Source organism: Rhinolophus hipposideros, assembly GCF_964194185.1.
Source record: "Rhinolophus hipposideros genome assembly, chromosome: 4".
NCBI lineage: Eukaryota > Metazoa > Chordata > Mammalia > Chiroptera > Rhinolophidae > Rhinolophus > Rhinolophus hipposideros.
The window spans coordinates 16,344,158-16,416,246 of NC_138050.1; the positions used below are offsets into that span (position 1 = coordinate 16,344,158).

The following is a 72,089-nucleotide window of genomic DNA, read 5'->3' on the forward strand; positions in this document are numbered from 1 at the left end:
TTTCCCTCTGCTCATGCATTTATTTTTTAATATAAGGGATACTCGATAATACTGCATAACTTAGAGATAGAATAGCTTTTGCCGTCTGTGTGACAAACCCTTCCCCCACTTGCTCATCCACTTGACAACAGACATCAGGACGTCCTGAATTAGTCAGGGAAGGCTAGGTTAAGTCATGCCGCTGTTCACATGCTCAACAAAAACTCAGGAACTTAACAAAATAAATCATGCAAAATGCAATGCAGGTGCCACACTTCTGAGTAGCTCTTTTTTAAACAATAACTCAGGGATCTGGGCTTTTTCCATCATGTGGCTCTTCTGTCACATATTCCTTCACTTCCACACAAGCAGAGAAAAATGAGAGAATAGAAGGTCAAGCAGGCGACTTTAAAGCCAAACTGGAAGTAATACGCATCACTTCCACTTGTTCTACATCAGCCACCCTTCAGTCACATTGCTTCACCCAGATGCAAGGGGACGAGGACATATAGTTCAACTGTGTGCCCATGAAGGAGAAGCAAATATTGGTGGACATGCTACAAGCTGTAAATACACACTTCTTGGTTTTCTTACAGGCCCGTGGTTAATGGAAGCCACTGTGCATTAACTTGATGGAATCAAGTTTGTCCACCAGCTACTAGGAAGCCATTTTCTACGGGCTATTGATAGAAAAGCTGTCCCCAGAGCCTTCCTCCTTCCGTGGTGAGTCAATGTGCTCTTGTTTGACTTTCATGGAGTTCATAATGAGCAGAGTACAGGGCAAAGAGTTCAGGTCTGGGTAACTGGAGTCAACAGTCAAGCCCTTACCTAGAGATATCCCTATGTGTCTGGCAACAGCACTTGCTCAATAAGTGGCTTTTGGAAATGGCTTCGTTAATTTGTTTCTAATGTTGAAATTTGTTTAAAGTGAATGGTATGAGAACAATGTGACGGGGGTCAGGGGGTGGCAAAAGGAGATGCTTCTCAAATGAGCAGTTGGACATTTCTCTGCCTCTGCCTGGGGTGCCGGCAGGAGGGCTCTGTGGGTGGAAGGCTGGTTTGCAGGCCCGTGTTTCTGGAACATGATGATCACCAGGGCTGGTGATCCAACGCACCCAGACAGCTTCCTCATCTCGCTGCAAGAACATTGTAGACATGCCAAGGAGTTTGGGACCTCAGTCCTCACCACTAGGTCTCACTCAGCTGGTTTTACATCAGCCAGTCACCATATACAGGAGCCTGTATATCTCGGTCATAAGCCTTCTGACGTCATCTCCAAAGGAGAAAGAACTAGAGAATTGCCTCATCTCATTTGTCAACATCCTTTATAAGCATCCTTCCTTAAAACAATCATTTAAGAACCTCTATCTTTAAATAAATAATGCCCCAACTGTCTTGAAAAGAGGAATCACAGCTCCCTTTCTCACACTAAAAACTGAAATAGGGCTCCTATGAGTGATGTCACAGTAGGCAGACAGCAAGCACAACTGGAAAACATCAGCGTAAAACTGAGAACAAGCTCATGCACTTCCTCACACAATTAGGGGAGGCTTTTCTAGCTCAGCGGACTGAGAATCTGAGACTGATCACAGAGTTAAAGCAGATCCTGTACTTTTCTCCGCACTTTTTTAGGTGTCTGCCTGAGCATCCAGGCTTGTCTTGTCCCGGGGCGGCCCCCTTAGCCTCATTCTTCTGTGTTCCTGCCTTTATGCTCCTGCTCTTCCTATACCCCAATTGAGGTCAGTGTACCCTATGATCCTAGAACTCAGGCCCTGCTATTGCCTTCCTCAGGCAGTGTCCTTCCCCACTGGCAATGGGACAAAATCAAGGGGACATGCCCATCCCAAGACCTCAACCCTCCCTTTAGACAGTGCTCTGAGTATTCCTGAGCTCCCTGCCCAATGCCCCAGGCCACTGACTGGTGCTGCTTAGGACCTTCTCCTGGGTTCAATTTCCTAACGGTGAACTGTGCTGCCCCCCTAAGACAAAGGAGCAGCCTAGGGTAGCTGCTTGTGCGATGGAGCCAGAGATGGCAAGAGAAAGGGGGCAGGCCTCAGCCCTTCACCAGCTATCCCTGAGCCATCATATTCCTGAGCAGAGCGGCAAGGGCTCTGAGAATTTGAAATTCAAACCTGCCCTCCTGGGTCCTGATGAGGGTATATTCATCACAGTAGGAGGATAACACATATTTTAATTTTTGAATATTGAGCTATGTAGTATGTAGGCCTGCATTTGTTTTCTCGTATAGGCTCTGCAAATGTTAGCGGTGGGCCTTTCCCCCTCCTACCTCCTTCTCAGCCGTGCTCATTTTTCAACATACTGCCTAATCTCTCTCTCTCCTCAAACTCTGATATCTCTTTCTATCTCATTATTCTACTGGAAACATCTCTCAGAACTCTTTGCAGCTGTTGATCCTTCTTTTCTGTTCTTAAAACTCTCTCGGAGACTTTGGCACTAGCCCTTCCTCCATTTCTCCTCCCCTCACTTTTTTAGCCACTGAAGGTGAACCAAGGTCTTCTTCTCCACCACCTCTTCCCCCCCATTGATCCCTATTCCAACTGAGGAGCTCTGGTACCTGTTTTTCCCCGGACGCTCATCTTTAGTTGACTGCCGTGCTTTCCCACAGAGGGCTCACTATCAGCTCAAACCTCTGTCAGGTGTGTCCCTTTAACAATGCTACCTTTTTAGATGGCCTCACAACCTCCTTTATCTTTTGGGGTTTCCCCCCAACCCCAGGCTCAACTTCCAGCTACTGAGTATCCTTAGTGTCCTTCCCACAGGCTGGGATTTGGGTGAGATGAATGAGGCCGAGTTGGGCCAGTGGAGGGTAGGAATCGGCCAATAATTCACAGAAATAATCCTTGAATGCAGAGTTGATGCCTGGCACCAGCTGGAGTCTATACTTCGACAGATATTCCAGTTATCTCCATCAAGGCCTCTATAATGGATCTTCCTTCTGCCTGATAATGTTCCAGTGATTCCTCAGACTTGGTTTGAAAACGGAATTCTGTTCTCAACTGGCTCCCAATCTTCTAGGACTGTACACTCTAAACACCTACTGCTAAGGGCAACAAAAATGGCTTGCCCATGGTCATTTCACAGGATATCTCAACACTCTCTAACAGCCTCTCACCCTCTGAGGTCCTCCATATGAAGCTGGGATGGGGTGGGGGGGAGCATTAGAACCCATCCCGTTCTATGCAGATGCCCGTGAGTGGGGCCAGCGTGGGGCAGGTACAGGTGCCCTCACTGCCCAGCACCAATCCCAACCCAACTCTGTGCAGACAAAGGAAGGGAAGGGCCTTCTTGATGCTCACTACCAATGTCTCACTTGAGATTTGTTTGAAGACATATCTCAATTTATATTACCTCTGAAAATCAAGATGAATTTATCTGCTTTTTAATGTGAGGTAACAGCCAGCATCCCCCACACCCTTCCACCATGATTCAAACCACCACCTTCCGAATCCATTGCTACCTCTTGATACCTGTCGTTGCAAAGTTGTAAATGCAACAAAACCGATTATCGTATTCCAGAGTATTATTTTGAATACAGATCTCATCATTGATTTCTAGAGTTACACTTTTAACTCATAAGCATAAATAAAAGAATTAAAAACATTTGTATAGATTAGGAATTAGTACTACCCATGTATAATGTATATCCTTATTTTTCTCTCACAAATTTGGGCAAAAAGTGCACATTATACATGGCAAAACATGGTAAATAGCATGTGTAAAAGAACTGGCACAGTTCCTGGCATGTGAGAGGCATTTATCACGTATTGGACCTCTAACCTTCTCAAGACACAGAAAATGGACTTTCAAAGACAACAAAATAAAAACCTACACCATCTATAGATTTATGGGTGTCTATATAGAGATCCCAAAACAGAGAGCATTAGAAACGGAACACTGCCGCCTCTTTCACCTCAGCTCTCCGGTGCTGGAGAGGCTTCATCCTCATCTCTGCCTTCTTCACGTGGTATTCTTCCTGATTTCTGTGTCTGTGTCTCTGCCCAAATTCCCCTCTTCTTATAAGAATACCAGTCATTGGATCTGGGTCCATCCTAATCCAGTATGACCTCATCTTAACTTAATTACATATTCAAAGACTATATCCAAATAAGGTCACACAAATCAGGTACCTGGACTTAGAACTTCAACATACATTTTGGGGAGACACAATTCAACCCATAATAATAGGTATTGTTCTAATCCTCATATTAAACTTAGATTCAGAGAGTAACTTATACAAAGATACAGAAAATAGATGGTATAAGTCAGTTTTTCATTTGTCTAGACCTAATTATTACCACTTATTGGGCCCCTGCTTGTACCAAGCCTTCTAATGGGTGCTTTGTTTTCATTTCTAGTCTTCTTATCAATTGCACATGTTTATTCTCCCCTATTTTACAAGCAGAGGATCGGATCACTTAAGTAGCTTGCCCAGAGTCAGACAGGTAGGAAGTGGCAGACCTGAAAATCCAATAATTCTCACCTAAGTCAACACATCAGAATGTCCTTTGGTATAATTCCCTACCTGCAGCTGAGAATCACTACTGTAAAGGACATGTCACTGGAATTTTCCTAGTGAACTGTTATAAAGGCAGAAAATTAATCATTGGGATCACAGCACTGCAACTTGATGCCTCATGAAGGGTGATGGTCTGATGAGAAAGACCAAGTCTTCCTTTTCCTTCTGGCAGCCAAGGAAGAGTTGTATGGAAAAACCACACAAGGAGTTAATTCCATTAAAAAGCAATCCACGTCACAAGTAATTACTTCCTTTCCCCACAGGGTGTTGCCTGTGGGCTGAGGGCACTTCTCTGTTCTAACAGGCACCTTGCTGGGAGGGTGGGGAAAAAACCAAGTCTCAGCCAAATAACCAGAGGGGTTATTTAAATTGCCTCATTCTTCCTCAAAATAAAAAAAACAAAAGCATCATTTCCTGGCAGCTGCTGTGCACTCTTCCTCAACATCAAAAATGTGTCATGCACACACTCACCAGTGCCTTACAAACACAGCACCTGAACCTGAGACCTTCAAGCAAAGCAACTTCCTCAAGTCAACACAAGGCCCCGTAGCAGAGCATTCAGCCCAATGCCGCTGACTTAGGTTACAGCAGCATTCACAGGTTAAAGGTGGTTTTGCTTATATCATCTCAAGAAGATACCACAGATGCTCATATTATCTCAAAAAGATACCACAGAAGTAGGGGTAGGAATATGGGCTTTGGAGGCATGCAGACTCAAATGCAATCCCAGCTCTACCATGTACCACTCATGGGGACCTAGGTGAGTTCTCTTCTCTAAGCCTCAGTTTCCTTACCTGTACAATGGACATATTGACATCAACCTCAGAGCTGTTATATGGAATGTCAACATACCACTTTGACCCTGGATTTCTAAAAGGGAACGAAAGCTATGGGTAAATAATGGGTAAGAATAAAACATTGTTTTAATTTTGATTTTACTTATCCCATGTGACTACATTTCTATTTGAAAGAGACATGGCTTAAATAACAAATGGCACACACCTTTGTCAGAGACATTGCGATGGAAAAACAATGACAGGATGAGAAGACACTCATTTCTTTCATGTGCTCAATATTATCCAACTGAATTACACACACACACACACACGGGACTGGATGGGGTTAGGGGACAACCTGTACCACTGTACTGCCAGCCTATGCTGTTTGAGAAGTTCGTTCAGAGTAGGTTTAGTTAGGGCATGTGAATCCTGGGGGATATGACACCCATACTCCAGACTGAACATGTGCCAGGGAGGAACTGACCCCCAGAGCCCTTTCTCAAGTACGAGAAAGTATATATGAGGTAGAGAATAAAATAGGCTCATATGTTTGTAGAAAGCATCTAAGAAATATTAGGAAAAAGGAATTCATAAAGGTTTAGTGATTCATCTCAACTTGCTAATTGATGTCTATGATTTTAATGTTATTACTAGAATCACGTTGTTATGAACAGTATTTTCTCACAGGCTATTTAAGTCTTCAAATACTTTATGTTCAATTTTACACTTACAAGGCAAAATCCTAAAGGGCCAGGATGAGGTTCTACTGAGGGTGTGGAATAGACATGACAAAACAGGTTTGATGGGCGCCATCTAGAGGCAACTGCTTGGAATGGCACCTCCACACAAGGCTAAGCAGCTCAAACTCAGCTTGAATAATGTACTTCGAAAGTAACGCATATTCTCTATACAAATCCTGGAATAAGTAAAATCTATAAGACTGATACAATTACAAAATGGCATTTAAGATGAAAATAAAAGCTGAGCAAAGAGATTTTTCGTTGCATTTTTATTCAACAAAAGTACCAATCTGTTTCACAGAACAACCTTTACAGGAAGAGGAACTGGGCAATTCACCTTATCAGTTACAATTCATAAAAAAATAGGTTCCAACATCAGTTAAACACAACTATTCAAATACAATGTAAGTATCAAAACAAAACTCTTTAAAAAAACAGTAGCAGCAAAAACACCGAACATTTGTAAACAGTCACCAATTACAACAACCCTATGCTTAATAACAAAGAATCTGCATTCTTTTAAAATATTAAATACATAATAAAGACAATATTGGCCATTTTCCTTCTTAATATACAGTAGTCGATATCGAAAACAATGGTATCAATAACAGACACAAATCGGTGTTGTCATAAAGCGTGCTGAACAGTCTTTTTCACAGTACTTAGGGGCATCAGGTCTCTGCGGAGGGCAAACTTGCCAAACGTCTCCTAGCTGTGATCCTTGCACACCGGGGGCACTCGGCAGACTGGAAACACTGCTTGTGAAAGCAAGCTCTGCAAGCTGCAAGGAGGACAGCCATTAGTAAAGGACGTATCTTGTTTTCTCACATACATACAGACCACTTATCCCCATCCTGAGGAGAAAGCGGGTGTGAGACCAGAAACCACAGTCTTCCAGAAAATCAGGCACTTTGATACTCAGAGGGTTTATAAAGTCTCCAATAGGTCATGAACATGAGGCTCACAGAGCCTGATGAGTGGTTGCCGCAGTGCCCCTGAGATCTGCCCAAGGGCCATTCCCCCAGCTGCTGAGAGTATTGGTGGTCGATGGGTCAGGAGGCCATGTCCCTTTTCTGGAAATGGCCCTAACTGGAGAAAGCTGCCTCACTCAAGGTCATGTCCCCCTACTGGCACCAGACTGCATCAGGTGATTGGTTAATGAGGGGTTTAAAGACTTGGCTGGCCCCTTGTCCACCGTTTGGGGCAATGCTAAAGCTGTTCTGGCTCCAGAGCTCCCTGTGAGATGTGCTGAGCCTTCACTGCAACCAAACCACAGTTCCAACTCTCCTTCTGCCAGATCCTGCTGTCTTCACACCCCATGGGTGTTGAGCCTAAAGACATGCCCCAAGGAACTTTCTGCATGCAAATCCTGCCTCAGAGTTTCTCTGCTGTGGAACCCACCCTGTAACACTGCTTAATGAGTTAGGGGAGGCAACACTTTAGTGGTCTAAGAGGAGGGCCCACTCACACCCAGAGTGAAGGCAGAATTCATTAGGAGATCTCTCCCATGAAACAGTTCAGAGAGCACAGGATTTCCTCGGACACTAATAAAGCAGAGCTAGATAGTACATGTTTTAGGCCCTGGAGGCCATATGGTCTCCATAACAACTACTCAACTCTGCCATTGTGTTGCAAAGAAGCCAGAGACAACACTTCAGCCTTGGGCACGATTATCAGTACACTTCCAATTATAAAACCCCGACGATACAGCTAGCCCTGGTGTAGAAGAATTGGGGCACAGGCAAAACAGGGACTACCTCCTCCCTCCAAACCCAGTACCAGCAGACATCACCCTTTATCCCTGCCCTACGCAAATACTCCTTGCTGTGTGCCCAAAACTTTATTAGCTCTAATCCAACAAATAAGCACACATCAGTGTCATTATAACTTAAAGAAATGCTATTAAGCTTAAGTTAATTTTGTGCTTAAATTATTAAATTTATGTTAACTTTGCACTTAACTTATTAAGCTATTAACTTTACATTATTAATTTATTAAGATACCTGAACATCTTCTACACGTTGCAGTTTGAAATGGGAAAATGACAGCCGTACTCCGGCAAAATTCACAAATGAATCCCTTTCCTTGACACAGCTGTAAGAGGAGGAGTCAAAAAGTTAAAATCCTCATTGGTAATGTTTCTTTTGATGGAGAATCTGAGTCACCACTTTTACAGAACTTTGTAAGAATCAATTTTTAAAAGTCTATGATGCCAGCCTCTAGAAGGAACAGAATGTTATATTCTGCTGCAGTAAATGGATCAGAACAATAAATGTGTATTCGTTTTACATGGAGAAATGTCATATCAAGGTGGACTGAGGCATGACAAGAAGACAATGACTTTAAACATGTATTCTTAAATGAGCTAATTTTGTTTCTGATAACTGCACTACAATTCTTCAGTCCCTAGAGACAAAGAGCTCCTGTTCCACGTGGATCCTAAGCCCACGTGGCTGTATTAGGGAAGATGGGGGTGCAGGGAGGCCCCGAGCAGGGCTGGGCACCCCGACTGAGACACATGGCCCAGGCTTGCATCTCAGCCCTGCTACTTAACAGCTGTGAACCTCATTTTTCCCATTTGGAAATAGTATTGTCAGCACTTCCCTCAGGGTCTGTGAGGGTTAAATGATGTAAATTGCAGAGCACCCAAAACAGGCCCTGATGCACAAAGGAGAGCTCAGGGACACACCTACCCCCTGCGAACCTCACCTCACAGCAGGCCACATGCTCCAGGGAAGCTTTCAGAACATCCTTAAGCGAAGACACCAGCAGCCCTTTCTTAACCCTGACCAGGTCCTCCAGGGAGAACAGGTAGAGCTCATCTGTCAAGTGTCTGGGCATCTGCTCAAACTCCTTTAATGTGCTGCCAGAGAGGAAACAAAGGATTCAAGGACCCACCCACACAGAGGCTGAGGTGGGGAGGGGGGCCGGCAGGCAGTTGTTTTCTCCTGGCACCCACACTTACTTTCATTAACTCATTAAAAAAAAAAATAGTCCCGAGAACAAGTTAACCTTACTCATGGCTTTACATTTTGCAAGTTCTCTTGGAAGCCAAGAAGTTAAAATTCCATAAATGCTGATTTCAAAAAACTGAATGATCAGAGAAATGTGTCCCTTGCAGCCTGCCCCGGCACACACCAAACAAAAGAAAATGGAGGATTATTTCAAATCTTAAAACCTTGTACTGAGATAAAACTCACTAATTTACTAATTTGATAAGTGCTAAATTGCGAGGCCGTCACGGACAGTTGTCCCAGCCGGGAGAACTACTGTTCCTGAGCAGGCCTATGGCTTCCAAATCCATGACCCTAGCACCCAGCTTAAGACTCAGCTATCCAACTGCGGGCTGGTCACAGGCAGTTGGATGTCCCAAGGGCTTTCAAAACTGAACGTAACTGTCTCCAAACCCTCCCGATCCCCTGCTGAACTCCCTAAATCAGTCAGTGGCTAACTACACACACCACATTCCCAAGCCAGCAACTGTCTACACCGGACTGCCATTCTAGTCATGTCAAACCACGTGTAATTTCCCATCTAGCCTGGGGAGCTGGCTCACATTGTGTTTCCTCTCCAATCTCAGGCATTTTCTCTGGAAGGCTTGCCTGATCCCTTCCCTGCCCCATCCCTTAAGAACAAAATGCTGCCTCCTCTGCACCCTCAGGGCTCCCTGCACATGTACCTAACACACAGTCCAGGGATGAGCTGTTGCGCTGACTTTCTCCCTGGATATAAATGAGTCCTGTTGATTTTTTTTAATCTGAAGCACAGAATGGATATTCAAGAAATTTTTGTAATGGTAAGAACTGTGGGTATTGTTACATGTTATAGACAAGAAAACTGAGGGTCTAAAAGGTAATTAACACATCACACGAATGCCATAAGGTAGAGCTCGAGGCCAAATAACTACACAAGACATGCTCCTCTCCAAAAAATTTAATTCAAAACTCATATATCACCATTAAGTAAAGATCAGAAACTGAAAGAAGCTTTAAAATGAAACAACATTTTTTTAAAGCTGTGATCCTATTATAACAATCTTAACTTCTTCGAATAACCTCTTTTTCCACTTAAAATTTTCTATCTCGGTCAAAGAATTCTTTTATTGTCATGCCTTCCAGAAACCCCCCTTCTTGAAGTTTATCCTAAAAACATACCTATGGATGTGGGCAGAGATTCACCTAAAACCTAGTTTTGTTTTTTTAATTAAAAAAATGTTTAATTACAGTTGACATTCGATTATCACCTTAGCTTCAGGTATACAGTATGGTGGTTAGACATTTATATAACTTATGAAGTGATCCTGCTGATAAGTCTGGTACCTCCCTAATACCATACATAGTTATTACAATATTATTGACTATATTCCCTATGCTGTCCTTTATATCCCTGTGTCTATTCTGTAACTCCCAATTTGTACTTCTTACTTCTGTCATCTTTTTACCCAGCACCCCCCACCCCAGGTCCCTCCCACCTGGCAACCATCAGTTTGTTCTCCGCATCTATGAATTTGTTTCTGTTTTGTTTATTTTGTTTTATAAGATTCCACATATGAGTAAAATCATATGGTATTTGTCTTTCTCTGACTTATATCACAATATGGAAATTCCTGAAAAAATTAAAAATAGAACTACCATACGATCCACGTATGGTTAATTATCTGAAAAAAATCCGAAACACTAATTCAAAAGGATATATATATATACGCCTATGTTCACTGCAGCATTATTTACAACAGACAAGATCTGGAAGCAACCTAGATGTCCATTGATAGATGACTGGATAAAGAAGAAATGGTGCATACACAGGATGCCAAAAAAACATATACAGACTTTAAGAAAGGAAAAAAAATACTATTAGAATTGTAATAATATATACTGATAACAAAAGATGAATACAAGTCACATTTGACTTCCGCAATTACAAGAGGTGCTCAAAGTGAGGTTACAGTCAGCGTCCAGATATTTCTGATTACTGCGAACTACTGTTTGAGCAATGTTGACCATCTCTGGAAATGTGTATACATTTTGTTGGCACCCTCTGTATATACAATGGAATTTTACTTGGCCATAAAAAAGAATGAAACCTTACCATTTGTGACAACATGGATGGACCTAGACAGTATTGTGCTGGGTAAAACCTAGTTTTTTAAATAACAAAAGATATTAAAAATATATCTTAAGATCTATTAAATATTAAAAATCTATTAGGTTAAATATATAAAGATATTAAAATCTATTTAAATATTAAGATATTTAAAATCTATTAGGTTAAAAAAATCTATTGGTAATAGGATTATACTTAAATTACCACATCATAGTCTAGAATACTATATAGCCAATAAAAATTCGACATGCCTCTCTATTAGGAGGTTTTGCAAAGCCATTGGTACACCCGTGCTCACAGCAACACTATTTATAATAGCTAAAATGTGCAAGCAACCCCCGCCTCCAGATGGATGATGAGAAACAAAATGTGTCATATACATATGATGGCATATCGTTCAGCCTTAAGAAGGAAGGACATTCTGGCACATGCTACAACTTGGACAAAGCTTGAGGACATTATGCTAAGTGAAATAAGCCAGTCACAAAAGGACAAACACTGTATGATTCCCTTATATAAGGTACTTAGTCAAATTCATAGAGACAGAAATAGAATGGTGATTGCCAGGACCTGGGGGGAAGGGGACTGGGGAGTTATTGTTTAACGGACACAGAGTTTCAGTTTTATATAATGAAAAAAGTTCTGTGGGTGGACGGTGGTGATGGTTGTACAACGTGATTGTACTTAACCCACTGAACCGTATACTTGAAAATGGTTAAGATGGTAAATTTTATGTTATGTTTATTTTACCACAATTTAAAATAATAATAATTATAATTATAATAATTAATAATAAGAAGCAACTGGCTAGCGCTGTTTCATCCTTGTACTGACCCATTTTTCTTATCAAAGTAAATTTACTACTAGTGGGTTAGAAGGTCTGGCAACTTTAAAGGGAGGGTCTGTATTCCCAAGGAAAGAAACAAGGTAATTATAGTTGGTCCTCTGTATCTGCGGGTTGCGTTTCACATCCAAGGATTCAACCATACACTGATCAAAAATATTTGAAAAAAACATCCCAGAAAATTCCAAAAGCAAAACTGGAATTTGCCACGTGCCATGCACTGTGCTGAATCCATACGAATGAAGCGATGTGTAGGCAGACCCTGCTGTAGCCTATATGCAAATATAGGTTATATGCAAACACGATGCTATTTTGTATAAAGGACTTGAGCATTTAGGTATCCATGGGGGTCCTGGAAGCAATCCCACAAGTTACCGAGGGACAACTGTACTGTGCTAAGAGGCGATGTGCGTTGGAGGAGCTGGACCACAAGGCACAGCGTGGAGGTTATCAGTCTTCCCAACTCCCATATCCAGACTGTCCCAACCAACAGTACTACCTTTCAGCAAACCTGCAGGTCTTCAACAGCTTCTTGATATGAAATAGCTGCTCCTGAATTTCCTATGTGGGAAAGCAAACACGGGGAGATTTAAACGTGATACATGACACTGCACGTGTATATGTTAATTAAATGTTATTTCCAACCTTGAAATACTACAACTCTATAAAACTAGTCATTGAAGTCCATAGCAGGGGTTCATAACTGAGTCCAGAGATCCACAGAGGGTTCAGGAGGGACCAGGTTTTGTGGACCCTAAAGCTTATACAACACTGGGAACTTTCTTTAAGAAAAACATACAACTCTGTATAAAAGAAGGAGATCCTGTCATTTGCAACAACATGGATGAACCAGGCGGGCATTATGCTAAATGAGATAAGCCAGACTAAGAAAAAAACTACATAGTCTCTCTTATAGGTGGAAGCCAAACAAAGTCAAATACATAGAAGCAGAAAGTTGAATACTAATTCGTAGGAGTGGGAAAGTGAGGGTAACTATGTCAAAGGGTACATAGTTACAGTAACGTAGCTTGAATAAGTCTAGAGATCTAATGTACAGCAAGATGACTGTAGTTAACAATACTGTATTGAATACTGGAACTACGTTAAGAATAGATTTCAGGTGCTCTTACCACACACACACACACACACACACACACACAAACACACACAATTACCATATGTGAGGAGATGGATATGTTAATTGAGTAGTAATCATTTCATTATGTATATCAAATCATGTACACTTAAACATGTACAACTTTCATTTAAAACCTTATAAACAATATTCAAAAGCTATGTATAAATGCAAAACTATGCATAAATATAAAACTTGGCATGGAGCGTCACAAGAGCCAGTGCAGGCGAGCAGCCCTGAAGCCTAAACTCCATCCACTAGACAGTAAATCCACCCCTCACAGGGTCTGTCTGGATGTGCATTTGCCACCACAGGACCCTTTTAGCCACTGGACTGGATTCCCCCCGGAAAGGACAGCTGCTCACCCTCACTCTGCCCAGCTCCTTGGCCTTCGCATACAGACTATAGTTGACATTCAGCAAATTGAAAATGGGCTGGTGCCATATGCTGTCCAGTAACCGTTTGGAGAAATTGCTGACGTAGTACTTCCTGAAGTCCCACATGGTTAGGATCCGTGCAGGGATACAGGACTCCGAGTGTGAGTGGCAGCAGTGACAGAAATACTTGCCCAGGTATTCGCAGTACCGGAGCCGCCTCACAAACTCTGCGGAACACACAGGAGATGAGTACCAATCAGCTGACGCTGAAAACCTACCCTGACTGGTCCCACCTCCAATTCCACCAAAGGATCAAGGCTCAGATGGCTGTTTACATGCTGCAAAAGTCACACTCAACCTCATAGCACCTGGGAAAGCTCTGATAGCAACGGGAGGCCTTCTATCATCGTCATTCACGAGCTTTGCTTTTGTGGAACAGATGTCGGAAAAACAGAACCTTCCCAAATGCTGCTGGATTTAGAAGTTGGGCACTATAAACTTGTTAGTGTTGTGGAAAGAGCATGAGATTTACGGTCTGGACGTTGGGTGGGATTCCAGAGCCGAACTTTCACTGGCTGGAAGGCTAAAGGCAAGTCGGGATCTCTTCCGGCTAACTGTCCCGGGCCACAGAACTGGATTACAGGATATCATGCATAGGAAAAGTGCTCCGTAAATTATAAAGCATTATATATACACTATTAGAAAGAAGCACCCAAAAGAATTCCTGGATACATCAGTGAGAAATAAAATACAAAAATATACAAAGGATGAGAATAGGCAATACACGGAATGAAAAAATACAGGTAACCAGTAAGATGTGAAAAACACTCCATCTCAGTAACAAAGACGTGCATATTAAACGAGTGAAATACTTGGTTTTGCCTCAGATTGTCACAGTTAGAGGACCCAGAGCTGGTGAGGCACAGAGGGGGCACCCATTCAGTCACAGGAGTGACCTCTGAGGAGGACACTCCCGTGGTACACTTCAGCTCTTAACCGTGCAGTGTGAATCCCAGTGCTGCGGCATCAGACAGACATGCTAACATGCACACGTGGAGATACAGAAAGGTGTTCGTTACAGCACATGTATAACGAAGAAGAGGGGGCAATCGAAATATCCGTTGAAGAAGTATGGTGCACTCCACAGTGAAATGCCAGATAGCCTATGAAACACATGAAGAACATGGGCAGTGGGCATACAGTAACAGGTATGTATCATGTGATCTTGATTTTGTTTTTTAAAAATACATACACAGTTCAAAAGGATCCCCCACCCAAAAGTCAACTGCAAGGAGGGTGGGGGAAAGGAATTTTGCTCTTTGCACTTTTTAATTCGCTAAAATGAACATGCATTGCTTTTGGAAATATCTCCGATAAAATAGATTGACAAGCAAAATGTATAGAGACCAATGCAACAAATACCTGGGTACACATCACCCAGGTTAAGGAAGACAACAGCAATTCAGTTAAGTGTGCTAGGGTCTATTTAAGAGGAGCCGAGGCCCATATTTATCACTCACCATTTGGTGCATGTTATTAGGTTGGTGCAAAAGTAATTGCGGTTTAAAAATAATGGCAAAACCCACAATTACTTTTGCACCAACCTAACAGTGGGCACATTGTGAGGATTAAATGAGATAACAATGGCAAAGCAGCTACCACAGTACCCAACACACTATAGATTCTCAACAGTTTCCCTATAACAACTTTACAATTAACAAGGTCTGAGTGACCATACGAGCAAACCTTTATGAACACTAAGTCTGTGTCATGTACCAGGTGAATGTCTTACATACACCGTATCACTCTGTGCTCGAACCTCTACCGGGTCAGGACTACTACTTCCTCTATTGCACTGAAGAAAGCACAAGGCAGGGAGGTTAAGCCACATGCCAGAGACACACAGTCAGCAGTCAAGCAGAATTCCAACCCAAGTCTGGACTGGGGAAGCTCCAGGTTTCAGCCATTGTATTCCACTGAGCAGGAAGGCCAGGAGCTAATGCCTTTGCATTTGCACAAATTATCTCAAACCCAGGACACACTCAGAGTTGCTTTGTAAATACAAAGAAACACAGGTGATTCTTATTATCTGAGTGTAGTGAACAGTTCTACAAAGTAGCCACGAACACTGAATTAGTGAATACTGAACATTGCTCCTGGGGCAGAGTGGGAGGAGGGGGGTTCCTGTGAGTCTCCCAGAACAACATTGTCATCAACTGATCAATACAGAACCTTGTTTTATGTGTGTTTTCTGTTTAAATACACAGTATTCAACATACTGTTGATTCTTATCCCGGAATTCCGGGCCAGCAGCACTCTAACTCATGTCTAAGGGAAGCTTATCTAAGGCGCACTTTTTCTCTGGAAGATACGTCTCAGCCTTCTCACGCTGAGGAACCCTGGACAGCACATTAGCACTGTGCTTAGAGGCATTTCAAACAGCTAAATCACCGAAAGAAAGCTCAAAAATATTTTATGTTTTTAAAGGCACGAAACAGACCGTGAAAAACCCTGTTTACTGTATGAGCTAAAACAAGGCAGAGCACTGCTCTGCTCAGCTTCAGCTGGGAACGTGTGCGTCCAGCAACGCAAATTTCAGGTGACTCAAATTTTTCAGTGTTTTGTGCCTATCTGTGAATGACTGAAAACACAATGAGTTGGATTTTGGAGTTACAAATAAGTTTCAGGGAGCACGTGAATTCGCTAATATGGAATTTGTGAATAATGAGGGTTAACCATAAGTACATATGAGTTTGTACATACGAGTACACTATTATTAAACTCTGAATTAATTATGTGACATCTCTGTAGGGTTGACAAATTATCTGTTAAGAACTTATTAAGTACCTAGTAATTATGTCTGGGTTCTCAAATTTGAAACTTTGAAAAGTCTATTGTATTGCATCTATTTTCCACACTGGATGAAGTTTTCTGGTGCGCAGATAACGAGTATGACTTTGCCTATGATAGGGCCTTGATACATTTTATATTAAATGGGCAAAAGAGGAGCTATACCCTGGCCTCTGAACTCTATGTTTCTGATCAAACTTAGCAATATGAAGAAAAACAGAAAGGGCCTATAAATTTTCCGGATATAATTCATCTTTAACATCTAAAATCCTAACATTCTAATATCCAGTCACTCATTCATCAAGGAATGTATACTAAGCATTCCATTATCAATACAGAATAAATTATGTCTATCTCTTTTGGTTAAAACAGAACAAAAAACCCAGACCAGTGGTTTTTAACCAGGAGTGATTTTTTTCACCCCAAGGGACATTTGGAAATGTCTAGAGACTTTTTGGGTTGTCAGAATGCGGAGCTGCTAGTGGCATCTAGTAATGCTGCTAAATATTCTACAGTGCACAGGACAGCACCCCACAACAAAATTAATAAGACCGAGGCTAAGAAACCCTGCTCTGAACCACAACTGTTCTCATTTAGGAAAAGTCAGTATCATAGGAAAAAAATAGGAGGCAGCAATTTTAAAACAATGCTGACGAATAGAACTTTCTGTGAGGATGGAAATGCTCTGTATCTGTGCTGTCCAATAAATACAGTAGCTGCTAGCCACATGTGGCTACTGAGCACTTGAAATGTAGCTAGTGTCACTGAAGAACCGGATTTTTAATTTCAGTTAATTTAAATTTAATTTTAAGTAGTCACAGGGGACAGCGACTACCATATTGGAGAGTGCAGTTCTAGAATATAGCTGACTAAAGAATAACCAAATGAAATAGATGAAACTTTGTTGGAACCTGGATGGAAAAATTAGCTATAAATGGCATCTTAAGGGCAACAAATGAACATGGACTAGTATTAGACAATATTAGAGAACTGCTATTTTCTTTGGTGTGATAACTGTTCATAATCCTTATCGTTAGGATCTGCTGAAGTCTGAAGGGTAAAATGTCATATTGTCTACTGCTCACTTTTCAAATGTTTCTATATGTGTGAGAACGGAGAATACAAAGGGGACATGAAAACTAAATTCAATGTGGAATTCTGGATTGGACCCAGGAACAAACAGAGAATAAAATTCAGAAAAGTCTGTAGTTAGTTGACAGGATTGTACCAATGCTAATTTCTCAGTTTTAATAATTATACTATCATTATTATGTTAACATTAGGGGAAGCTAGGTGAATTGAAGGATACACAGGATGTATGTACTATTTTTGCAACTCTTCTGTAAATCTAAAATTATCTCAAAATGAAGTTTAAAAAAATTATCCTAAGAGTGTCTACTATCTTTGCAACTCTTTTGTAAGTCTAAAATAGTCTCAAAATAAAAAGTTAAAAAAGCATTACCCTAAGAACTATAAGAATTTCATAGGAAAAGTCCAAAATTGTTTACATGGTTGATAATACCTCCACAATCTATGCTCTGCTTATCTCTGCAGCATGTTTTCTTCTCTCATGCTGACTCTCCAGTCACACAGCATGTCTTTGCAATAGCCTCTGGCCCTTTGGACAGGATGACTCCCTCCACCCCACCCCCACACTCTTTTGGGGATAATCACTTATAAAATTTCTCACTCCCAGCCCAAGCTCCATCAAGTTCCCTTGCTGTAAATCCCATAGCACTCTTAACTTTCTCTGCATTCATCTTCATTGTTATTTACTTGGCTGATGACTGTGTCTTCCTGTAAGCAAGCTCCATGAAGGAAGGACCGTGATTGCATCAACAATGGAGACTCACATCTCCGTATTGGTATAAACTCAGGGAGTACTTGAAAAGTTAGTGGAATCGTAGTCATGTGTTCATAGTTTCTAACTTGCACGTTCAATATTTACTGAGGCACCAGAATACAGTGGTTCACCAAATAGACTAGCTGGGAAGATGAGTTATTTATTTGATGTGTGGCAGGCATTGTCATTCAACATGGAAGAAGAAGCCCAGATGGATTTCTTCTTTCTATTTTGATTTCTTGAGGTAGAGGTCCTCAAAGTCTCTTTCCTTCCAAGATGCCTATCAAAGGCCAAGGGAACCCTTTCCAGCAAAGCTCGTCTTCCTGGCTTTCCACAGGTCAGTCTTATGGACACCCTCAGAGCAGAGCAAGTGATTCCCAGTCTCAAGTGTTAACTTGTATTCCTGACTGGGGGAAGCCTGATTTCCTAGGCCTCAACTGGCCCAGGAATGATCCGCTCAAGGCCAATTCCTCAAACCCTCTCTGAGGAGTTTGGAAAGGTCCTTGGTAAACCATTTGATCATTCAATGAATTTATCTTCTGAGGACCAACTGTGCGCCAGGTAACCTTGTAGAAGCAGGGGATAAAGCAATGAATAAAACAGACAACACGTCTTAGAGGCAGACAGACAATAATAAGAAAACTCAGTCAAATCTAAAAAGGTATTTGATAGATAAGTCCTAGAATAAAATAACAAGAAGGAACGGTAATATAACGCATACATTTGTATGTTGGTGGCAAGGTGGACATTTCCAATAGGGCACCCAGGAAAAATCTTGTAACTTTTGAGGGAAGATGTGAAGGAAGTAAGGGAACCAGCCTTGGGGATGTCATTCCAGAGAGAGAAAACCACGAAAGCAAATCCAAGTCAGGAATGAGCCTTCCACCTTCAAGGACCAGTAGGGAGGCCACGTGGCTGGAGCTGAATGCCCAATGGGGAGGGAACTAGAAAAGTCTGAGAGGCCAGTCACATAGTGTTGTAAGTCACGACGGCCTCTTCATGAAAGAGAGGGCAACATTACAAAGCTCTTACACTAACTTCTCACCAAAGGCATCTCACACATCAATGCATTGCCCAATTCCATTATTCTCTGCCCTGTTATCACATAATAAACAGGGAGTCCATTTCTTTACTTACTAGGTTCTATTGGAGTTCCACAGCCAGCACAGAAAAAATTCTGGGCTGCCACCACGAGATCCCTCCTGAGTACAGAAAACAGTAACAGTTAAATTTCAGAAAAAAAAACAAAACAAAAAACAATGGAGCATTTTTCACTGATTAGAAAGTGGGACACCATGATACTTTCCTTGGCTTGGGGACTTTTTTTGTTTTTTTCATGTGGGAAAGAAATAGAATAACTCAATAGAGTTTTCTAGTTGAAATCCCTGGGTGTTTTAAAGGCCCCTGCTACCACCAAAGCAGAAGTCAGAACCACAAAGAACACTTCCACCAGGGGTCTGCAGAGACTTGTCACGGCACATGCAGGATCCTCTTTCCGGAGAGGATAGACACAGGTACACAGGAAGAACGTTTGCATAGCCATGAAACAAAGAGGTCATGCACTTGGGAAGTTCACTAACAGATCCAAGGAAATAAGAGACAATGTGAGATCAAACTATACAACATTTCTGGTGAGAGACAGTCCAATGAAGTGTTCTCTATTGAACTGTGGGTGCCACAATTTCACTCGTGATTTAGAAATACTGAGAAAGTTGCGAAATTTTGTTATAGTTTAGGGTCAGCGACAATGGTCATGGTAAAAATATGCAGAACCCTACCCATGTGCCTTTTAACTACAAGAGCTCTCCCCAGGATTAAATTTCCTTTAAAAAACTGTATTCATTGATTTTTATTCCACATTGCACTGGAAAATAGAGTGGTCTAGTCTTTTTAAATTATTGTATATGATTTTTCAGGTTCAATATGAGCTCCTTAAAAAAATCCCCTTTAAGCCTATTTAATTTTAGTTGCTATGTCATGTTCATAATTAGGACACTTAGATAAATTCTCAACTTGTCAGAACGTACAGAGAGCCCCCCAAAAGCCCATGATAAACAGGGTGCCGAGAAAGCTAACTCAGAAAAATATGCCCAACTTTCCTTTTCCTAAAACAAATTTTCCTTTGTCCCTCAGCGTTCCTTCACCTTTTTCCACAAAGCGTCAGGTGGGAACCACCACAACCTGTTCTAACTGGATTGGAGGCCCAAGCAGCAACCCAGACATACTTGAGCGGTGGGTGGACATCAACTATGACTTGAAATCTCGGGGGTGTCCAGTCTTTGGTCCCTCTGAGCCTCGACTTAAATTTAATTTTCTTTACAACGTCCACACTGGATTCAAAGTCTTGCTGGATACACTCTTCATTTACAACCTGCATGACACGGGAGGGGACTTAGGGATAACTTAAACATGCATATTCCAGGAACGGATATTAAAAAGGCATTCACAGATGTGTTTCTATCATTACAATTTACCATGAAAAATTAAAACTGCTTTCAATCGAACTGAAGGACATGGCAGGCAAGAGCCTTTCATGGGATCTAAAGCCATTCGCGGAAACATTGCTTTAAACAGCACCCAGATGGGATCATTTTTCTTAGTTTCTTAGTTTTTTGAGTTATTTGTTTCCAGACTTCAAAAATTATGGTAAGTAGGTCACTGTGACCTGGAATGCTTTCATGCACAGCAGAGCCTTCCACCTCTTAGTCAACGGGCTGACAGATGCTGTCAATCAGAACTCCTGTAGTTGTCATACTTACCCAGAAATAGCTCTTTTAAGCCCATTCCCCTCTTTGGCTTCCCTCAGAACCCTTAAGCTTTCCTATTAGAATTTAAAATCCAAACTCCTCAAATTAGTATTCTACATCCTGCACAACTGGGCCACTATCATTCCAGCCTTATTTTCCAGGAAGATCAATGACCACCCACCCCCCAACCACACACAGATACACACAAACACATGTTATGCAACCATACCAAACCACTTTGCTCAATAAACACCCCAACACACCTCCATGTTACTTTTGCTTCAGCTGCCCTTTGCTTCCCTGCATTTCCAGAGTGCTATTTGCATACCCCTATTTTAGCCTTTGCCACAAAGTTTTCTGCCCCCCGGCACCAGGGGCTGCATGCTGTCAGAGGGAAGAGTATTCTACAGGGAACCAGCCCAGACTTTCAAATTAGGCAGCCTGAGGCCTGACTCCTGTTCCACTGGCTGGCCCTGCTGAGGGTCTGCAACTAACACTTTAAAACAAAAATAACAACAGCGTCTACCTAATAGGATCTTTATGAGGACTAAAATGTGAATTGCTGAGCACAGTCCCTGGTGCCTAATAAACACTCAGTAAATATCAGATTTATCCTTCCTCTTTGTCCTTCCCCAACACCCAGCAACCATACAAGAAAACGCATACATGTCTGAAGTGAACAGCAGGCAAAATGAGAATTTAGGAAATTTCAATGCAAGGTCAACTTATTTTTATACTTACTATTGAGCCAGCTGCACTCAGGGAACCTGCTAGGTGATAATTAACTTGTGACAACATCCAACACTTCCGGAATACTCGGTATAATTCTTTGGCTATTAGCTCAGCAGAATTGAAGTTTGGCTCATAAGTGACACTGAAATGTAAGAGATGCAGAAAATTAAAAAGTATATTCATGAGGAGTATGTTAAGGGTCTTCTTCAGGTTTTCAACTGTCCTTCCCTCTCCCAGAAAGGCATAGGAGACGTCATATAAGACCAGGCACCAATGGTTATCCTACTTAACACAATTCCTCCATGCTTAACTGAACAGCGCTTATTTATTGAGGGTGCCATGAATGGGTGATATGGTGAAAAGAGCACTGGATTTACAGTTGGAAGACCTGAGTTCAGGTCCTACCTGTGTTATTTGACAGCATTGTGTCAGTTTCTACATCTATAAAATGGGTTTTAAAAAAAACACCACCCAGCTTATCCAGGAAGATTAAATAAGAATGTATACAAAAGTCTTTTAAACACTATAAAAATACTATAGAAACTTGAGTGGTTATTATTTTATTTCTACATAATAATCCATGTCATTGGAACTGGCTGAAAATGGCCTGAGGTGTCAGAGGCCTGGAGCGTCTCAGAAGTGATGGCCCAGGGGTCTATGAGAAAGCGGATATGGAAGAGAGATACCTCTTAGAGGAGCTGCAGGAACATCCACAGGTTTCTGTGATATTGTTAAACTCTCCAAGTTCTGTGGGAAAAGAGTAGTGAAGTCTTTTAGTCTGTTTCATTTAGTTATTTTATGAAAACAGAAAAATAGCTCCCTGCATTTCAGAAAGAACCAGTTTTCCGTATCTCCACACTTCAAGCTCTTTTAGGTTTCTATTATGAGATTTCAGCTAATGACCAAAGATGGGATTTCAAAATATACTCATCTGAAATTTCACCAAAATATAATTGACAGGCCAAACAGACATCAGACCATGATTATCTGCTTTTGCATTCAATTCTACAAGTGAGATGGGGAGATTCACTACCAAGACTGTCTTATTTTTTCATATCAGTGATATAATCTGATTTTGGGAGAAGTTTCTCTAAATGCCACAATATTGCGGTATTGCGTGTGATCCCTATCAGTATGTGGGGGAGGGCCGAGGGCACAGGCATCTAGTCACAGCTGATGAATTCCCAAACCTTACCTACAATAACAAATTCATCAAGGTCACATTTGCACTCTTTCACCACATCACAGTAAGCAGGTGTTTTAACCACTGGGCTGACCTGTAATACAGCACAACCTAGAGAGAGACAGGAAAGGGTTTCACCAACAAGAAGAAAAAAGTACACAACCTGAAATACCCAGCTGTATAGAAATTGGGAATCAAAAGGGCTGAGGTTACTTTAAAAGAATTTGGAACTTCTGTTTCAAGAATTACAAAACTGCAAGGAGCTATTTTTCTGTTGTTCCTGCATTCACTATGAACAAGTGAAATAGATTGATGAGTATGAGAGGGTTCATAAGAGTAATCTGCCTACTTTTACCTATGTGTGAAAATTTCTATAATACAAAATTTTCAAAAATGAAAGGAGAAAACAACAATCTCAGCTTCACAGTGAGGCCAAGAGTATATGTAACATAAATACTGTACTGCATTGAATAGCGCCCCACCACCTGCTCCCCAAAACCATGTCTACGCAGATACTGGGAACGTGACCTTGTTTGGAAATAGGGTATTTGCAGATATAGTCAAGATGAGGTCATACTGGATTAGGGTGAGCCCTAAATCCAATGACTGATGTCATAAAAAGAGGGAAATAGACAGAAGGCCACGTGAAGACGGAGGCAGAGACTGGAGTGAATGTGTCTACAAGCCAAGGCTCACCAAGGATTGCAGGCAACCACTAGAAGCTGGGAGAGAGGCCTGGAGCAGATTCCCCCTGACAGCCTCCAGAAAGAATCCACCCTTCCCATCCCACAACTTCATTTCTGACTTCTGCCCTCCACAGCTGTGAGAGAATAGATTTCTATTGTTTTAAGCCACCCAGTTTGTGGCATTTTGTTATAGCAGCCCTCGGAAACTAATATAAATACGAGCATGTTCATACTTTTCTATCTCTAAGACCAGTCTGGCGAATTATCCTAAGAATGTCATTAAAAAGAGAAAAAAATGATGAAAGAGGAACGCTTTGATCATAAAGGAGCTAGCTGCAGTCCATTTAAAATATTAAAATATCGAAAGCTACTTAAATGCCAAATAATAGGGAACTGATTTTGTAAATCACTGTTAACTCAAGATATATACCATCACTGAAAAATGTGAAAGCCATAACATGAAAAACTGAACGTAAAACACTGTTAATATAATCATATTATTGATGCAATTACATTAACCTGAAATACAATTACAATGGAACTGTATTCACTTGAATAAACATAGAAATGAATACAGTTGTTTAGGGAGGTATTCTAGCCCGTAGGTTACAAGAGGTTCTGTGAATGGCTTGGTAGTGGACTGGCTGGCTTAACACCGCACTGTCCCATCCCAGCCAGGTAACCACAGACAATCAACTTCTCAGCTTCGGTTTCCTCATGGATAAAATGCGGGCAATTTCACCTGAGTCCATGTTTCTAACATTCTTGATTACAAGCCACAGTAACATACAATTTACATTGCAACCTAGTATAAACACAAATATATATTTAACTGTGAAAAAAGTTCCAGGAAGCATTGCTCACCCTAAATGAGATACTCACTGATACTTTCTATTCTTTTTTTTTTTTAATGCTCTCATGACCAACCTGAAATCTGAAGAACACTGATCTACCTCATGGAGTAATATCTATCACCATAAATGTCACACGAGTGGTACTTCATAAAAGATAAATATCTTATTTGGATGGTAGAAATATCTTAAAATTTCTTTAAACATTCATTTTTAAAAAAAAAAAAATTTCAGCTAAACATAGTATCCATTCAACCATTCAACAAATATTTACTAAACACCTATTTCAGACAAGGCGTTATGCTGAATGCAAATACAGATAAGACAAATTCTCATCCATCAAAGAATTTAAAATCACATGAGCGTCTGAGATACTGACACACTTGACCACAAGAAAACACAGCTGCATGTTGTGGGCCTGAAGAAGTTCAGAAATCCAAGAAAACAAGCAAACAAACAAACAAACAAACAAAAAGCACATCAGTTTAACCGCTGATAGGAGCATGCTCACCAATCCCAAACCCACCGGGCAGCTATGGTGAGGACAGGTTACTCCAGAACTTTTAGACAAAGGATTCAAAGATGTACTTCTAGACAGAGGAGATAGATGTACGTGGAGACTACAGCATAAAGCCTTCACATATTTACCCCACTTGCCTTCATAGCCACTGTCGGAAGAAGTGGAAGACCCAGACTCTTGCTTTATGTTGGTATAAAAGGTCACTTCAGAGTCAGCTTGATCATTCCCAAGTGACCCACTGGCTTCTTCAGTATTCCAGTTCTCCATGTACTGTTGACTCAGGATGTGACACTTCATTTTCTCTATTGCTGATATCATCAAATCTGCAGCATAAAAGTGGGCATTCTCCTGCAGAAAAGAAAAATGAATATGCTTGTTAAAATACAGGCATAATCAATTTTTTTTCATTAAGGCATATTAGATTTAAAAATCAAGAGGCTGTGGAGTTAATGCATAGAAATATAAATGTTCATTTAACTGAATTATCATAGGTCATTACATGAAGTATAGCCCATATCTTCCAGAGACATACAATTTAGCCCACTGTAATCAACAGACCACCCAATTTAAATTTCTTGTGATCTAAAAACTTAGGTTGGTGGTGACCCAATGGTTGACATCATTTATCAGTCATGGCAGACTTTCTAGATGAGTGCAGACACTGCCTCAGAGCCCTTCTTAGTTTGGGGCTTCTGGGAGCCTCTATCAGTCAAATGCTGAAATGAAACCTATTTGCCATGCCTCATCAGGTGAAATCTCCAGATTTAAATCAGAATAGCACTACCTAAGGGGTTAACAGTCTGTGTGTTTAAAAACAAACAAACAAACAAACAAACAAACAAACAAACCACGAAGAAGATATATTTACCTTTTCTACATCAACAGGGAGCACGAATGTTTCTGGTGAAAAGGAATTCAAAGAACTGCTTCTTCCACTGACTTTAAAAGCACCTGTCAATACAGCATGTTACTAAACATGGAGAAAAATAAATCCAAAGATTATCTAAGAGAACAAAACAATTCTAGGGAGTGGCTTTTAAATACTTTATTTTTTTTTTTAACAATTTAGCGCAATTCTAGAATAAATTAGGATGACCAAAGAAGAATGACTCTGCTGGTGGGAGGACTTGCAGATATTGCCTGAATGGTGATCATTTCTGTGAGAGAGGCTAGTGGAGTAACAAGGAAGACACAGAAAAAACACTGCAATGGAGGAGACCAATGTGGCCAAGATGGAAGAGAAGAAGGTCATGGAAACTTCTTAAAGGAGATAAAGAAGGGAAAGAAGGAACAGTCTAGAAGCAGGGCCATAAGAATTATGGGATCACTTGTCCAACTCAACTGCAATTGACCATAACTTCCTGTTTGCAGAAACAAAGTATCTGAAAAATGTCAGCATCGCTTGTCTAAATGTCTTCCCCCAATCAAAAACAAGAAGAAACTGCAGAGGTTATATTCAGTTGACTCATCCACTCGGCACCCTCCATTACTGGCAGTGAACACCAGCAAAACACAAATGATTTCTGTCATGTGATTTCTTATTTGCATTTAAGGCAAAACATTTCTGAGAGTCCTAAGAGCTGTGTTGTCCCAACCTGCTAAATTAGAATAAAATGCTACAGATGTCTTGATGATTATACAACTGTCAGGATGACAAACAGAGAGACAAGCAAGCAGGATCACTCAAATCTCTTGCCTCATCTTCAAGAATGTTCCACAGAACACTTTGGACTCTTAGTTTCAGAAGCCATCTGGGCTGGGCAAACTTTTCCTGAAAAAGACTACTCGGTAGTAAATATGGTAGGTTCTGAGGTCCATACAGCATCTGTTCCAACTACTCAGGTCTGCCACTGTAGTGAGAAAGCAGCTATAGACAGAACAAAGCTTCATTTGTAAAACCAGGAAGCTGGCTGGATTTCACCCAAAGGTCATAGTTTTTGGACACTGGGTATGGAGGAAAAAGCACAGAGACCTGGACAGTGTGGATTCCAGTTGCAGCTCTCCATGCAGCAGCGGTGCCTCTGCATTAAAATATCCTCATCCCTTAAATAGGGATAACCATTTATTAGAGGAGATTAAAGGAGGTAAAGAAAGTGCTTTGTAAATGTATAGATCATAGACAAATGAAGGAACCGTGGAATTGTTTCTGACTGCCTCCAGAAATGCTTACCTTCCCCACCCTATTATCTAGAAAAGGAAAAATCCTGCTACTGCCACTTGAAATGCAGCAGTCGCAGGGATATCCCATGTCCTAGTGGCAAGTGCCTGTTCTCTCCATTGCTGCCCCACACCCAAGAAAGAACTAGATCATTCGGGATTGCTTTCTTTCTTTTTTTTTAATCCCATGGAATGAATCCCCTTACCAAGTTTAAGAGATACTTCCAAAAGACTGACTTGTTTTTAAAGGCACTAAGATCACTGGGGTCACTGTCTTTGGACAGAGGGGCTGAGGTACCTGTTTTCTATCTGGGAGAAAGACAAAGCTATAGGATAATTTTGAATTGCAGAACCACTTCCTATGCAATGACTCAACAGAAGATTTTGGGCAGGGGTATGCGAGGCCCCTAAAGATCACCTACCATCACGTTTAGCGTCTTGATGGTGGTTTGTGGGGCAGAGGGCTTTCCTTTTTCTTCATGTTCTCCCCACCCTCCCCTGTGGGACAATTTAGTGGGAGATGAATCTCTTAGCAACTACTAAATTTCCAAGTTGCTGAGAACTATCCGGGCAGGTGAGAAAAAAGACAAAAAGAAGGCCTCTAATTAGTGTTTCATTTTGCTCAAATTTGATTATCTCAAAATCGGCTCATTGAAAGACTGCCCCAAATCTGCTATTCTTAAGCAATTAATAATATGTTAAAGATTGTCATCATATTTGACTTTTATTTGTGCTATTGGAAAGTCTCCAATAGCACAAATAAACCCCATATTTTAGGAAAGGAAAAGAACTGGTTCCTGCTAGTGAGAGATAAATAAATACATCTATACGTACACACATATAAACTCACACACACATAGGCAGGCTGGCAACTTTTCAAACTGTTTTGAAGGAAAAAACTTCATTGACTAAATTCATTTGAGTTAGGGTTCTAACAGAAATATAAATTAACTCAAAGTACGAATATAACATAATGAATATGTAAAAATAAAATAAGCATGCTACAGATTTATAACTACAATAGCTAATTTATTGACTCTTACCTGGCATTTTGCATGGGCTGTTTCCTTTTAGGAATTTTGGTATTTTAAGAATAACAATATGCATTAGCATGTAGATGGGGAGCCCTTGTTTTCATTTAAAACAAGGTATTAAATAGCATTTGGGGAATTGTGGTTACTGTTTTTAAATCTTACTGTTTTCTAGTCACACTCTATCCAGGTATATATAACAGGTGAGGTGAGTTTATCTCCTAGTAAGCACCGGTATGCAACGGGCCCACTCTGTCTGAAAACACCTTCCACCAACACAGAACTGACAGCACTTCCAGTGTCTCCCTTGTAGACAATGAGCTGGAAGTTCCTGAAGGCACACACCAGCTCAAAGATGGCAGATGGCATTATCAACTACATTGAGCTACGATGACATTTCCCCACAGTCTACGGAGAAAGGAAATACTTCATTTCACCAGCTGTGATGGTCCAGGTAGCTGGGCCAAAGAGACTATTAAATGAGCTAATGCACAGGCTTCTGGTCCAAGTGGAAAGCCATGACCTTTTTTTCTCCTGAGGAAGGCAGTCAGACAGGCTTTAGACCTTTAGACCCAGACAAAGCAGCTATGTGAACGAACAGGAATGAGGGAAGCCCTGACTAAAGTTACCTTTATCAGTGGAAGCTCTCAGGTGGGAAGGCGTCAAACAAGCACTGTTAGCCTTAGAACGTGGGGAAGCAGTGCACATCCTAGAGCTCGGGAATGGAGACATTCGAGGACAGCGACCCTGGAGCATTGCCCACTCTTGCGTTGAGGTAAAAGGAACGTCACTGCTCTTATTACCTGAGCTGCCCATGGAACCCACAATGGGCTTCGATAATATTGTCCCCATCATGGAGTCCTCAAGAGACGATGGTGAAGGGCCCAAGGGAGAGGCAGCGTGCCCCACAAAGTGGCTGCCATTGTTGCCCATTGTTGGTACCTGAAGAGGCAAATCCTGCAGCTCTTGCTGCACACATTGGGGGTTAATCCAGGCAGCTTTGTGCCTCGTTACCCTGATGTCTGATTGGCAGGGGGGGTGGTCAGAGTCCAGGAGACTGGGCAAACCATCAATGTTGCCACCGTAATTGCTGACCCTTTCCCAGAGGTCCACAGGAGAATCTTGCCGGCCAGAAGACTGTGACACCATCTTCCCAGGCTCAGGGCTGATGTGACTGCCGTTGTATTACTGGATTAGGGCCTTGAATTCACCATGTGGCCAGCTGTGCGGCAGGAGAGCTTATCTGTAGTGAGCAAGAATTATTCAAGATAAATAAGGACTCAATCATATTTTTAACTCCAAATTCCTTTGAAGAGGTAAAAGATGAAAAAAAAAAGTCTGTGTTTTGCCTAAACAGCACAGTAGGTATACTTGGATTTTATATAAATAAATAAATTGGCCATAGCAGCAAATATAGGGGGCATGACATTAGAGTAAGACAGGTTTTTTCAAAACATAAAAATAATTGAAGATTATTTTTATTACAGGATAAAAGGTGTAAGAATACTGCTAATGAAACAATAAAATGTAAAACATCTATGCATTATTCCAATGAAACTAAATGTCAAACCCAAAATGGGAATATCATCTGGGAGTAAAGACGTATTTTCAGTTTCTTGTTTTCATTTAGTTTGCATTTGTAATTCAACAAAGTAGACAATGGCATGTGAGACTGAGGATAATCAATAGCAATAAAAACTTTGTTTCGTGTAACTTACATGAATACTTATTTATATAAGAGCAATATAAATTTATAATTAGCTTTTGATACCTAAAGAACGCAGTATGAATCTAGAATCTATCTTTAAAATTGTCTGCTCACTTTAAGTTCAGTTTTTAGCTTCAGTAAATACAGTAATGATGAAAATGTCAAGAGCTACACAAATGAGAAGTGCTCTCCTCACTGTAATTACAGGCCCAACACGTGTCCTTTTACTGTTCTCCCACTGACCTTCACATTGTAAACCTCAAAGCAACCATCAACAGCAAAAGCGAGGTCAGCAAAGGGAAGGCCTAGAAACAGAAGCAGTCTGCTTAGGCAAGTTTAGCCTACATGAAGGGTGGAGCACCCAGGTACGGGGTGACTGTGAGTTTGGAGTCAGTTCCAGGGCTTTCAATAGTACCATCATTATGTATGTAGATGCCTCCTACATGAATCTCTATTCCTGACCTCCCCAGGCTAGCATATCTAGACATCTGTCTAGTGGGCATTGTGACCTGATACATCCAAAACAGACACTGATTTCCTCCAAACCTGCTCCTCCCTAATTTTCCTCATCTCAGAGAACATACCATACCCTCCAGTAAGTGAGGCTACAAAATATGAGTCATCTCTGATCCTCTCTTTCCCTCTCTTGAACCCATTAGCAAGTGGATATCTATAGCTACCACTCTAGTCTGAGTCACCATCTTCTCCCACCTAGACCTCCTGCCAACTTCTCCATGGGTCTCTCTGCTTTTACTCTTATCTATTTATAATCAAGAGGTATTCAGAGAGATATTTTATAAACCTAAATCAGTTTCCCCTAATCAACTTCTCCCCCCAGTAGCTTCCCATCAAATCTGGACTAAAATCCAAAATTCTTACCTTGTCCTTACGGCATGGTATGTTCCCGTCCTGCACAAACTTTGGAGTCCTACAAGCTCTCGCACATCCTCACGGTACTGTTCTAGTCCCTCTGGCTAGAATGCTCTTTCCCCAAGTGATCACAGCTCTGGCTCCTTCCTGTCTTATTATGTGCCTTGGTTTATGAATTCCTTCCTCAAGAAGACTTTCCTAACTTCCTCTCTTAAAGTAATTCTCTGGTTACTCCCTGTCACGTCACCTCGCTTAATTTTCTTAATAGGACTTCTCAATTTCTGCTTTTTGTTTTGTTTTTTTTTGTTTTTTAGCTTCTTACTGTCATTCCCTTCTATCCCCCTGACTATAAGCTCCATGAGGGCAGGGTCCTTGTCTGTTGTCTGCCAGGTCACAGAGTTGTTTGTATGCAGGGGCTCAATAAAAGTTGTGGACAAAATGAACAAATTCAACAAAGTAGAAATAAAGTCATGAGCTAGAGAAACAAGTTCTGTGCTAAATACAACTGCTCTATTACTGTGGCAGAATTATTCATATGGGGTAGAATTAAATCCATGTTTCATAAAGATATGAAAATTTTCTCCCCTAATGATTACAAATAGACCAAAAGAAGGTACACGGGAAAATTCTATGAAAAATTCTTGGGTTTTCTTAATTTGGAGGCCTTCCACTCTAGGTCATACATTTTGAAGTGATGCAGATATATATATATATATATGTATGTATATGGAGAGAGATCTACTATACATGTCTATGAGTATATCTATCTCTATTTATATTTCTATCTATATATACATATACATGACATCCTAAAAATACTGCAAAAACTCCAAATCACCATTCACAAAATATCACAGGATATGGTGACAACCGGCACAAACTGCTACCCTGAAGTGCTTCATCTTCCTTCTCAGACCTTAAATCTCACCTGGCACCCCTAGTTCTCTTTGTTTCCTCTTCAATAACTTTGGGTGTTGTAATTACAAAAGGAAACCATGACTATGTTTTTATAGAATGCCCAAACACAGAAGCTTAGAGTAAAAAGTGAAGCACTCATTTCACCAAGTCTCACCAACCCTACTTCATTCCCAGACATAACATTGTTTACCATTTTATTTCTTCCAGATCTTTTCCTATGAATTAATGTACATATGTCAGATCAAAAGATACACTTTGTTTTCTGTATACACACACGGGATTACACTGAACACATTCTATTACCTGACTTCTTTTTCTCTCAATGATATGTTTTGAGGGTGTGTATCATATCATTCTTCTTCCCTGTCTTACCACTTTCTATGGTATAAATGTACCATACTTTACTTACCCAGGCTCCTATTGATGGAAATTTATTTTCAGTTTTTCACTATTAAAAAAAATACGCTTGTACAGCAATGACCATCTTTGTTCATGTTGCTTTCTGTTGACTGTCTTTTACCAGATCTCTCCTCCTACTAGTTCCAATTTTAGTTCCGTATCCATAGCTCATGATAACCTCACTATTTCCAAGAGAATTAAGCTGTTAAGGTTATGTTTTCTTCTCAGTTCTCTATGTGTCATATCTATTTTTGTGTGTAGATGATGACATATGTGGAATCATATGAAAAATGCAAAGCCTCAAACAAGTGGTAATAGTGATCCCTATATTTTTTATAAACAGATTAAGGTCAATAGTTCAAAGAGATTGATGTTATTTATGAGTCCCCTGGATACAAAACCGACAACTGCATTGAGCAAAAACAGACTTCCTTATCAAAAGTAATTTCCAGAAGCAGGTGCTTGCTCCACTTCCTTCTACAAAGCTGTTCTTGTTTCACACAGATAACCAGCAGGTACTGGCTTTGCCAGGTTATAAAAGGAGAACATTTTAGAGCTGGAATAGGCCCATCGAGATTCAAAGAGATGTCCAAGGTCACAGCTGGGTAGTGGCAGAGAGAGGATGACAAGCCAGGTTGGACGCTCATTAAGGAGCATGACTTTCTCTGAAAGGCGATTGACACAGAGGCGAGAGCAATGCTTGGAAATACAGTCCAGGCCCTCGTGATAGAGGCTCAACATCTCTATTTCTTGATCTTTAGATAATCCATAAGATACCGTCATACGCTTGCTTGTAGCCACAGGGCTTGTAGTCTGTTGTTCAATTAAACAAATATTGAGCATCTGCTATGTGACTGGCATTATTTTTGTTTTGGTAGCACTGGGCTAACAGTGGTGACTATAACAAGCTTCCTGCCCTCCAACAGTTTACATTCTGATAGAGGGAAGACAGTGAGCGACTAAACAAACCATTCATATATTTCAGGTACAGACAGGCAGTGGATAATGTAGGTCTAAGCAATGCCTGGCATCTTCTCCAAGTGCTTCCCACTGTCACAAACAAGGTCCTTTGACTCAGAGATGCTTAGGTACAAAGATAAAATCAATTTTCAAAAACATTTTAAAGGTAGAGAAATCAAGCTGCAAAGCTCACCATCACTTCTAGTGAGATTTTCCTATTGAGTGTAAGCACAGACCAGATTGCTAGTTAACTGAGATGCAGCAACAAAGGCCCCAGAGATAAGAGACCTCAGGACTCTCCAGCCTAGTCATTCTAGACAGGTCCCTGCCCATTACTCAGTGATCCCGTCGAGAATGACTGCACCACCAGGGCCACTGCAGGGCCATAGTATCGGCTATAAAGACGCAACCTTTTTAAGAGGGGCAGGTGACTCAGTTGGGCATGAGCCACCATGACCCCTACAGGGACCCCACAAAAGTCTTTCAGACCATAAGCATCCAGCAGTTTGATGTCAGACGAGCAGATTTAGCTCCTAATACCTTTAACAATGTTAAAGTTACTCCAGAAATGGACAACAAGCATCTCAGATTTAAGTTTAGGATTTTCTCTGGCCCAGAACTAACTACTAACAGAAGACTTTTGGGAACCATCAGAGTAAAGACTCATTTTAAATGTTACTTTCTCAGTGAGGCCTTCTGGTCACCTTATAAATAATGGCAACTGTCCCTCCCCAATAGTTCCTCTCTGCCTTTCCAATTCTTATTTTCTCTTTACTCTTTAGCACTAATCCTCATTGTATTTAACCTCAAAGACTAACACTAGAATGTAAAATCTCTGAGGGCAAGTTTTTAAAAAAAAATTTTTATTTTGGACACTGCTCTGCCCCCAGAACCTAGAACAGGGGTCACATAATAGGTGCTCAATAAATATATTCTGAGTATATGAATGAATGAACAAACGAATGAACAGTACCTAAGTATGGTTATGTTAATTATTTGTTGCCCAAGAAAGGAAGTCAAGAAAAGATGTCACCCTTTAGAAGAAATTGAAGATCACAACTTAAAACATATGCCAACCATTTCCTTAGAATAAAGGATGTCAGAGAATAGAAATCGCAAATAAGAGTTGAGGGTGAAAGGTAAAATTCATTTCTATCAATTTTATGGTGTCTTACTGATCATGCCTGGGAATAAACAAACACAAGCAAAGAGAGTCAACAGATCTTTAACCATAGCATGTGAACTGTTCGGTTAACACAGTTCCCCAGAACCTCGTCCCATCTTTTTGTATTACTTCCCTTCACGCTTTGACTTTAAACAAAGACTCACATCCCCAAAGATGTCAACAGATTAAAACTATCACATATCACACAGAAACCATTAGATGCTCAATAATACCACATCACAGCTTCCCCAACAGTGGCCAAGAATCAGAGGGAAATGTGACTTTCACACAGTTGCACCTTCAGGGCAGCATGTGCTGAACACTATATTCTAATACTAAAGCCCCAGGAAGGAAACATGCTGCAATGATGGCGTCACATGGACTCCTTTGTGACCAATTTACCTTTGGCAATGATCCTTAATTTAGAAGGTTGTTGTCAGAACATAGAGGAAGGACAGAAAACAATCAGAGCAATAGGTGGGGTGGGGTGAAAGAAGGGGAAGACCCAACACAGGCAAAGATCAAGGAATGCCAGATATTTGTTTAGAAATACTGTACAGTTGCCCAAGACACCTAAATGACTAACTTCCTCTGGTCACTGCATACTTGTATGTCACACTCACCACTCTCACTCTGCACAATGATGATGCGTTATATTTCACATTTTATTATGACTATATGAGAACTGAAATGGAGACTCTTATGGGACGTGCCCAAAGTCTCACCATTAGTAATTAGCAGAAGTGGAACAAAAACCAAAATCTGACACCTGATCTAAACCTCTTTCCACTGGTATTTAGATGGTCCATCTGGACTAAAATTAGACATTTTCTATTTCATTAGCAAAGTAATTTAAAAAATTTTCCCATCAGATTTGTCACAAAACACAGGATTAAGAACCACACAGTTATTTTTGATTTCATGCTGTTAGAACAGTTTTTCCCAGAATGTTATGATTATGCCTTCCTATTTATAAAAAAAATCTTTGCACAGACACCTCCAATATTGCACTATTTATTTATAAACCTTACATACCCACAGCTATTCCAATGCATTATGTAATTACAAAGCATACATGAAAATAGCATTTGTTCTTGCTTTCCAATGAATCATTTTGTATCCCAAAGGTGTATACACCCTCCACTTTGGGGAACACTGGTTAAGTAATGTTCAACTTAAAACCTTATACATAAAAATATAATAACAAACAAACAAAAAAGACATGAATAGGATTAGATAACTAAATAATATTTAGAAAAAATATTAATATAAACATTTACCCAAAGTACAAGTAGGTACCTGCACTTGAAAGATGGCTAGATTCCCATGTTTGAGCAAAATAAAAAGGGGGTGCCATATTAGAAAACAGCCTGGCAGTTCTCCAAACTGTATGGTTAAACATACAGTTCCCATCTGACCCAGCAATTCCACTCCTGGGTATATACCCAAGAGAAATGAAAGCATATGTTTACACAAATATTTGTACACAAATGTTAATGGCAGCATTGTTCGTATATAAGTATATATGAGAAACTATATATATATATATATGAAATGTCCTGAATAGGCAAATCCAGAGACAGAAAGTAGATCAGTGGTTGCTTGGGGTAGGGGGAAGATAGGTAGTGATTGCTAAAGGGTACAATGGGTTCAATGTTCTAAAATCTACTGGTAATGTGGCACATGTCTGTGAATACCCTGAAACCACTGAACTGTACACTTTAAATTGGTGAATTGTGTGTTGTATGAATTCTATCTGAATCTTAACTATGCTGTCAAAAAAGGGGGGGGGAGTACCCATCTTCCTTCATAAAAGTCTGGAAGACTAGACAGCGCTGGTATTGAATGGGCTACAGAGATCAAAGGAGCACAAGATGGAAGTAGGCTGTGAACGAGGGCACTGAAAGTTAAAAGGGGAAATAGAGAGTAAATAAAGATTCATTTACTGTGAACCTGAGAAGGAACTGATCTCTGAGATGGACTCTCCATGGTCAACTGAGGGCCCTCATTTTAGAAATAATGAGAGCCTGGGGCCATTTGCTGACAGGGGCTCCTCAGGTAGTCTACAGCAGGAAGAACCTCAGAATGAACTCAGAATGGGCTTCCTGGACTCTGCCCCTACAAGTTTAACCCTTCTGAGTCAACTGTTATAAGTAGTTCCTGGTTTCCTTTTTGACCAATGGACACCTCATTTACATAAAACAGATCTAATAGGGAACCTGGGTGGAAACTTTCACAATAAAATGTGCCCCCACCCCTTTGTCTTGGCAAAACACAATTTAAGTTTCTACTGGGAATCTGTGTCTCCCAGGCTGCAGATCCGTTTGCTCAAATAAATGCTTGTTATTCTTTATTACAGTCGAAAATTAATTTTGGTTTACAAGGGAATACAAGTATGTATGGCGATGAGAGAGGAGGTAGAAGTGAAAATGCCACAATAGAAACATCTAGAACAAGGAAAGAAAAACAAAAAGTAAGTGCTGACAAAGACAGATCAGCACAATGGGTAAAATAATTGAATACCAATTGTAAGACACTACACTGAGGGCTTCAGACATCCATCCTCACCTTTAAACCTCCTGCAAGAGAGGTTCTGCTGGTCCAGATTTATAAATGGGAAACAAAGTTAAAAAGGTTAAGTACCATGGTTGTGTTTGGTTAAGTGCCTATCTTTTAGAAATACTTAGAAATAATTGATAGAATTTCTTGAATTTGCTTTAAAATAATACAGTGGGAAGTGCTGGTAGGGGTATGGATGAAATACAATTGACCATTGATAATTGTTGAAGGTGATGTGTACTATTCTCTCTACTTTTAACTTTGACATTTTCCATAAGAAAATTCCCTAAGTTGAAAACCAAACAAAAAACCCCCACATTTGCTGTATCTGCGCATGTGTCCCTAGGTTACCACTCTGACCTTTTTATCTACTATCTCTATACCCCTCCCCTCCACCTCTCTGCCGCCCCATCTTTATTTGATTTACCTTTGGAGTGACTCACCATCGCCGTTTTTAAAACTAATCCCTACAGGTATTTACTATTTTATTATGCCCTATTTTTTCCCATAGCACTCATCTTCTGGTATCTTACCCATGATCAATTCATAACTAACATTTACTATGGCACTGTTCTGTATTTTCTACACACATACACACACACACACACCACAATCCTCGTAACAACCTATGAGGTAGATACAACATCACTACCTTCATTTTACAGATAAGAAACTGAGTCACAGCTAGTAAATGGAGCCAGTAAATCGACTTGCTCCCAAGTCCACAGTCTTACCCACAACAGCACAGTGGTGAAGGGAAGACCTTTAAATCTCACAAACCCAAACAACTCTCCAAAATATCAAAATTCACCAAGCACAGAGTGGCTTCGATGAATTCAGCAATGTCAGTGACATTGACATGCTTATCTCCCTCAGCCCAAATGTCTACACAGACTAAGACTAAATGAGAGTGAGCAACAACAACAGACTTTATATAGGTCCTAGGATAGTTTAAATGATTTGACAGTTGAGCCATATTGTTTAAAATACCCTTAAAATATGCATATACAAGAGTTTAAGTCTTCTCTCACCTACAAGATTTAAAGTGGCCGTATGTACCAAAAGCTCTCTTCGGAGAGCAATTACCAAATACAGAAAGAGAGAATAGGGAAGTACTTTAGATATATTTTCATGATTCAGTTGTTTTCTGAATCATTATAGCTTGTTGGAATAAAAGAAGGTAGAAAGAAAAGTGTAGGAAGAAATTAAAACTCCACCTTCCAATTTTCACCACCTGAAATTGACTAGAGAAAAGCACCTACTGGCCGTGGATACTTTTCAATGTTCCTATGAAGCGGGGCAGAGTTTGCCACCCAAAAATATACCTCTTTAGGGTATTATTTTAGGATATTAATTTTAGGAAACAACAGACATGGAAGAAGCTGGGAAAACCAAGTAGAAGTTACCCTTTGTAAAAGGACATTTACCTAAGGACTTCTGTAAGGGAAATTTCCATTTTTAAGGGTGTTTCCCTCACTGCACCAGGAAGTAGCAGATATCTAAATCTCTAGCAACCTGTTTTCAATGGAAAAAGCACAGACTTAAATCTGCACAACAATCTACTCTTGTTTGCTGTGCTCTTTGTGGTAACCCCCTATAACTGACTGATCACTCCTAACATCTTTTGTCTTTAGCACAAGGTAGTATTTAAGGTGGTGACATCTGCCTTTTGGCAAGTTACTCAGTTTTCCTGGGTCTCTCCCATCAATACAGGAGGTAGACGTGCAATTAAACTTGAACTTGTTTTTCTCTTGCTAATCTGTCTCATGTCAATTTGATTAGATCATCCAGAAGAACCTAGAAGGGTAGAGGAAAATTTTTCCTCCCTGACACCTGCAAAAACACAAACAAAAAAAACTCTTTGAGATCTAATTTATATTTATCTCTTTTAATAAATGTAAAGCTAAGAGTCCAAGAACAGAATTAAAGTTATTTTAGGGGAAAAGAACAATTTTCAAACATAACTCATGGGCAAATTACATGAACATTGTAGTTAATTTCATCCACCTTCCGTTCATTTGCCAGTTTCCAGCGTAATGTTATAGATGACAAAAACATTTGACTCTAAAACTTCCTTTTACTCACTGAGAAGTATTTCACTTCCACAGTTACACTTCATATTCTAGTGAGAAATAAAGCATTCATTCAAATATGGGATCATTATCACCATTTTGAGGATGAGAAAACTGAGGGCCAGAAAAAGGAAGCAAAGTCAAGACTACACAGCAACCCAGTGGCATTCTCAGGGTCCAAACCTTGGAATCTTGTTGCAGAGTTCAGTCTCACCACTTATGTCACCTCTATGTGTGGCATAAAACACAGTGCAGAAGTGCAAACAAACAAACAAAAACCAAAGAAGAAAAACCACAAGAGTCCCAATCAAGTATAATTTTTATACCAATCTGAGAGACATTACTTACTAGCTGTGTGACCTTGGGCAAGGCTCTCGGTGCTTCAGTTCCTTTACAGGATTATTGTGAGAACTAAATGAATTGTAACATGCATATCTCAGTTTGACACACAACATTCTATAAAAGTTAGGTTTAATTATCACCATCAGTATGATTTTATGAACAGTAAAGACTTACAGTTCAGTTTAAGTCAGCACAGTTATGGAGACCCAGTTTTATTTCCCAACCTCTTAACTCAGTCATCCGTCAACTCCTGTTAATTAAAATGGAAAAACCAATCAGAGGCCTTATTTGGTATCCCAGAAAGATACAATATCACATACAGGCCCTAGTATTGCTCATGTTTATAATCTCTGACAGCTGGGCATGCTTATCTAAAAAGAACTGCTTAATTTTAACAGTAACACAACCAACCATGTGAATCTCTCCTTTCCACATAAATCTAAATTTAGTGACAAGGGAAGGGAAACTATTCAAATTTGTCGATGCCATTATTTGAGTGCCTTCAGATGAGTGGGGGGAGGGGAGAAGACAGAAATGTCCTCTTTCTTCAGCTGTTTACTTATCTTCCTCAAATGCTTATTCTTGGATGTTTATCCTTGGTTCTGACAGATTTTCCGTGTTAGAAATTGAGAACTCCAACTTCAGAAATCAAGCAATGTTTTCGGAGTTAAGTGGTCTCACGAAAAACATGTCTAATCAAATCTAACTCCCTAGCGGCCACCGACTCTCGGTTCTAGCAGCTCCCCCACTTTGCACAAGCCCTAGAAGTAGTTGATGCAGAAAGCAAAGTTCCTGTCCCCTGACATCACATTGTGATGGGCAGTTTCACGAGGTACTGCGGTGAAGAGGAACTGCAACAAGAGACTGAGAAACAGACGCCTCCTGCCACTTTAGACAGGTAATCTGGAAAACTCCAGCATTTCCCTGAAGCTGCTGCCTTTACTCTGCTCCAAACAAGGTTCTGTTGGTGGCCAGGAGGAAGGTGTGGGCAGCAATGTGGTGATACCTTAATCAGTAAAGACTACACTTGAAACTTTTCAAAACACTACCCTCCCTCCAGTTGTCGTCCAAAACACCAAGTGAGGTAGGGCCAGTTATCCTCCCACTTCTCAGACCAGAAACTGAAGTTCAAGAACAAACTGAATGAAGTTCATTGCTAGGAGGCGTAAGGAAAGAGTCAAATAAACCCGTTTCCGGAACCCTCGGTTCTGTGCACTTTCCCACCACCTCTTCAGACCCTTCCGAATTCCATTGTGATAACACAGTAAGGGCAGCTCTTGAATATACCCTTTCCTTTGAATCTTAATTCCTGCTAGGGCTAAATAACCCCTCCTCCGATGGTTCTCCACTTGCTTTATCCTGACAGCATCTTTTTTTTAAGGGGGTAGATAGCAAACCCCACCTTGCGGTCACAGTCAGGCTGGCAGGGTAAGGATAAAATGCAGCAATTCCGCTTTTTCCGCGGCAATCTCAGCAGGTGGAATTCACATGGGGTGCTCGGGCCAAACAATACGCGGAGCTTTCCTGCTCCAACCTCGGTTAAGTTCGAGAGGGGGTGCTTCGCGGGCGTTCGCAGTCTGTGTGCTCACTTTTGGGGAACCGAGAAAAGCCACCGAGTCCGGAACACAGCACTTGGGACCACGCAGGGCTCATGCTTTGTTCTCACTGAGAGCGGTCCAGCGCAAAAGTGCCTTGAAGGTCCAGCTCCGGCCCTGCTGGACCCAAGCCCAGCAGAATGGCTCTCCTTTGCAAGCCAACTCCATAAAAATCCTCCACCCCTGCGGAGAAGCCCCTTCCTACATTCTCCAAAGGACCTCGGAACTGCTCTGACCTACCCTGGGATCCCTCCCGTCTCCGGCGTCCCTCCCACCACCCCACTTATCCCGCCACCTCTCCAGCCCACCCCCTACCTCGGGCTCCTCTGGAGTCCCCGGCTCCGCGCGTCTCATCAGGTGAAAAGCTGCGCCCGGTGAGGGCAGCTCTTCGACTCTCGGTGGGTAAGCAAACTGGCAGCATTGAGAGCTCACCGCACACCCCAGTGGCGAAGAGAGGGAGCGCAGAGCGGGAAGCGGCTCCGGGACGCCGCCACGCCCCCCCCTCCCCCTCCCCCCGCCCCTGCCCCCCCAAATCCCGAGCTACCAGGGCAATCCGAGAAACGATTCAGAGAAGCGAAGCGCCGCTCCCGGGCGTGCCGCTCGGCGGAGACGCCGAGGACAGGAGCTGGAAGGAACTCGGGTCCCGCGCTGCCACCGTGATCCCCCGGCTGCCGCGTCCTCTGCCCCGCCCCTTCTCAGGGTCCTGGGCGACGCGCGCTGGGGACCGCGAGGAGCCGCTGTGTTCGCGGCGCCTTCTGTCCTGCCTCCCGAAATCTCGCCCTGCCCTCGCTGGGGGCCCAGACGGGGCCCCGATTTCAAGGGTAGAAATAAGGAGATAAACGCCGACGTGGCGGACATAAATTCCCAACCTCAAACACCCCAAGCAGCAGTATTTAGCATTAGGTACAAATAACTGAAATAAAGAATGATCCTCGTGAGTAATTTGGATTAAAGTCTGCAAAAGAAAAATCCGTGGGCTCAGCGGGGAACTGCAACTTACCCGGCGCGGATCCGCGTCTCTCAGACCTCGGCGGGCTGCTCCCCTCGGCGCCCCACTCCGAAGACTTCACTGTCAGCAATTGTCCAACCTATTCGTCGTCACCTGATGCCTCTGGCAGCGAGGGTTTGGAATCCCATCACAACTGTCCGCGGAGACCGTCCAAATTCGGGTGGATGCTGGCGAGAAATTGCCAACCAATACAGAAAGTTCCACAAATAGAAACCAAGCCCGTGTCTGTCAGCAAGGCTGAGAGCACGACACCCCTCGGCCCCTGGGGGGGCTTCCGCGCGCTCCAGCAGCGCCGTCGCCTCTCCCGGAAAGAATTGCCCAGTTACCTGCCCGGGTAACAACGCGCAGGTGAGACGGTCCTGGCTTGCTTAGAAGAGTCCCTTCTGCTTGGTAAAACCAAACCCCATCGTACTCCCCTTGGTTTCTTTTCTTTGTCCTTGGCCACTTTCAGTATGTGGAACCACGTCACAGGTATTTGGGGCTTAATTTGGGGAACCAATTTCAGAAAGCCAAGTGAATACAGGCTGTCAATCTCCCTGCTTCCGTCGAGGGCAGCCTATTTGGAGTTTAGGCCGGCTTAGACCTAAAGGAACTCGGGACATTTGGGGTTCTGTCTCAGGAATTCAGGTCGGTTGAAGACAGGCTGGGAAGGGCTTACATTAAACTAAATCAGAAAGAAAGGGGTGTGAGGTATGTGTTAATATTCGTTGAGTATCTGCTAGGTGCCAGGTACTTTTCCGACTTATCTTAAGCAATCCTATCAACATCCCTGAGAATAAAAAAATCATTTATTCCCATTTCGCAGAGGAGAAATCTGTGGCTTAGAAAGGTTAAATTACTTGCCCAAGGTCACACAGCTAGTAAGCAGCAGTGAGGCTTTGAAGGCAGATGTATCTAGCACCAAACCCTACTTCCAATATCCATCATATCACTAGCAAGATGGAAGAATAATGAAATGAAGGCGTCAAGCAAGAGCCTGTTTCAGGAATTTTTAAGAGAAGAGGAATCAGGAGCAAGCCAAGAGAAAGAATCTTAAAACAAGAATAAATGTCATGCAAAGTAAATCAGGGAGTCTACTAGCCAAATAACAACAAACTGTACCAGGTAGCAGACTGGACATAGTCCAAGGCAAGAAAAACATTCTTGTAGGGAGACTGTGAGATTTTGGACCACGACTGTAAGATTTAGTCAATTCCCTTTGAAGCCACTTTGAAATTATCTTGACCAAAAAGTGCAATAGTCTGGCTTGTGCACTATTGTCTGCAACATTCTGTACATTTGAACATACACATAGAACATCTAGCCACAGATAAAGGAGACCCACATTCTGGAACAGTAGCTATAGAGCTAAGAATAAAGTTCAAGGACAGATTTTTCAAATTAGGAATCACACTGGAAATCTGCTCCATCTCCCCCACGATCTGGAAATATAATAGAATTTCCCAAGCGCTAAGTGCTGAGGGGGATGAGCTTTCCAAGACTGCCTAATTGGCCAATTCTGAGAAAGTCACTGATAATTACGATGCAGGAAAAGCAGAGGCTGCTTTTGTTTTATTTTTCATGAGTAAGGTCATCTTCCAGATCACAGTGCCCTTCAAGACTCAGGGCTTCAGGGTGTGAGTATGAGGAACAACTCACCACTTCAACCAGCTTGGCTCCTGCCCAGCACCCGTTGGTCACACACAAAGCTCCACTGTAGCCAGGATAGCCTCTTAGGACCTAGTCAGTCTTCACAAGAAGCGATTTGTACCATGCGCAGAGATGCAACTCTGTTTTTGAGCTCAGCTGATGGAGTCAGCAAAGGGGAAATCAGCCTGTACAAAACAGGAACTTAGAAGAGATGAACTGAATAATAAGCTAGAAGGAGAAGGCTACTGGCATCATTACCACACAGTCATCCGACGAAGGAGGGATGGTCCTGCATGGGAGGGAAGCCAAGACATGCCTCAGGGAGTGAAGGAACTGACAGAAACTGCTTTGGCTCGTCTCCGTTTCTTTTCCTGTCTTTCAGTCCGAAGCATCCATTATCCATGAAAAGACACATTTGTATGATTCCACTTACAGGAGGAACCTAGGACAGGCAAATTCATAGAGACAGAAAATAGAATGGTGGGTACCAAGGGCTGGGGGAGGGGAAATGGGAGTTACCGTTTTATAGGTATAGACTTTCTGTTAAGATGATGAGAAAGTTCTGGAGATCAATAGTGGTGATGTTTGCATATTATTGCAGATGTAGTTAATGCTGCTGATTGTATACTGAAAAATGGTTAAAATAGTAAATTTTATATGTTATGTACATATTACCGTTATATATATATGATCTATTATCAAGATGTAATACTTCTTTAGAGTACAAGGACAGTGAACGCAATGTGTTAAGACAAGGCCCCTACCCCTGGAAATTCTTTTCTTAAATTTTAATAAATCTTCCCTATTTTGCTTTCCTTTAGGGATGTGTGCACCCAATTTTGGGTTGTCACACTCTCCCATTCAAAAGGAACTTCTAGAAGCTGGAACGGACAAGGAATTGGATTCTTTCTTAGAGGCTCCAGAAGGAAAGCAGCCCCGCCGACACCTGGATTTAAGCCCAGTGAGAGCCATTGCAGACTTCTGACCTTCAGAACTGTACGATAATAAATTTATATTGTTTTAAGCCACTAAACTTGTAGTTAATATGAAGCAGCAACAGGGAAACTACTATAACTATATAATAGGGAACTATTACTATTATAGCAATGGGAAACTAGTACAGAACCCAAGAGACTGATTTTGGTTGCACTGATGAAATGCAGTTCCTGGAGCTGCAGTGTAGTATCCCTGCCAGTTCGTTTTCTGGATTCCCCTGGAAATATCTCATTTTCCCTCCCTTTCTCTTTCATCATCAAAGTGCTTTGAACATAAAATATCTGTTGAATAAATGAGTTCTGGCAAAATATAGGGTCTATGAAATATGACTGGTGCATTTTTACAGTCTGAAAACTTGAAAGATTAAACAACTCTTTCGCTATTTGTCAATGAATGCCTTTACTATTGAAAAATTGGTAGTTAAAAAAAAGAAAAAGGAAAAGAAATTGGTAGTTAAATTATGTGGACTTGAAGTAACAGAGAATTTTGATGATCATACCTGGCTCTCTTTTCTACTTACAGGGAAAATGTAGATTCAATTTAAAAGTCAGTGCCTAGTCTTAGCATACAGTACTCACTTCCCTCATAGAAGAGGAAGCTTCTTTTCTGCTCTGAAGGATTTGAAGCTTTTTAGGCTGGCTGGTGAAAGAGACTGTGACATTCTTGTAAACATAGCTGACACCCATATCGTGCACAAAACTAAACACTAGGCCTATTTGAAAAAGGCAAGTCAAGTAGAGCATTTCAATGAATCATTACAACATTTGGTCAGCTTAGAAGGGCTCCCAAGAGTCCCATTGTCATTCTCTGGCGTTGAAGCTGCTGTCAGAGAGTCAAACCAAGTGTAAATAAATAGGTCCCTTGAAAAAATGCCATTGGTTGAAAGTTGCTGACTTAAGAACCCTCCTGGGAAGAGACAAGCTTCTGGAATTAAGCTGTGTGCAGAGCTGATGCACTGACCCAGCCACATTCACTGGGCCCCTGTGGGCCAGGGGAACTTTTTTTTTTTAATGTTCATTGTTCCTAACTAATGCTCTATTTCTTTGGCTTTGAAACAGTTCTATTTTAGTCAACAGAAATATGTGCAACACAAAGGGCAAAAAGAAAGTCTGGCTGGTTCTTATTGCTGCTTTAAGTTGAGCTTGGCTGGACTACTAAGGGAAGAGTGAGGAGAGGAGGCCGAAGATGAGAATCTCAGGCTGCATTAAGGACTTAGAGCCTTATCCTGAGGGCAGTGGGAGCTACTGAAGGGTTCTGAACGGTGGGACGTGATCAGGTTTGGAGCCTACTTATATTTGCATTTTTCTGTCTTGAAGATCTAATAATTCTTAAATTCTCAAACTTCAGTGTGTATAGCAATCCTCTTCAACCTTGACAAAATGCAGGTTCTGATCCAGTAATTCTCGGGTGGGGCCCAGAAGCTGCAACAAGCTCCCAGCTGAAGCCAAGGTTACCGAGCCATGGATTGCTCTTTGAGTAGCAAAGCCTAAACAAAAACACTTATGAGCATCCACCACTGATTTTTTTCAGAGCCTGCGAGGTAAGGAACCAGCTGGAGGGCATACACAAAGCTCTTTCCATCCTTAAATAGCTGTGTGTTTTCCTGGGGGGACCTGACTGCCCAGACAGAGAACATTGTGATAATGTCCTTAGTCATTCATTCTGAGTGCTTCCTTCATTCTGGACCATTACACAGACTGTGCCTTCAGCTCAGAAGTCTCTGTCTTGTCTTGTTCTCCATGTACTCAGTTACCAAATAGCCTTTTCCCCGCTTCTTTAGTGGGATTGGCTCCCCAACTTTCTTGAGGTTTCCCCAAGCCAAGAATATCAGATTCTTCAAAAATGACCACTATGCCTTGGTTTGGATAATTTGGGGATGTGAAGGAAGGTTGCAGATAAATAAATTAGGTTCCTTTAAATTGATGTTGCAGAAAGTAATACAGGATTCTTCTAGTCTTTGTTTTGTCAATACAGCATATATATACATGTCATTGTATAGTATAAACAAGATGATAAATGTAAACTACTTAGCACAGTTCTAGCACACAGTAAGCAGCCGGTATATGCTAGTTATTCTTACCAAAATACATGCTTTATTGAGAGGTTATGAGAGTTAAGTGATGTGTAAAGCACCTAGAATAGTGCCTTGCACATGATAGGAACTGAACATACCATAGCTATCATGCAGTAATGATGATGAGAAGGAAGAGGATATGAGAATGAGCTTCTGTTTCGTCTTCTGTCAATAGAATTACATTCCTATGGTAAGACTTTGGAAGAGACTCAAGGAGGTAAAATAATTTTCTTAAACACATTTCAACCACCAACAATAATTAGAATGTAATCAAAAGCCTTTCTTTATATTTCTCTTGAGGATCATCAAAGGTATCGCACTCCTAAATCTTCACTCCACTTCACTGCTTTCCTTTCCCCTCCCCTCCAATTCATTTACACCCAGAATCTACACCCAAGCACCCCTCTTCCTCGCTAAATGCACTGAGTTACTCAACTCACAGTAGCTTCCACAATACTGAGCACTGAGCCTATCACATAATGAGGGCTCAGCAAACATTTGCAAAGTTGAATGGAGTCTTATCAGAATACAGAGTTCTTACTACAAAAGTTCTAAAGCAAATTTTTTCTTCTAAAAAGTTCAACCCCTTCTCTCATCTCCCCAAAGCACAAAAGAGCACCTAGAACAGGACCTAGGTATCATCTTGATAAAATAACACATCACTCCTTCTCCTACCTTGTTAGATTAATTCAGTAGAACAGTGACCAGTGATTGACCTCAATCAAAGTTCAGGTTCAGTGTGCTTCTCTCCAGCTCTGGGATGCTTCTAACTCTCCTTAGTATATAATGAGATGTTTTTTCCCCCAAATCCACAGCCTACTTTCTCAGGAGTATCCAGGTAACTGCAATTATTTTTTTTTTAGTTCACTACCAAAAGCAATTGGGTCACATTGTGCAAATTAAACTCTCCTCTTCACCTCTATCAACCCAGATACACATATAAATCCACTCTAGCTATTCTGATGTGAGAAGGGTCCTGTCATTGCTGCCTTGGATCATACCTCAGCAGCAGAATCCTCAGAGGCATCTGTCCTGAGTCTCAGTGTCTAAGGCAACTATCGTAGGCTATTGGATAACACAAAAAAGGAAGGAAGGAAGGAAGGAAGGAAGGGAGGGAGGGAGGGAGGGAGGGAGGGAGGGAGGGAGAGAGAGAGAGAGAGAGAGAGAGAGAGAGAGAGAGGGAGAGAGAGAGAGAGAGGAGAGAGAGAGAGAGAGAGAAGAAAGAGAGAGAGAGAGAGAGAGAGAGAGAGAGAGAGAGAGAAAGAAAGAAAGAAAGAAAGAAAGAAAGAAAGAAAGAAAGAAAGAAAGAAAGAAAGAAAGAAAGAAAGAAAGAAAGAAAAGGAAAGAAAGAAAAGAGAAGGCAGGAAGGGAGAGGGCAGGAAGAAAGGAAGGAAGGAAGAAAGAAGTAAAAAGCTTATTCTGTAGTCCAGGAGAGGTTTACAATCCCTTTATAAATGGTGCTAGTATTTTCTAAAACAGAAATCAGGATATAGTCTGATAAATGATGTTTACTGAGTTGTAATTGTAAAATTCCTAAGGTTATAAAAATTGTGCTAAATTTACTTAAATATTTATTAATTTTCTTTCATTGGAAAAAGAACAATCGAATGAAATCACATTTATCTGGAAAAATCTGTGACATAAGGCCACCTTGCCTATGTGGATTGGTAGGATTTCCAATGGGCATAATTATAAACGCAGCACAATTTCGTCACTGTATAGACTGTTATAAGGGCTAGCTAAGATTTATACACTAATATAAAAAGGGGAATAAGTGTGAGAACTTCATCAATGGAGAAATGAAACCAAACTGACAACTAGCTTAACTATATTAAGTCAGCCAAAGGATGTTGATTCGTCAATGGAGAAATGAAACCAAATTCCCTCAGAAAACAACCAAAAATCCATCCCCAAACAAAAAATTGTCAACCAGTTATTTGTTCTCTTTTACTGTGATTGATTAATTTATCAATGGAGAAACGAAACCAACCAAACAAAAAAACCAAACTGTCAACCAGTTATTTGATTCTTTTTATGGCAAAATTGCCTTACAGCCAATTAGTTATGCAGTGAAAATGTTTGCGGCAAAGGTGCTGCAGGGAAAGTACCTAGAACCACATTTAGAATCCCCCTAAAAAGCAATCAGGTAGAAAGAAAACTGGCAGTCCTGTGGCTACAGCTCCTGATGAAGTTGTCAGCATAATTTTGAGTCATGTGACCCTCCCAGCTGCAGGAGTGATGTCTTTCTCAAACCTTTTTCAGCAGGCAATTCACCCTCAAACTTAGAGGTGGTAGTTCCAGGGATCACCAACTACTAAATAAAATGCAAATCCATCATTTGCGCAATTATACATTGGATTATACTATCAGAGACAAGGATAAGGTAGATAATTTCCAGAATCCTTGCAACACCATGATTCTTATTACATGTATTAATTTAACAGCTTTTTTTCCCCAAGCTAACTTTTATGTAACACATTCAATTCTTTGACTTCTCTTCTTTACACTGTCTTATCTATTCTGATTTCTTCCACAGACCCTCACCTTCCTCTTATTGTTTTTGGTTTCCTCTTCTCCAGAGTTAACAATGAGAGAAAATTGAAACAAATTGGTTTATAAACCCAGTCCCTCTTCCTCAGCCAGCAGCCTTTCATCAGTTTCGTTTTCTGAAATGCAATATAGCTGAGATTTAGTGCTGGGGCTCACAGCAGCCATTTGGAGGTTCCCATGCTCTTTTTGCCACTGACTGGCTACATGCCTTGACAGGAGGATTCTTCTCTCTGAGACTTAGTTCCCTTTTTTGTAAAATGGGCATAATACTAACAGCATCTAACACATAGGGTTAGACATCGGTCTGGCATGGAGAAGTTAACTACCCCTGTGACTCTCACAACTCTCTGTGCAGCATAACTGTGTTATATTTTGTGACCTACGTACATATTTCTTGGGGATCAACCCTCAAATGCTTCATGTTCAATCAGACTCTTCTTGATTCCCAGCATCAAATCTTCCCAGTGTCCCAAACACTAGTGTACATCACATTTTTATGGAAACAAGGAAAAACAGGCACACTTCATCCACCGAGGTATGACTTTGAGGACCCAGAATCTTCTTTATCCCAGCCTTCCACTGATTATCAAAAATGAAAAAGTAACTTGTTAGAAGTTGTCTATCTGGTATTGGTATGTATTTCTCAGAGATATGCTGAGGACTGACTCCTGGGGACTAATTTTTGTACTCTGTCAGGGACACAAAGCAGTAGATAGTATAAATAATGTATGTTATTTGACATTGGACAAGATATTTAGGGTCCCCCTCAGTTTGCTTATTTGTAAAGTGTGTTGAATGATAACAGTACCTACTTCAATATGATGATTATGAAGATGAAAATAGATCATGTGAATATTTAGTATAGCCTAGCCCATAATAAACACTCAGAATCTGATTTATTAATAATGCTGATTTCATTATAACTTTATTTTCCTATCTGTAAAAGATGATAATAATACCTCATATAGATTTTTATGAAGATTAAATGAGATATTTTAAAATATGTGTGGTACAGTTTCTGATATATTATAAGTACTTAATAAAGTACTTAGTTTTCTTAAAACCAACTCCAATTAGTTTCTTGCTTACTAACCACACACACACAACATGCAAATACACACAAAACAGTTCATACATGATTTCCTCTGGTCAGCATTGATGCTATTGAATAAGGAGGAAAATCTATACATTGTTTCATGAACCTGTGCAGTGTTTGAGCTCTCCTGAAAGGCTCAGGTCCAGTCACAGAGACTTCTACCATCAAACTTACTGGACAAAAATGAGTACTCTTTTAAATGTATTCATTTTCTTGACTAAAATTCTATTTGGGAGGGGCGCAGGGTAGGCGGCAGTTGCTATTTATCCTGTGTCCATTGATTTGTTTTTCCTAATGCAAATGGAAATTATAAACTACACAACTTGAAACACAAAGATTTACTTATAGTATTGTTCTCTCTCCTCTAGTCATTACCATAAAAATCCATTATTTATCATCTAAATTCTCATAAAGCCCAATTGGTCTTTGTCCTAATCCTTCAGCTCTCAGGTCATTTCCCTTTCAGTGAATCAGACACCATACTTTTTTAAAAATAGACTTTCATATTTAGATTTATGACTAACTTGGTAATGTGGTAATGTGTTTCAATAAGTCTTCTTTTTTTTTTTTTAACAAGAGACATTTGTTCAAGCAGCTAAATAGAATAATTACTCAATATATTTTTTTACCCTTACACCTTACCCTTTGCTTTTAGCAAAGGAACTGTGTATTGTGTCAATGATACAAAAGAACAGAATATAAATGATGTGTTTATTTGACCTTGGGCAAGATATATCAGGTCTCTTTATAGCCTCAGTTTGCTCATCTGTAAAGTATACACGATAAGAGTATCTATTTGAATTGGGTGATTATGAAAATTAAAATAGATAGTGTGGATATTTAGTGCAGTCCTGTTCTTGTTTTAAACAACCGATTATCTTTGAAAACTATTAAAAGCATAAGAAAAAAAGTCTTCCTATTTGCCCCTGTTAAGGTCTAGAATCGACCGCCCCTCAATTGGACAGAGGACACACGCGATAATGCAAGTCACACAGCGAGGTTTATTTCCAGCTAGCTGGGGTCCAAGTATCTGCCCGACGCAGCGGGTTTCAACAAGGACCCTGAGCACTCAAAGCCAAGGGTTTATATAGCATCTTTAAAGCATCCAGTAATTTTCCATAGCTTCAAAGAGTATACATATCATGGGCTTGTTCCACATTCTGGGGATTTGACAAGATAAGTTGGCTTGTACCCCACCCAGTCAGCAGTTAACAAGATAAGCTCTTTTCAAACAGGACATCTGGTCCACACCCTGTTAAGGTCATTCAGAAAATGGCTTCCTTTCTTATGCTAACCAACTCTTACATTCCCCCCTTTTGTTGTTAATAATGAGGAATCTTGCTCATACACCCGGCTGATCGGCTGATCGTAGAGGCCCTCAGGGGCAGGCTATCTCTCATGCTGTTGTCTTAGGACCATGAGCTGGACAGTATTAATACGATCTTTCACAAAATTAATAAGCTTGTTTAAAATGCAAGGGCCAAAGGTTAAAATAAGCACAAGCAAAACAAACGGGCCAACCAAGGTAGAAACTAGGGTGTTGAACCAGGGGGACCTATTAAACCAAGCCTCAAACCAGTTCTCCTGAGCTTCCCTCTCCCGTTTTCTCTTGACTAACACTTCTTTCAGCTTTGTTATGGATTCTTTTACTGTACTAGTATGGTCAGCATAAAAGCAGCACTCTTTTCCTAACGCGACATACAGCTCCCCTTGTTAACAAAGGCAAATTTGAGGGAGTTAGGTTGTGATACCGACCATTTCTAATCTCCGTCATTAGAGGTGACACAGTCCCATTTTTTTACAGAAAGAATATTGGACCCCCCACAATGTTATGGTCCCCGTGCGGCTCCTTATCCAGATGTTGAACAGAGTCAGGGCTAGCAGCCACTTCATCGTTGAGCGAGGCAGGGGGCGAGGCGCTTCCCCGAGGTCGGGAGAGCTGCAGCTTCAGAGGGTTATCAGGGTGTCGCCACACGGTCCACTCCCCAGCTTGTGCTGCTCCAGCTGATCAGCTCGGCGCACGTGAGAGTGATGGATCCAACGGGCTTAAAGGCCCGTTGCCGTCAACCTTCAAGGCAGTGGGAGTAACCAGAAGAACCATATAAGGACCTTTCCACCTTTCTTCCAGGGTCCTGGACCTGTGTCTCCTCACCCATACCCAATCCCTGGAACGATGCCATGTTCCGGGTCCGGTGCGTCCTTGGTTTCATACAGAGAACGCACTAGGGGCCATATCTCATACTGGACCTCCTGCAGGGCCCTCAAACTGGCCAGATAATTTGGGGCCACATTGGGATCATGATCTGGTAGAGTACGAACAATAATGGGGGGTGGTGTCCCATACAGAACTTCAAAGGGTGTCAATCCATGTACATATGGTGAGTTCCGAACCTGGAAGATGGCATAGGGTAAGAGGGTCACCCAGTCCCTGCCAGTCTCGATGGCCAATTTAGACAAAGTCTCCTTTAGGGTCTGATTCATTCTCTCTACCTGCCCTGAGCTCTGGGGATTATATTCACAATGTAACTTCCAATTGGTCCCCATCGCTCGGGCCAGTCCCTGTAGGACTTTACTGATGAAAGCCGGGCCGTTATCAGAACCCAAAACCTCGGGGATCCCATATCTGGGAATAATTTCCTCTAGCAATGCCTTAGCAACAACCTGGGCTGTCTCCCGTTTCGTGGGGAAGGCTTCCACCCAGCCTGAAAACGTGTCAACCATTACTAGCAAGTACTTATACCCATACCTCCCAGGCTTTACCTCAGTAAAATCCACCTCCCAACTCCATCCCGGCGCTCTCCCCCGTACCCTTGTACCTGTATGTAGGGGTCCCTTCCTACTGAGTTTCATAGCCTGGCACCCAACGCACTGATCCACGATCTCCTGGATCTGAGAGCTGTTTGTCGGGGGAACCGGAGGCAGGCGGACTCGAGAATCGTCAGCAACTTCTTTTTTTTTCCTAAGTGGGTGGCTTGGTGCAGGTGGGAAAGGAGAAACAGTCCTAGTTTCGCAGGCAGTATCCATCTTCCCTCTGCATCCCGACACCACCCATGCTGATCAGGCTCCAGGCAGTGGTGGTTCTGAATCCACCGCAGGTCTTCCGGGGTGTAGTCAGGTCGCGGGGGCAGGCGCGGGAGCTCGGGTGCGGGCAGGGTGAGTACCAAAGCTGATGAAGCTACTGCTGCTGTCTTGGCAGCTTTATCCTTCAGCCTCCGGGGTCCGGGCAGACTGGTGCCCAGGGACGTGGACAATTGCAACTGCCCGAGGTTTTTGCACGGCCGCCAGCAGTCTCTGTACCTCTGGGAGACTGCGCAGAACCTTTCCTTCCGCTGTAACAAAGCCTCTCTCCCGGTAGATAGCGCCAGTGCACATGGACAGTGCCGAAAGCGTAGCAGCTATCGGTATAGACAGTCACTCGTCTCCCCTCGCCCGTTCTAGTGCCTCCGCCAGCAGGATCAGTTCAGCCTTCTGGGAGGAGGTCCCCGGGTGAAGTGGGGCGCTCCAAATGATGCTCCGGCTCCGGTCTACCACCGCCGCGCCCACCCTCCGCACCCCGTCCATAATGAAGCTGCTTCCATCAGTGTACCACGCCAACTCACTGTTAGGAAGGGCGGCGTCCTGGAGGTCGGGGCGCACCTGGGTGACTTCTGCCATGATCTCCTGGCAATCATGCAGGGGGGCTTCCAGATCCGGGATCGGCAGCAGGGTGGCTGGATTCAGAGCGGTAGGTTCGGCGAAGATGATTCACCATTAGGGCTACTGCTGCGATGATCCTTTATAGTGAAGGGCTTCAGGGGATCTGGCAATGCCAGGCTGGGGCTCTCAAGAGAGCGGCCTTGAGTTAGCCAAAGGCCTTCCGTTGGTCCGGCCCCCAGGCCCAGGGGGCCTTGTCCTTGGTTGCCTCGTACAGAGGCTTTGCTAGCTCAGCATACCCCAGAATCCACAGCTGGCAGTAGCCTGCCGTCCCTAAAAACTCGCGGACCTCTCGGGCTGAGGTGGGGACTGGAAGTCTAAGAATAGTCTCTTTCATGGCCCCTGTCAGCCATCTGGTTCCTCTTTTTAGCTTATATCCCAGGTAGGTGACTGTTTGTCTGCATATCTGAGCCTTCTTTGCACTGGCCCGATAGCCCAACCGCCCCAGCTCCCGGAGGAGGTCTCCAGTGGCCTGTCGGCACTCGGCTTCGGAGGGGGCCGCCAGAAGCAAGTCATCTACATACTGCAGGAGTGCAACTGAATCATGGCTCCGGCGGAACGAGTCCAAATCCTGATTCAGGGCTTCATTAAACAGAGTAGGAGAGGTTTTGAAGCCTTGCGGTAGTCTAGTCCAGGTCAACTGCCCGGGGGTTCCCGTATTGCCATCATGCCATTCGAAGGCAAAATATGTTGGCTGCTGGGTGCCAGGGCTATGCTAAAAAATGCATCCTTTAGGTCTAGAGTGGTGTACCAAACATGTGAAGGGGGCAAACGACTTAGCAAGGTATAAGGGTTGGGGACCGTGGGGTGGATGTCTTCGACCCTCTTATTCACTTCCCTCAAGTCCTGGACTGGCTTATAATCTTTCCCCCTGGTCTCTTAACGGGGAGAAGTGGGGTGTTCCAGGCAGAATAGCAGGGTTTCGGTATCCCAGCTTCTAGTAGGTGGTTGATGTGTGGGGCAATTTCTTTCTGCACCTCGGTGGACATGGGGTACTGGCGGACCCGGATAGGCTGGGCCAAGGCTTTGAGTTCAACCACCACCGGTGCTCGGCGGGCTGCCCGACCCACACACGCTATCTCTGCCCACGCCTGAGGGTATGTTCTAAGCTGATAAACCATGTCACGAGGCCACTCTGTAGAGGGAGGGTTGTAGGAGTTGTCCTTCAGGGTGAACAGGCGATGTTCATCCGCAAGAGACAGGGTTAAAACATGGAGGGGCTGTCCCTGGCCATCCATTACCTTGATGCCATCCGGCTCAAAGTGGATCTGGGCCCTGATCTTAGTCAGGAGATCGCGCCCCAACAAGGGGGCAGGGCACTCAGGGATAACCAGGAAGGAGTGGGTTACTTGGTGGCGGCCTAAGTCCACCTGGCGCCTACTGGTCCACCAATAAGCCTTGGACCCAGTCGCTCCCTGCACCAAAGTGGTTTTCTGAGATAAGGGCTCCGTAGACTTGTTCAAAACTGAGTACTGGGCTCCTGTGTCTACCATGAATCCCACTGGCTTCCCCTCCACATACACAGTTACCCAAGACTCAGGGAGGGGATGCGAGTCCTGTCCCCCCTAGTCACTGTCCATTCCTGCCAGCAGAACCCGAGCGTCCTGCCTGGTCTGGCCCTGGTGCTTGGTGCACTCCCTCTTCCAATGTCCATATTCTTTGCAGTTTGCACACTGTCCCCTATCTAGTCTGGGCTGCGGTCTCCGAGGTCGGGTTGGTCCGGCTGGACTCGGTCCCACCCTGGCTGTGCCCTGCACGCCTGCCAGCAAGATCTTGGCCATCTCCTTCTGCTGCCTCCTGTTTTCCCTATTTTGATGCTCTCTGTCTTTCCTCTCTTTCTTCGGGAGTCTCTCGAGTTTTGAAGACTCTCTTCACTACTTTCATTAAATCCCGAATGGTCATCTCTCCCAGTCCCTCCTGCTTATACAACTTCGTCCTAATATCTGGGGCAGCCTGGTTTATAAAGGACATAATTACGGCTGACTGATTCTCTTCTGCTAGGGGGTCCAACGGGGTGTACTGTCTATAAGCATCATAGAGGCGTTCTAAAAACACGGCCGGGCTTTCATTTTCCCCTTGCATCACAGCTTTTACCTTAGCCAAATTGGTGGGGCGGCGTGCCGCCACTCGGAGACCTGCCATAAGACTCTGGCGGTAGACTCGGAGACGCTCCCTACCTTCTGCGTTCCCAAAGTCCCAATCCGGTCTATACAAGGGAAAGTGCTCGTCGATCAGGTTCGGCAAGGTCGTTGGCCGCCCGTTGTCACCGGGAACATTCTTTCTGGCCTCGGAGAAGATCCGCTCGCGCTCCTTTCTTCACTTCCACGCCATAATTACGAGCCTTCGAGTGGATTTCAGGAAAGTGCTTCAGGAGCAGGGTCTTAGGTGTTATCTGAGCCTGTCCCATAATTATCACAAAGAGAAAACAAGAAAAGACGAAAGACACAATGCCAGCAAATACACAACTTCGCACAGGACTTTTCAACACCCACTCGCCAAATCAACCACACCACATTCACAGGCGCCGTTTCAATCACACCAGTCACACCACACTCAGGATCCTTACCCAGGGCCCGTCCAAACAGCGTCCACTGCGGACGTCGCTGGGCCACCTTCTCGTCGGGGACGTCTCCCACGACTTCCAGTAATGGAGCCTCCAGGGTTGTAATCCGCTCCTTCCTTCCCATGAGAATTCTCAATTGGGACCGGGCAGAGACCTGTTTCAGTCTCTCCGGTCGAGGACCTGTTTCAGTCCTCCCCTATTGGGACCGGGCAGAGACCTGTTTCAGTCTCTCCGGTCGAGGCCTCCCCTATTGGGACCGGGCAGAGACCTGTTTCAGTCTCTCCGGCCGCGGGCCTGTTTCAGCCCTTCCCTGACGACCGGGCAGAGACCTGTTTCAGTCTCTCCGGCCGCGGGCCTGTTTCAGCCCTTCCCTGACGACCGGGCAGAGACCTGTTTCAGTCTCTCCGGCCGCGGGCCTGTTTCAGCCCTTCCCTGACGACCGGGCAGAGACCTGTTTCAGTCTCTCCGGCCGCGGGCCTGTTTCAGCCCTTCCCTGACGACCGGGCAGAGACCTGTTTCAGTCTCTCCGGCCGAGGGCCTGTTTCAGCCCTTCCCTGACGACCGGGCAGAGACCTGTTTCAGTCTCTCCGGTGGAGGACCTGTTTCAGTCCTCTCTTCTTGGAGGTGGCCAAACCTCCTACCGCGGTTCCTATGTAAACCTCGGTATCGGGAGTCGTCTGTTCCCTTGAGAGGGGGGGATCCCGGACGAGCCCCCAAATGTTAAGGTCTAGAATCGACCGCCCCTCAATTGGACAGAGGACACACGCGATAATGCAAGTCACACAGCGAGGTTTATTTCCAGCTAGCTGGGGTCCAAGTATCTGCCCGACGCAGCGGGTTTCAACAAGGACCCTGAGCACTCAAAGCCAAGGGTTTATATAGCATCTTTAAAGCATCCAGTAATTTTCCATAGCTTCAAAGAGTATACATATCATGGGCTTGTTCCACATTCTGGGGATTTGACAAGATAAGCTGGCTTGTACCCCACCCAGTCAGCAGTTAACAAGATAAGCTCTTTTCAAACAGGACATCTGGTCCACACCCTGTTAAGGTCATTCAGAAAATGGCTTCCTTTCTTATGCTAACCTACTCTTACACCCCCTAGTTGCCATGATGTACCCAAGCAGTCACCATTTCCAGCGCACTTCATTCCTTTGTGTGGACCCAGGAAGCGCTGAAGTAGAGCTGAGGGCCATCGGGTCCCTGCAGTTCCTTGTCTAGTAAGCCTGCACTCTGAGCGCAAGTCAAAGGCTGGGCCAGAACTGACCTCTCCACACTTTCTGGGAAGAATCCCCCACCTCAGCACATGGCCTGTCACCAGTTAGAGAGGGTGTTCAATGCAGTTGTAAGCAAGTGAGCACCGTCAGATTATTCCTGGGCATCAGTTACCTCTTGGCAATGATGATGACCTTGACCCACTAAAGAAAAAGACTTCGAGCTACTTCTCCAGTTGTTAGCAGTGGCTTTTATTTTAGAGACAGTTCTACAGATTTGGGGTAGCATGTGGCCAAAAAAGCAAAGTAGTTTGCAAAATGGTCAAATTTATCTTCCTGGCCTTATCAACATCAACTTTGCTAGTGTTTCAGAAAACAAATGAGATACTTTGGGAGTTACAATTCTTAAAAAGGTTTAAAATGTGGATTTATTTTTTTCTGATTTTAAATAAAATATATTCATTGTAGAATAGTGGGAATGGAAAAATATTCTAAATTTCTAAATCATACAGACAACCACTCTTAATATTTTGGTATATTTCTTTGTCATTTTGCATATGTATGTTATGTTAATATGTTATATTATATGTGTATATGTATATACACATATTATAAAATAAGAAATAATCTTGTATATATAGTATTATCTGGCTTTAAAAATAATATAGTATCAGCATTTCTATAATTCATCTTTCAAAAAACTTGATTTTAAGTGACGATGTAATAGTCCATCATACGACTAATCCATGATTTATTTAATTTGTTTAACCAATACTCACTGCTTCAGATGATAAAATTATTGTTCTACCATAGGACTCCATCTTATAGAAAGAAAAAAATTACATCTCTGGAATGCCTAGTATATATTATCTTCCTGGGGATATAATAAGAGACCAGCGGTATCTTAGTGGTTTAAATAGGGGTATCTTAGTGGTTTAAATACCTGAAGTGACATATAATACAAGAAATGACAGCAAATAAGAACTTTGAGTCTGTTTCTCTCATGATCTCTATACTTTGGCTTGAAGGGAGTCACATGGTGACTGATGTGTTTTCCAAAGGAGATAAATACTTGGTAAGTTTTTAATGTGATTCCTCTTTTTAATTTTTTACTCACATATTTCCAGATGCTAAAGAAGTAAAAGCCCTGTTGGTGAATAAATTATTTTTTCATTCAATAAACTAAACTTCCTACTGTGTGTTACTCTTCCTCTTGGTCATGCTGAGTTGTAAACAAATTAATTCTAATTTGAGAAGACCTCTGTATTTACCGTTGAATAAAAGGGACAGTCAAACTAGTTTAAGTGTAAATTCTTCCCATAAATCTTTTTTTTTTTTTCTTCCCATAAATCTTAAACATACCTAACTCTGTTTTTTTATTTTCAAAGGTGAGGTGTCAATTGACTTTCTTTAGTTAAAAATGATTTTCTGGCATTGCACAGGTTTGCTCTGAGCCAGCCACACTCACTGGCCTCTGTCACCTCTCATACCTGGCCACCCCAGCTATGAGCCTCACTGGGACCTCTGGGGTTGGGTGTATGAGGGACCTTCTTCTCACTGCTAGTCTCAGGATCCATGGTATTAATGGAGTGGTTGAGGATGAGAATAATTGACTCTAAAACACTAATGACTGCAAGCATCTCAGGATTTACCCAAAGCACTCGAAAGAAGCTGTGTACCAAGCTACACTACCACCTGGTGGGATGGGATTTTAAGAAGGTCAAATGGAAATGAAATAGCACTTTGTCTGGGAGGAGGGGTGAGAAGGAGACAGGAGGGGCAAGGAAGGACATCTAATCACTTAACTCTGTGTTAGGATTTTTCTTTTTTTTAATATGATGGAAGTCAAGGAGAGGACAGAGAGAACACATCCCACAGCACCACTTGGGCTATGTTCCTGGATTGCACAGAAAAATCAACTCTAAAATTGAACTCTCTGTACTGACTCTTCAAAGGGTATTTTCACCTAAGTACTGCTGTATGTGGCTTTCTAGAAGCCATAGGACCCTGTCTCTCTGTGGCTGACACAGACAACTTTCAGTTTATTTTGGCAGTCACCCAGTCTCCTTCAGTATGGAGCCATCCAATGGCAAGAGAACTCCAGGAAGGAATTGTCCTGACACAAATTGTGGCCTGAGCACCAAGAAGTCATCACAAATTTCCTGTTTTATTTCCTCCTTTTTCCTATATTTGATATCTCTCAGGTGGTTATGTGAAAGTTAATTGCATACTTTCCCTCTTCCTCTATCTTATTGGTAAGAGAATGTTTGGCTGTGCTAGAGCTAGAAACAGACACAACTGTGGTGTATGGGTATACTTGAGGATCCTGGGCTCCAGTACTTATTCCTGCAATTAATAGTGAGTATTTCACTAAGATTCCCCCATCCAAATATACCAGTGAGATTCCTTTTTGTTAACACACATACCCAACACACACACACACCCCTCTTCAGACCTCAGCAGCTAGGAGCATGGGTAAGAACTAGAACCTGCTGACACAGCCCTTTGTAACTACTACACAGTGAGCCAAACTACCTTAGTACAGAATATGAATGAACTCAGAACAGTGGGTAGATTTACGCAATTTCTCAGAAACACAGTGGAAGCTTCTTACGTGATTGCCAAAACTGAAATTCTGTTTTCTTTCCTTCTTTGCCTCAGAATGATCACTGCCAACATATAAATCAGTTCTGGGTAACACCAACGAAAGGAAATTAGGAACAACGACAAGAGGAATGACTTTCATGGCTCATTTCAACCCAGAGAATACATTCAGGTCCTAGTTACAAAATCGTGTGACATAAATACAATTGCACAAATAGAGTCACCAAAAGATATTTTTAAAAAATTGATATATTCTAAAATTAGACTATCTCAATATTCTTTAAGTGATATGAATGTGCTCTAGAATTGGGTACTTTAAAATGTGTTTGTTTTTTCCCTTTTGGAAGTCCTACATAAAAGTTTCTCTTTATGAGGGACTAGTGGTTAAATGTCCCACATTGATTATTTTTATCCAAGATTGGCCAACTTTTCAACATTCTTTTCCTACTTCAGGACAATGGTCTCAGTAATTCTCCTTCTATTTTTCTGTAGAATAAGAGCTTTCATATTTACATACTAGGCTCAAATGCAAGTCATTGAGGATTTCGATCTCTATCACAAATGTGCAAATGTAGAGGTAAGAAAGCATCTTACACTCCTTGTTTGATTGAGAGGTGGGTAGTAGGTAGCCGGGAGGGAGGGTCTGCACATCAGAATTGGGTTTACTACCAAGCAATCTGGAAAACATAGCCATAAACCCGGCCTGGAAATCATAAGTCACATTCCAAGGAAGTCTGGAATGAGGAAAGGGTAAACTTAGCAATAATGATTCTTGCTAGATCTTGCTAATACAGGCAAAATGATAAAGAAGAATGTTTTAAGAACAACGTTGTCATAAAAAATAGTCATCATCAAAGAAATAGACATAAAAGATATATACTTTTTTTCAGTTGTTCTTTTCTTAAATATTTTAATTAAAATATAGCTAACATACAATATTGTTAGTCTTCAGGTGTACACAATTGTTATGCAATGTTTATGTACCTAAAGAAGTGATGACCATGGTAAGTCCAGCAATTATCTGACACCATACCATGCTATCATATTATTGACTATATTCTCTATGTTGTACATTACATCTCCATGACTTATTTGTTTTATACCTAGAAATTTGAACTTCTTATTCCCCTTCACCTTTTCCCACACCTTTTTAAATTTTTAAATTACAGTTGTATATATATTTCCTTCACCAGATTAGGGAAGTTTTCAGTCATTATCTCTTCAAGTAACTTTTCAATTCCTTGCTCTGTCTCTTTTCCTTCTGGTACTCTTATGATGCCAATGTTGGTACACTTGATGTTGTCCCAGAGGCCCCTTAAACTCTCCACATTTTTTGGATTCTTTTTTCTTTTTGCTGTTCTGATTGGGTGTTTTCTGCTACCTTATCTTTTAAATCTCCAATTCAATCCTCTGCTTCATCTAATCTACTGTAGATTCCCTCTAATGTATTCTTCATTTCAGTTATTGAGGTCTTTATTTCTGACTGGTTCTTTTTTCTACCTCCATTTTTATGTTTCCTATCTCTCTGTTGAAGTTCTCCCTGAGATCACTGAGCATCCTTATAACCAGTGTTTCAAACTTTGCATCTGGTAGATTGCTGGTCCCCATTTTATTCAGTTCTTTTTTCTGGAGCTTTGTTCTTTTCTTTTATTTGGGATATGTTTCTCTGTCTCTGCATTTTGGCTGCCTCCCTGTATTTGTTTCTATGAAGGGCTGCTATGACTCCCAGTCTTAGTAGAGTGGCCTTATGGAGTAGGTGTCCTGTGGGACCCAGTGGTGCAATCTCCCTGGTCACCAGAGCCAGGTGCTCCAGATGTGCCCCTTGTGTGTGCCCTCCACTTGTAGTTGAGACTTAGTTGCTGTTTGCATATCAGTGGGAGGAATTGACCATCAGGCTGATTGGTTGTGAGGACTGGCCATGACTACCGTGGAAAAGCTATTGTGTAGAGGCTGACCCTACAGAGCAGAGTGCACTTTAGTGGGGCCCTGGTTCCTGCCCAATCTGCTCTTTGGATGTGTCATCCTTGGAGGGGTGGCTAGATGATGCTCTGGCCCAGCCTGAAGTTGGTCACTGGGTCTTCCAGCCCCGGGGGCTCCTGGGAGAGAACCCACTGCAGGCCACATTCAGCTGCAGTCTGTGTCCTATGGCACGAGCCACAAAGGAATGCATAGATTGCACTTGGCTTGGAGGTACCTCAAGAGGTCCAACTGTGAACTGAGGTCAGCTGTTGCTAGTGCCAGGCTTAGGACTGCTCAACCAGAGATACAGGACATGCTGAAGCCAGATGCTGCTTGTTTGGGTTTTGTGAACCTTTGAGAAATTTTAGGAAAGCCCACAGCATGAGCCAAGGCAGGCCGTTTATACAGAAAAGCCACTGGAAGTGGGTTGGGTGTGCCCAAAAGTTGGGTGGGGCATAGTCTTAGGGAATCACGAGGGTGGGCCAGATAAAAGGTGATATTGATAAAGATAAAAGGCCAGTTGGATGGAGACTCAGATATGGCATCTCCCTGCATCTGCATGCAGGAAACAGGAGAGCTCAACAAAGAAACAATGGCTTTCACCAGCTCCTCCTGCAGGAAAAAGCTGCCCCTCCAGGCCTTACCTTGCAGTTAGACAAGTAAGTTCCTCCTTATATGTCCCTGGTGCCTTTCAAGCTGCTGCCCCAGCACTGGAGCTCAGAGAGAGTGAATCCGTTAGTGAGTAAATCCATGTGTGGTCCCTTTAAGAGGAGTGTCGGGGACTCCAGCCGCCCTTCGTCTCATCAGCCACAATCTCTGCTGGTTTTCACAGCCAGAAGTTATGGGAACCTCTCTCTCTAGCACTAAAACCCTGGGCTGGAGAGGGGCTGGGACCCCTCACTCCTCTGGGGGGGACCTCAGCCAAGATACCCTCCCTATATTTAATGGTCACATGAGGGTGTGGGACCAGACTGTTCTGCATCTCTGCCCCTCCTATCAGTCTCCAGGTGACTTCTTCTGTACGTCTGTAGTTGTGGGGCTTAGGTTCAGCAAGACTTCAGGTGATTCTCATTGATGGTTGTTCTGAAGTTTAGTTGTAATTTTGATGTGGTACTGAGAGGAGGTGAGCACAGCATTTACCGACTCTGCCATCTTGACTGGCTCATATGCATGTTTCCATGCATATAAAGTTTAAACCAAACAGAACTCAACTCTGTTTTTTAGGGATATGTTCATAAATGGTACAGCTACAAAGACAAATGAAGAAATAGACACAAAAGTCAGTAAAGTGGTTCCCACTAGGAGATAGGATAGGGACAGGTTATGACTGGGTAAGGGGGTTCTTGATTGACATGTTCTATTTCTTAATCTGGGTGGTGGCTATATAGGTGTTTGCTATACAATTGTTCACTAGATGATATATAAGTGTTTGTGGAGACAGAGCCAGGAGTGCAGTTTCTAGGCTCTCGGCCTCACATGGAAAGGTGCTGGCTCAGGTAGTAAATGATCATCAACTGTGATTGGATGGCCATCAGCTGTGGCTAGTTGGCCGTCAGTTGTAACCAGTGAGCCACTGGCCACTAATATAACTGCTGTGGCTACGCTAGCAGAAAATGCAGGCTAGCAAGAAGATGGTGGCTGAGCTAGCAAGAGCAGATTGCAGTTAGCACAGCGGATTGTAGCTAGCAAGTGAGGTTGGTTGGCAGAGAGAAGTGAATGGCAGGTTGCGAATAGTGTGGCTCCTGCTTCCTGTGTCTCCAACCGCCACCAGCGAGACTATAGTGGTGTGACTCCCCTACCTATGGCTCCGTGGGTATTCCTTTTTGGCCTCACCATATCCTGCGTTCTTCTGTGGGGAGCAGGACCAGAGACCCTGTGTGACACCCGGCATGACAGTATTTTATGCATTTTCTTCTGAGTACATGTTTTATTTCACAATTAAAAAAAAAAAAAAAAAATATATATATATATATATATATATATATATATATATATATATATATATATACATATTAAAAATGGCTATGTTCATCATCCCTAGGAAGATGAACACTTTCTTAAGGATGAGACTTAGACATCATTGACTGGCATACTGTGGGTTGTACCAGAGTGAAGTTCTCACTTGGAGATCTCTGAAAGCCCTTCATATTTAGTGTTAGAGGCTGAGAGGGCCACTGACATTGATGCTAGCTTTTCTGTGGCAGTCCTGGGACAGCAGGCAGCAAGGACAGGAGCTGGAATGAGCAAGACTGGGCAAAAGGTGGGGGAGCAAAATAAGGGAGGAGGAAGGTACAGTGCAGGCCAGGAAGACCAGAAGTCACAGTGGGAACCAAAGGTCAAGTAGGCAGAGATACTGGTGGTAAGAACAAGACTATGCATAAAAACAAGACAGGTAAGTAGAGGTGTGGACATCTATGAATATTGACAAGTTTTCAGAACGAAAACTTAGAGCTCAGGAGATGTGAGGCTTAGTCTCCTGGCATGGACTCAACAGAGCTGGGGAGAGAGAGATAGGCGGGAACTTGAAATTGCACACACACACTATGATGGCAGCAGCACTTGGGGTCCCAGATAAAGTCAATGTGAGAAATCACAGCGTAAGGGACCACACAGGATTGCTTAAGGATTAATTCATTCAAATACTTACTGAGAGCTACTATGGGCCAGATGCCATCTCAGGAATGAAATCCAGTGTAAACAAGACAGTCTCTGCCTTCCTGGAATTTATATTCTAGGAGGAAGTAAAGCATCACAAGATGATGATAAATTCACAAGCATGACAAGACAGATGATAAATTAGTAATTATACAATTAAACAGGTAATTCCACATGATATTATCAAGAAAATAAGACAGGATAATATAGAATGGCTTGGGGAGGGAGCAGTGCTCAAAAATGAGAAATGCTCTTCTGGAGAAAGAACAAGTAAAAAGACCATGAGATGAGATGTTACCAGCAGTCTGAAAGACGCTGTCAAGGGCAGAAAGTACAGAAAAATGGTAGTGATGAGGCCTGTGATTAAGGACCAGCTGTTGAATATGGGCCAGAGCCAGGACTTCAGCTCCTAAGAAAACTGGATAGACTGGGTATGGTCCAGTCCTTAAGGGGGCGAGGTACCTAACCCATTATCACATTGGAGCAGGCTTGGCAAAGCCCATCAGGGACTATGACTCCAAGTGGGGCCAACCTGGAGTTTGATCCTTGAGACATGTCAGAAGTCAGAGCCAGACTATAGAGCCAAAAATTTCTCCAGTTAAGACACATGATTCCATTTCCTGAGCCAATTGCCTTTTCCCCAAGGAAGGCTCAGCTCTCTGGTTTAGAGCTTTCACAATGATGAATATCATACCACTTAAAGCACATTAAAGCCGTAGAATGCTACTGGATTCTCTATTTTTTGGCTGAGGATGACTGCCATAGTCCAATTGTCCTGAGGTTGTAGTATTACAGAGACAGATAATGCAGAGAAAGCCCCTCATCCCCCAGAGAAGTCTGGAACACATTGTATTTGTCAGCAGACTCCTTTTAGAGTCTCTTGATAAGATAGACATTCAAGAACACTGATTACTGAGAGCCACTGAATCACACAGGATAAGGCTGGTGATCTCTCACAGCCTGTCTTCCTCATGGCCTGCTTTTTTTTAACATACTCAAAATGAGCCTTTAGGTGTTCAAGTATGCATTCTGGGAGTGTCATTTAGCCCAACACTGCAGCCTGTTCTGGTTCTTAGGTGTTTAAAGCTAAAAACAGTTGAGAACAAGGGCAAAGAGGATGATTCCAGTTGAATGGCCAAGACTGCTCTGTGAGAGGCTGGGAGAAATTCCTTCCTGTTCCTCCTATCACAGCACACCGGACAGTTCCTCCTCTTGCAGTGAGAGCTGACTCCGCTTGTCACATCCCTGATAAGGTCCCCACATATACAGGTTGCTCAGTAATCTTCCTGGCCCACCTTACAGGTTTGTTGAGAGGTCGGATGAGGAAAGCAATAGATTAACTGTAAAGCATTATGGAAATATCAGTGATCAATATTATTATTTTATAATAGGACCATTTTGTAATCAATCTGTTGTAGGCCCAGAAGTTCGATGGTTCAGTGGAAAAATAAGCTGCTAGTCTAAAAGGACAGGGAGTGGTGTGGTGGTAAATGTTTAACAAACCACCCTCCAGGATAAAAAAGCTCTGTGTCGCACCTACCAATTTATGTGTTGCAAATACTCTCACCATGGCTGATATCAAGCTACTAATGTGATGCTGCTGAACACAGAACTGGGAAGAGATGAGCTGACAGGTACAATATATGCTGGCCCTAGTATATCGTTGGCTGGGGTTCAGGGGTAAATAAAATACAGTTTATGCCCTCACAGAGTAATACATGGACTGGTTGAGGAGATAGGCAATCAAGTGAAGAACTGTGAAGTGGTATAACAAATACTCTAACAAAATCATGTCCTGATAGCAGATACTTGTGTTTGTTGACCCAATGGGATCTGTGTCCTCACAGGGAACAAAGCCTTAGGGAAACAAGATTTAGCTTTGATAGTGGAATTGAGGCATTAGCTATAAGTCAAAGAGAATCACAGTAAATTACACCTGTAATACATAGCTGCCTACTTCTTTATGAAGACTGGCACTAAATAAAATGACGCTGTAACAGATCATGTCCAGTGATCTCAGCTAGGTTACTGATAAGTATCAGAGGAGCTAAATCAGAAAAAGGGTAATGAAAGCTCAGGTATCTATGGACTAGAAGACCTGCATCCCATCCTCTTAACATCTGATTCTTTCTTTCTTTCTTTCTTTCTTTCTTTCTTTCTTTCTTTCTTTCTTTCTTTCTTTCTTTCTTTCTTTCTTTCTTTCTTTCTTTCTTTCTTCCTTCCTTCCTTCCTTCCTTCCTTCCTTCCTTCCTTCCTTCCTTCCTTCCTTCCTTTTGCATATAATTGCATAATTATATATATATATATATATATATATATATATATATATATATATATATATATATATAAAATTATAGTTGACATTCATTATTGTTCAGCTCCAGCTTCAGGTGTACAGTGCAGTGATCAGGCATCTTCACCATCCCTGAAGTGTTCTCCCTAATAAGACAAGCATCTTGTTCTTGCTGCTATTTCTCACTACATTGGCTGAGGAAGGAGTAATGGGGCTGGGGAGGGGCAGGGAAGAAGGCGTGGAAGAAGCTTAGGAACCAAGGTGAAGAAGAGGTGGACGCCATCAACACCTCTCATCCTGCTCTTGTTAAGTCGATGAAATCTGCTCGTGCCCACCCTCCTTCTGCGCAACTCTATTGTCTGTCAAGGTTCAAAACTTGGTCATAGCCTCAGGTATTTCAGCATCACACAGTCCTCCCTCAGCTGCTCCTTCTAGGCTCTTCTAGCTCTCTGATTGCACCTTTCTCTTTCTCTTCTGAACCTTTACATGTAGGGGCTCCCTCGCCTTTTCTTCTTCTCTTTCTCAATACTCTACTTGAATATTGGCATTAACTCCCTTATTCTTCCTCCATGCACATCACACCTGTCTCTATTTGCTCATCAAAACCTTCCTTTTCTCATGAACACCAGACTCCTATCTCAGTCACCCAGTGCACAGCTCAATCTCTATGTCCTCTGGACCATCAGTTCAAACAGCACACCTGGAGTCGGACTTTTCGCTTTCCTTTAAGCTCAGACCAGTTCCCCCTCTTGAAGCTTCCGTTAATTCCAATGGCACTATAGTTCTTCCAGTCACCAAAACTTGAGCTCTCAAGTCATTTTTTTTTAAGGCTTCCCTTTCTCCAGTAACTCTTACCGGATTAATTGCTGAGTTTTTTTCTTGTCTGTTCGTTTGTTTTGTACTCATTGGCACCAGTGTCATTCAGGTTTTAATGATCTCTCATAATGAGCACCACCTCTCTCTTATGGCGTGCTGTGGTCTGTACCTGTGCTACAGACCACAGTACCCCATCTATCTTTTACGGGAAAGCCATGTGACCCAAACTTGGCCAATCAGAGTCCTTCCTCAGAGGTTTTCCAAATTGGAACTCAAAGGAAGTTCTATGTTTTCTTTGGTTTTATACTATCTTTCGTTTATAGGTAGAGCTATAAGCACGTGTCCTAAAGCACTGGTAGCCACTAACCCTAATGTACGAAGAAGCTTAAGAGAAAACAATTGATAACACAAATAAGCAACAATGAGAGTTATGGCTTTGTTTCCATACTAATTCCATTGAACTCTAAGAACACCTGTCCCCATTCAAAAAGCATTCCCTTATCTCACAATTGCATAACTTTGTTTTCTCCCAAAGCTGTTTGCTGGTACAAGAGAATGGAATCATACACACATTTTAAAATGCAAATTAAAACACGTCTTCTTGGCCAAAAGGGGGAGCATACAATTTAAATAGTGAGGAAAACAGCACTCACATTCTACTTTAGGAGAAAGCAAAGCTAAAGTTAATTAATCACTCTCCCTCTCAGTGGATCCAGTGGGTCTTTCATTAGTCCTACAGTTGCTCACATCAAGGATTTAAAAAAATGGCCAGTCACAGTACTTTCAAACAGCCTCCTTGCCTCACTACGCAATGGAGTAACTTTTGAGATTTATTGCCAACTTTTCAGTTTGCCCAATAGTTACCCAAATATGTTATGACATATGCTTATTTAATCAGTCACTGCATGTGGTTTGAATTTAAGAGAAGAAACCTACCAGACTGTGGATTTATAGTTTTACCAGGACACCAAAGTGCAAAGTCAGGAAATAATCAGCCCAAATTTTTGTGTAGCATCCTGAGTCACAGGTGTTAATATTTCTAGGAGTCACATGCTTAGACATTGACAGGAACCTGTTTTGAGTGTTTTCTATTTTACTGAATTCAAGGTATTCTTGGGTAACAGACACATTCAGTTGCTACCAAACTTAATTCTTAAGTCTTTTTCCAGGAAGCTTTCAGCTGAGTTTCTCTCTCTTGCTCGCTCTCTCTTTTTTTTTTTTTTTTTTACAATTACAGTTGACATTCAATATGTTTTTATATGAGTTTCAGGTGAACAGCATAGTGGTTAAACATGTGTATAATTTATGAAGTGATTCCCCCAATAAGTTTAGCACCATACATAGTTTTTTCAATATTATTGACTATTTTCTCTATGCTGTACTTTACATCCCAATGACTATTTTATAACTGGAAATTTGTACTTTTTAATGCCTTGACCTTTTTCATGCAGCTTCCTGACCCCCACTCCAATTTGGCAACTATCAGTTTGTTCTCTGTATCTATGAGTCTGTTTCTGTTTTGTTCGTTCATTTATTTTATTCTTAAATTCCACATATAATTGAAATCATATGGTATTTGTCTTCCTCTGTCTGACTTATTTCATTTAGCACAATACCCTCTACATCCATCTATGTGGTCACAAATGGTAAGATTTCATTCTTTTTTAAGGCCAAGTAATATTCCACTGTATATATGTACCACATCTTTATCCAATCATACATTGATGGGCACTTAGGTTGCTTCCCTATCTTGGCAATTGTAATAATGCTAGCTCCACGTGCACTTGAAAAGAATGTATACTCTGCTGCTTTGGGGTAAAATGTCCTAAAAATATCAATTAAATCCATCTGGTCATTTAAAGTTACTATTTCCATGTTGATTTTCTGTGTGGAAGAGCTAACCATTGGTGACACTGAGATGTTAAAATCCCCTACTATGATTGTATCAGTGTTGACCTCTTTTTTTATGTCTGTCAATATTTTCTTTATATACTTAGGTGCTCTTATGTTGGGTGTATAAATGTTTAGAAAGGTTATATCCTCTTATTGGATTAATCCTTTTGTCGTTATAAAATGTGCATCTTGTTTTATTGTAGACTGTTTTAAAGTCTATTTTGTCTGACATAAGAATTGCTATCCCAGCTTTCTTTTTATTGCCATTTGCATAAAATATCTTTTTTCCATCCCTTTACTTTCATTCTTTTGTATCTTTCAATCTGAATTGGGTCTTTTGTAGATAGCAATATGTAAGGGTCTTATTTTCTTATCCATTCAGAAACCCTATCTTTTGATTGGAGCATTTAATCCATTTACATTTAAAGTGATTATTGATAGGTATGTAGTTATTGCCATTTTATTATTCATATTTATGTTCTCTTTTTCCCTCTTCTTTCTTTTTCTTAAAGAAGTTCCTTTGGCATTTCTTATAATACTGGTTTGGTGGTGATGAACTTTAGCTGTTTCTTGTCTGAGACACTTTATTACTCCTTCAATTTTAAGTGATAGCCTTGCTGGATAGAGTAATCTTAGTTATAGGTCCTTGCTTTTCATTACTTTGAATATTTTATGCTAATCCCTTCTGGTCTGCAAAGTTTCTGTTGAGCAATCAGCTGACAGTCTTACCTACAAAGAGTTTCCTTGTAGGTAATTAACTGCCTATCTCTTGCTGCTTTTAAGATTCTTTCACCTTTGCCATATTAATTATGATGTGTGTTGGTGTGAGCCTCTTTGGGTTCATCTTGTTTGGAACACAGTGCTTCCTGGGCTTGTATGTCTACGTCTTTCACGAGGTTAGGAAAGCTTTCCATCATTATTTCTTCAAATAGGTTCTCAATCCTTCTGTTCTCCTTCTGGTACCCCTATGATATGAATGTTGATACACTTAATTTTGTCTCAGAAGTCCTTTAAACTATCCTTACCTTTTAAAATTCTTTTTCCTTTTTGCTGTTCCAACTGGATGTTTTTTGCTACTTTGTCTTCCAAATTGCTGATTCGATCTTCTGCTTCATCTAACATGCTATTGATTCCTTCCAGTATATTCTTCATTTCAGTTATTGAGTCTTCACTTCTGACTGGTTCATTTTTAGAATTTGTATGTCCCTTTTTATGCTTGCTATCTCTTTGTTGAAGTTCTCACTAAGTTCCTTAAGCATCCTTATAGCCAGTGTTTTGAACTCTGTATCTGCTAGATTGTTTGCCTCCATTTTGTTTAGTTTTTTTTTCTGGAGTTTTCTCCTGTTTTTTTCATTTGGGATATGTTTCTCTGTCTCCTCACTTTGGCTGCCTCTCTGTGTTTGTTTCTGTATATTAGGTAGATCTGCCATGTCTCCCAGTCTTGGCAGCGTGGCCATATGCAATAGGTGTCCTGTGGGGCCCAATGGCAAAATCTCCTTGACCACCTTAGCTGTGTGACCCAGAAGTGTCCCTTGTGTGGGTTGTGTGCACTTCTGTTGTAGCTGCGCCTTGATTGCTGTTGGCACATCAGTGGGTGGAGTTGACCCTCAGGCTGACTGGCTGTGAGTATTGACCATGGCCACAACATAAAATCTGCTGTGCAGGGGCTTACCCCTTGGAGTGGGATTTGCCCCAGCAGGCTCTGGTGTCTGCTGAGGCAACCCTTTGCGTGCACCACTTGTGGAGCTAATTGGGTGGAGCTAATTGAGTTGTGGCCTGAAGCTGGCCACCAGGTATGTTGGTTCTGGGGCTGCTTGGAAGGGGCCCTGGTGCATGTCAAGGTCAACCCCTGCCTATGATTGGCCCGGCACTACCTGGTAGGAGCTATAAAGTGATCTGCATATACTAGTTGCCGGTGCTGGGCCTGGACGTGTATGGAAGAGGCCACACTACGAACTGAAGCCAGCTGTCACCAGAACTGGGCTTATGACCACTTTGCAAAAGGATACCCTGGGGCCTGCCACTACCTGCCTGCTCCTGTAAGGCTCAGCCACTGAAGGAGCCTCGGGCAGTATGTGAGTTGGTTGGGGCAGGATCTCAGGGATTCACCAGGGTGAGGCAAATGGCATTTACCAGGTTAATACGGATTCAGATTTAGTCGTGTGGGACAAGGGTTCAACACAGGAAAGATGGTGCCTGCCTGCTGGGTGTAGAGAAGGAGGGCTCAACACAGGTGGGTGTTCTCCAGTCCTTGCCCTGAAGGTACAAAACTCAGTTTTTCTTGTATATCTCTGCCCCCAACCCCGAGCCACTTTCCCTTTACCAGAGCCCAGGGTGAGTGCTGCAAGTGAGTGAGTCTGTGT

The 72,089-nt window shown here is 42.1% G+C and overlaps 1 protein-coding gene across 2 annotated transcripts; it reads right to left on the minus strand.

The window, feature by feature from the left end:
- Nucleotides 1–6,294: 6,294 nt before the first annotated feature.
- Nucleotides 6,295–41,133, minus strand: LOC308496516 (protein associated with UVRAG as autophagy enhancer-like). 2 transcript variants are annotated; one of them, XM_081045994.1, is made up of 15 exons: nt 40,998–41,133; nt 39,262–39,337; nt 28,724–29,337; nt 25,775–25,857; nt 25,044–25,254; nt 22,862–22,960; nt 22,353–22,413; nt 21,676–21,808; nt 20,413–20,558; nt 19,325–19,389; nt 13,483–13,721; nt 12,482–12,543; nt 8,745–8,898; nt 8,039–8,129; nt 6,295–6,816 (listed from the first exon to the last, which is right to left on the minus strand). In XM_081045994.1, exons 3-15 carry the CDS (start codon nt 29,241–29,243, stop codon nt 6,707–6,709), a joined length of 1,974 nt encoding a protein of 657 aa, XP_080902120.1. In that variant the 5' UTR covers nt 29,244–29,337; nt 39,262–39,337; nt 40,998–41,133; the 3' UTR covers nt 6,295–6,706. The 2 variants fall into 2 exon arrangements, with proteins under 2 accessions (XP_080902120.1, XP_080902119.1); XM_081045993.1 differs by lacking the exons at nt 39,262–39,337; nt 40,998–41,133 and adding an exon at nt 30,682–30,858.
- Between the last annotated feature and the right edge of the window lie 30,956 nt (nt 41,134–72,089).

What these genes read in the sequence shown, in the direction of transcription:
- LOC308496516 (XM_081045994.1), bottom strand. Translation starts at nt 29,243, where the DNA reads ATGGTGTCACAGTCTTCTGGCCGGCAAGATTCTCCTGTGGACCTCTGG. An exon ending in TGAGTGCAGCTGGCTCAATA is followed by an intron (nt 20,559 to 21,675) that starts GTAAGTATAAAA and finishes CGTGTCATGCAG; the next exon opens with GTTGTAAATGAAGAGTGTAT. An exon ending in TGGAACTCCAATAGAACCTA is followed by an intron (nt 13,722 to 19,324) that starts GTAAGTAAAGAA and finishes TGTGTTCCGCAG; the next exon opens with AGTTTGTGAGGCGGCTCCGG.